The sequence below is a fragment of the Triticum aestivum genome, chromosome 5D, assembly GCF_018294505.1.
Source record: "Triticum aestivum cultivar Chinese Spring chromosome 5D, IWGSC CS RefSeq v2.1, whole genome shotgun sequence".
Classification (NCBI taxonomy): Eukaryota; Viridiplantae; Streptophyta; class Magnoliopsida; order Poales; family Poaceae; genus Triticum; species Triticum aestivum.
Genome location: NC_057808.1, coordinates 259508446 through 259580534, shown reverse-complemented (window position 1 = coordinate 259580534; position 72089 = coordinate 259508446). Strand labels below are relative to the sequence as shown.

Here is a 72089-nt window from a genome sequence, read left to right as displayed (position 1 = left end):
AAACACATTTTTATAAAATACCTAAATACTTTTAAATGAAATAAAACAGAAAAGAAAATAAACAAATAAAAAGAAAACAGAAAACAGAACACGGTCAGAGAAAAAGAAAAAAAGGAGAAGCCCCACCCCCCCCCACTGGACCCGTGGCCCATCTGCACCGAACCCCCCGGCCCAAACTGGGCCGCACCCCCGCACCCCCGACCCCGGCCCAGCCCACCTCTCCTCCCTCGCCCCCTTCCCTGTTCCCCCGACCGGGTCGGAACAGGGGCGCGCTCCCGCCCGACCACCTCGCCGGCACCGACGCCGGAGAGGATAAGGGCGCCAGCGGCCCCCGTCTCCTCGGGCCTCTCTCCCACTCACCCCGCTCACTCCCTCGGCCTCTGCGCCTCTCCCTCCGCCAGATCCCCCTCCCTCTCCCCTTCGATCCCCTCTGCCCGCGCGTGCTCGCCGCCGTTCACCGTCGAACTCGCGGCCACCGTGCCCAGATCGCCCCGACGACGTGCCCGAACGACTCCCCGCCGTCGACTACGTCGACTACGCCAACGGGAACGAGCCGAGCGCCTCCGCACCGACCTCCCCGAGCTCGTCTTCAACCTTCGGCCGCCGTCGATCGTCGCCGATTCCGGCTACCCCGCGCCCTCCCCGAGCACGCTGCCACTCCCTACGGCTACGCTGTGAGCTCCCGCATCTCCTCCCCCTCTCCGTTAGCTCGCTCGCGCTCTGTAGCTGCTCCCCCACGCGCGCCCGAACGCCACGCCGCGGAGCTCGCCGCCGGCGGGTCTCCGGTGACCAAATGGTCACGGGCGTAGGCCCGCTAGCCCGACCGCACCGTGCCGCACCCGCCTAGCTACTTAGTTCGGCCGTTCGCGCGCTCTAACGCAGCTTCCGTCGGGCACCCGTAGCACCTCGCCGCCGGCGAGCTCGTAGCGGTCGTCTCCGGTCGTTCCAGCCCCTCCGACCACCGCCGTTGGACGCGCGACGTCGAGCCGCGTCGAACGCGCCAAGCCCCGCCCCCGCAAACCCACTGTGGGTGAAACCCGTACCCCTCCCGAGCGCGCCGCCGTGCGTTTGGTCGCCGGCGTTGCTCCGGCGCCGGCCGCCGACGTGGCACACCTGGGGCCACCCCTGGTCACTGCCAGTGGCCCCCACGGGCCCCAGTTGACTGGGTTGACCCAGTCAACTGCTGACTGGGCAGGCCCAGTCACTGACATGCGGGCCCCGCCGCAGAAATTAAAAAAAAAGAAAAGAAAATGTTTTATAAATAAAAATAATTAGTTTAACTAAACACTCACTGACATGTGGGGCCCACCCCTCTAATTATACTGTTAGATTAGTTTAAATAGATATTAGACTAACAGAGGCTGACATGTGGGTCCCACTGGACCCACCTGTCTGGTTTGACTGGTCAGCCGACCTGTTGACTTGCTGACGTCAGCATTGCCTCATGCTGACGTCATAATTCATTTTTCTGAATATAAATAATTCCAGAAATTCAAATAAACTTTGAAAATTCATATCTTTTAAACCGTAACTCGGATGAAAATGTTTTCTATATGAAAGTTGCTCAGAACGACGAGACGAATCCAAATACGCAGTCCGTTCATCCACCACACCTCCCTAACTATCGAACTAGCAACTTTCCCCCTCCGGTCCGTCTGTCCGAAAACGCGAAACATCGGGAATACCTCCCGGATGTTCCCCCCTTCACCGGTACCACCTACTGTCGCGTTAGGACACCCCTAGCACCGCTCACTGTCATGTCACGCATCGTCATGCTTATGTTTGCATTGTATTTACTGTTTCTTCCCCTCTTCTCTCGGTAGACTACGAGACCGACACTGCTGCTGACCAGTTCGACTACGGAGTCGACGACCCCTCCTACTTGCCAGAGCAACCAGGCAAGCCCCCCCCCCTTGATCACCAGATATCGCCTACTCTTCTCTATACTGCTTGCATTAGAGTAGTGTAGCATGTTACTGCTTTCCGATAATCCTATCCTGATGCATAGCCTGTCATTGTTTCTACAATTGTTACCCTTACCTGCTATCCTACTGCTTAGTATAGGATGCTAGTGTTTCATCAGTGGCCCTACACTCTTGTCCGTCTGCCATGCTATACTACTGGGCCGTGATCACTTCGGGAGGTGATCACGGGTATATACTATATACATTATATACATGACACATGTGGTGACTAAAGTCGGGTCGGCTCGTTGAGTACCCGCAAGTGATTCTGATGAGGGGGCTGAAAGGACAGGTGGCTCCACCCCGGTAGAGGTGGGCCTGGGTTCCTGACAGCCCCCGACTGTTACTTTATGGCGGAGCGACAGGGCAGGTTGAGACCGCCTAGGTGAGAGGTGGGCCTGGCCCTGGTCGGCGTTCGCAGATAAACAATACGCTTAACGAGTTCTGGGTATTTGATCTGAGTCTGGCCATTTGGTCTATACGCACTAACCATCTACGTGGGAGTAGTTATGGGTATCCCGACGTCGTGGTATCAGGCGAAGCTCTTTTGACGTCAGCGACTGAGTGGCGCGCGCCGCATTGGACCGTAAGCTCGCGCTTGTATTAAGGGGGCTAGGTCTGCTTCCGGCCTCGTACGCAACGTGCAGGTGTGCATAGGGCGATGGGCCCAGACCCCTGCGCGCATAGGTTTAGACCGGCGTGCTGACCTCTCTGTTGAGCCTAGGTGGGGCTGCGACGTGTTGATCTTACGAGCCCGGGCATGACCCAGAAAAGTGTGTCCGGCCAAATGGGATCGAGCGTGTTGGGTTATGTGGTGCACCCCTGCAGGGAAGTTTATCTATTCGAATAGCCGTGTCCCTCGGTAAAAGGACGACCCGGAGTTGTGCCTTGAGCTTATGACAACTAGAACTGGATACTGAATAAAATACACCCTTCCAAGTGCCAGATACAACCCGGTGGTCGCTCTCTAACAGGGCGACGAGGAGGGGATTGCCGGGTAGGATTATGCTATGCGATGCTACTTGGAGGACTTCAATCTACTCTCTTCTACATGCTGCAAGATGGAGATGTCCAGAAGCGTAGTCTTCGACAGGACTAGCTATCCCCCTTTTAATTCTGGCATTCTGCAGTTCAGTCCACTGATATGCCCCTTTACACATATACCCATGCATATGTAGTGTAGCTCCTTGCTTGCGAGTACTTTGGATGAGTACTCACGGTTGCTTATCTCCCTCTTTCCCCCTTCCTATCTACCTGATTGTCGCAACCAGATGCTGGAGTCCAGGAGCCAGACGCCACCGTCGACGACGACACCCACGGCACTGGAGGTGCCTACTACTACGTGCAGGCCGCTGACGACGACCAGGAGTAGTTAGGAGGTCCCAGGCAGGAGGCCTTGCCTTTTCGATCGTCGCTACTTTTGTGCTAGCCTTCTTAAGGCAAACTTGTTTAACTTAGGTCTGTACTCAGATATTGTTGCTTCCGCTGACTCGTCTATGATCGAGCACTTGTATTCGAGCCCTCGAGGCCCCTGGCTTGTATTATGATGCTTGTATGACTTATTTATGTTTTAGAGTTGTGTTGTGATATCTTCCCGTGAGTCCCTGATCTTGATCGTACACATTTGCGTGCATGATTAGTGTACGGTCAAATCGGGGGCGTCACACTATGGGAATCACAAACTTTAACATAAGTATTTCTCAAATTCACAATTACTCAACTAGCATGACTCTAATATCACCATCTTCATATCTCAAAACAATTATCAAGCATGAAACTTCTCATAGTATTCAACACACTCATAAGATTTTTTATACTAATCTTGGATGCCTATCATAATTAAAGCAAATTACCATGCTGTTTTTTAGGACTATCAAAATAATATAACTGAAGCATGAGAGAACAATAGTTTCTATAAAACAAATCCACCACCTTGCTCTAAAAGATATAAGTGAAGCACTAGAGCAAAAACTATATAGCTCAAAAGATATAAGTGAAGCACATAGAGTATTCTAATAAATTCCGAATCATGCGTGTCTCTCTCAAAAGGTGTGTACAGCAAGGATGATTGTGGTAAACTAAAAAGCAAAGACTCAAATTATACAAGACGCTTCAAGCAAAACACATATCATGTGGTGAATAAAAATATAGCTCCAAGTAAAGTTACCGATGGACGAAGACAAAAGAGGGGATGCCTTCCGGGGCATCCCCAAGCTTTGGCTTTTTGGTGTTCTTAGATTACCTTGGGGTGCCATGGGCATCCCCAAGCTTAGGCTCTTGCCACTCCTTGTTCCATAATCCATCAAATCTTTTACCCAAAACTTGAAAACTTCACAACACAAAACTTAAGAGAAAATCTCGTGAGCTCCGTTAGGGAAAGAAAACAAAACACCACTTCAAGGTACTGTAATGAACTCATTATTTATTTATATTGGTGTTAAACCTACTGTATTCCAACTTCTCTATGGTTTATAAACTCTTTAATTAGCCATAGATTTATCAAAATAAGCAAACAACACACGAAAAACAGAATCTGTCAAAAACAGAACAGTCTGTAGTAATCTGTAACTAACGCAAACTTCTGGAACTCAGAAAAATCTACCAAAATAGGACGACATAGAAAATTAGTTTATTGATCTACTGCAATTGGAATCAGTATTTTATCACGTTCTGGTGATTTTTAACAATTGTTTTCGTGAACAGAAAGTTTCTGGAATTTTCAGCAAGATCAAATAACTATCATCCAAGAAGATCCTATAGGTTTAACTTGGCACAAACACTAATTAAAACATAAAAACAAATCTAACCAGAGGCTAGATCAAATATTTATTCCTAAACAGAACCAAAAGGCAAAAAACTAAAAAATAAAATTGGGTTGCCTCCCAACAAGCGCTATCGTTTAACGCCCCTAGCTAGGCATAAAAGCAAGGATAGATCTAGGTGTTGCCATAATAATAGGATAGATCACGAAAACTCATTTCATATTCTCTACGTTCAGCAGCAAGTTTTCTTTGAGGCAAGCAAAAGTAATCAAAAGGGCTAAATTTAATGGGACAGAAGTCCCCAAGATCAACCTTGGGAGGTATAGGTTCCTCCTTCGGCCCTTCGTATTGCACAACCAATTCATCATTATAAGCATTCTTCTGACAGAACTTCATGAGCCTAAACTCGAGAGAATATCCTAGCTCATTATTTCGAATCGCAAAATCATTATTAAGTTCAGAAATTCTATCAACTAGAACATTGGGAGGAACCCTTTTTCTAAGGTTTTCATTTAAAAGCAACATAGTCTAGAGATTGAAAACACATTATTTCCTCTTGATCAAAGAGGATAGCCTCTATGGGAGGACGGCCAGCGTCCACCCTATAGTGCGCAAAGATTTCTTTGGCCTCTTTTATTATAAATCTGAACTCATGCGCCAAAAAGATAGTAGCGGCACGCTTAACAAAAGAATGCTCAATATTAGAAAATTCTAGGAAAATCCTTTGTATGCAAGGATGCATGTGCATAAATTGCCTTTCAAGTTCAACTACAAGCATGGCCATAGCGTCCGCAAGACTACTAGTTCTATGAAGAATAGAACTACCCATAGAAGGCAAAGCACCGGCACAAGTGAAGAAATCTTGGATAACTCCTTTTCCAATAATATTACCACTACCGATTCGGAATTTTTTTGTATCTAAGATATTGGGTTCTTCAACAAGAGCATCGGAATTTTCCATGTTATTATTATTGTTCATATCGACAATAATTTCCCCAATTTCAGACATAACGGCAGAAAGTGCGAGGATCAAAAGAAAGAGGGAGGCGAACGGAAAAGAGAGGGCGGATAAAACGGCAAGGGTGAAGTGTGGGAGAGGAAAACGAGAGGCAAATGGCAAATAATGTAATGCGAGGGATAACAGTTTGTGATGGGTACTTGGTATGTCTTGACTTGACTTGACTTGGCGCGAATCTCCCCGGCAACGGCGCCAGAAATCCTTCTTGCTACCTCTTGAGCACTGCGTTGGTTTTCCCTTGAAGAGAAAAGGGTGATGCAGTAAAGTAGCGTAAGTATTTCCCTCAGTTTTTTAGAACCAAGGTATCAATCCAGTAGGAGATCACGCACGAGTCCCACGCACCTACACAAACAAATAAGAACCTCGCAACCAACGCGATAAAGGGGTTGTCAATCCCTTCACGGTCACTTACGAGAGTGAGATCTGATAGATATGATAAGATAATATTTTTGGTATTTTTATGATAAAGATGCAAAGTAAAATAAACGGCAATAAAAATAGCTAAGTGTTGGAAGATTAATATGATGGAAGATAGACCCGGGGGGCATAGGTTTCACTATTGGCTTCTCTTAAGAGCATAAGTATTACGGTGGGTAAACGAATTACTGTCGAGCAATTGAAAGAATTGAGCATAGTTATTAGAATATCTAGGTATGATCATGTATATAGGCATCACGTCCGCGACAAGTAGACCGACTCCTGCCTGCATCTACTACCATTACTCCACACATCGACCGCTATCCAGCATGCATCTAGAGTATTAAGTTCATACGAACGGAGTAATGCTTTAAGTAAGATGACATGATGTAGAGGGATAAACTCATGCAATATGATATAAACCCCATCTTTTTATCCTCGATGGAAACAATACAATACGTGCCTTTCTGCCCCTGCTGTCACTGGGAAAGGACACCGCAAGATTGAACCCAAAGCTAAGCACTTCTCCCATTGCAAGAAAGATCAAATCTAGTAGGCCAAACCAAACTGATAATTCGAAGAGACTTGCAAAGATAACCAATCATACATAAAAGAATTCAGAGGAGATTCAAATATTGTTCATAGATAAACTTGATCATAAACCCACAATTCATCGGATCTCGACAAACACACCGCAAAAGAAGATTACATCAAATAGATCTCCAAGAAGATCGAGGAGAAATTTGTATTGAGATCCAAAGAGAGAGAATAAGCCATCTTGCTAATAACTATGGACCCGAAGGTCTGAGGTAAACTACTCACACATCAACGGAGAGGCTACGGTGTTGATGTAGAAGCCCTCCGTGATCAATGCCCCCTCCAGCGGAGCGCCGGAAAAGGCCCCAAGATGGGATCTCACGGGTACAGAAGGTTGCGGTGGTGGAAATAGGGTTTGGGCTCTGTGTCTGATGGTTTGGGGGTACGTAGGTATATGTTGGAGGAAGAAGTAGGTCGGTGGAGCTATGAGGGGCCCACGAGGGTGGAGGGCGCGCCCAGGGGGGTAGGCGCGCCCCCTGCCTCGTGGCCTCCTCGTTTGTTTCTTGACGTCCACTCCAAGTCCTCTGGATCACATTTTTTCCAAAAATCATGTTCCCGAAGGTTTCATTCCGTTTGGACTCCATTTGATATTCCTTTTCTGTGAAACACTGAAATAGGCAAAAAAAACAGCAATTTGGGCTGAGCCTCTGGTTAATAGGTTAGTCCCAAAAATAATATAAAAGTGTATAATAAAGCCCATTAAACATCCAAAACAGAATATAATATAGCATGGAACAATCAAAAATTATAGATAGTTACTACCGAACCTCGTAGGTCAACGAGAGTAAGATCCGCACCAGAGTGGTACGGTAATCCTGTTCTGGTGGTCATGTTACTTGACCATGACGAACCTACAAACTATGAGGAAGCGATGATGAGCCCAGATTCCACGAAATGGTTTGAGGCCATCAAATCTGAGATGGGATCCATGTATGAGAACAAAGTATGGACTTTGGTTGACTTGCCCAATGAACGGCAAGCCATTGAGAATAAATGGATCTTCAAGAGGAAGACGGACGCTGATAGTAGTGTTACAATCTACAAAGCTAGAATTTTTGCAAAAGGTTTTCGACAAGTTCAAGGTGTTGAATACGATGAGAGTTTCTCACTCGTATCTATGCTTAAAGTCTGTCCGAATCATGTTAGCAATTGCCGCATTTTATGAAATTTGGCAAATGGATGTCAAAACTGCATTCCTTAATGGATTTCTTGAAGAAGAGTTGTATATGATGCAACCAGAAGGTTTTGTCAATCCAAAATATGTTAACAAAATGTGCAAAGCTCCAGCGATCCACCTATGGACTGGCGCAAGCATCTCGGAGTTGGTATATACGCTTTATGAGTTGATCAAAGCATATAGTTTTATACAGACTTGCGGTGAAGCCTGTATTTACAAGTAAGTGAGTGGGAGCACTACAGCATTTCTAATGAATATATGTGAATGACATATTGTTGATCGGAAATAATGTAGAATTTTCTGGAAAGCATAAAGGAGTTTTTGTAAGGAGTTTTTCAAAGAAAGACCTCGGTGAAGCTGCTTACATATTTGAGCATCAAGATATATAGAGATAGATCAAGACGCTTGATAAGTTTTTTTCAAGGAGTACATACCTTGACAAGATTTTGAAGTAGTTCAAAATGGACAATCAAAGAAAGAGTTCTTGCCTGTGTTACAAAGGTCTGAAATTGAGTAAGACTCAAATCCCGACCACGGCAGAAGATAGAAAGAGAATGAAAGTCATTTCCTATGCCTCGGCCATAGATTCTATAAAGTATGCCATGCTGAGTACCAGATCTATTGTATACCCTACACTGAGTTTGGCAAGGGAGTACAATAGTGATCTAGAAGTAGATCACTAGACAGTGGTCAAAATTATCCTTAGTGGAATAAGGATATGTTTCTCGATTATGGAGGTGACAAAAGGTTCGTCGTAAAGAGTTACGTCGATGCAAGCTTTGACACTGATCCAGATGACTCTAAGTCTCAATCTGGATACATATTCAAAGTGGGAGCAATTAGCTAGAGTAGCTCCGTGCAGAGCATTGTTGACATAGAAATTTGCAAAATACATACGGATCTGAATGTGACAGACCCGATGACTAAACTTCCCTCACAAGCAAATCATGATCACACCTTAGCAGTCTTTGGGTGTTAATCACATAGCGATGTGAACTAGATTATTGACTCTAGTAAACCCTTTGGGTGTTGGTCACATGACGATGTGAACTATGGGTGTTAATCACATGATGATGTGAACTATTCGTGTTAAATCACATGGCGATGTAAACTAGATTATTGACTCTAGTGCAAGTGGGAGACTGAAGGAAATATGCCCTAGAGGCAATAATAAAGTTATTATTTATTTCCTTATTTCATGATAAATGTTTATTATTCATGCTAGAATTGTATTAACCGGAAACATAATACATGTGTGAATACATAGACAAACATAGTGTCACTAGTATGCCTCTACTTGACTAGCTCGTTGATCAAAGATGGTTAAGTTTCATAGCCATAGACATGAGTAGTCATTTGATTAAAGGGATCACATCATTAGAGAATGATGTGATTGACTTGACCCATTCCGTTAGCTTAGCATTTGATCGTTTAGTATATTGTTATTGCTTTCTTCATGACTTATACATGTTCCTATGACTATGAGATTATGCAACTCCCGAATACCGGAGGAACACTTTGTGTGCTACCAAACGTCACAACGTAACTGGGTGATTATAAATGTGCTCTATGGGTGTCTCCGATGGTGTTTGTTGAGTTGGCATAGATCGAGATTAGGATTTGTCACTCTGATTGTCGAAGAGGTATCTCTAGGCCCTCTCGGTAATACACATCACAATAAGCCTTGCCAGCAATGTGACTAATGAGTTAGTTGCGGGATGATGCATTACGGAACGAGTAAAGAGACTTGCCGGTAACGAGATTGAGCTAGGTATTGAGATACCGACGATTGAATCTCGGGCAAGTAACATACCGATGACAAAGGGAACAACGTATGTTGTTATGCGGTTTGACCGATAAAGATCTACGTACAATATGTAGGAACCAATATGAGCATCTAGGTTCCTCTATTAGTTATTGACCAGAGACATGTCTCGGTCATGTCTACATAGTTCTCGAACCCGTAGGGTCCGCACGCTTAAAGTTTGGTGACGATCGGTATTATGAGTTTATGTGATTTAATGTACCGAAGGTAGTTCGGAGTCCCGGATGAGATCGGGGACATGACGAGAAGTCTCGAAATGGTCGAGACGTAAAGATCGATATATTGGACGACTATATTTGGACATCGGAAAGGTTCCGAGTGATTCAGATATTTTTCGGAGTACCGGGGAGTTACGGGAATACGGGGAAGAAGTATTGGGCCTTAATGGGCCTTTGTGGGAAGGAGAGGCAGCAGCCAGGAGGTGGCGCGCGCCCCTCCCAAGCCCAGTCCGAATTGGACAATGGGGTTTGGGGCGCGCCCCCCTCTCCCTTCCTTCTCCCCTCCCCTACTTTCCCCTCTTCTCCTAATTGGACTAGGAAAGGAGGAAACCTACTCCTACTAGGAGTAGGAATCCTACTCCCTTGGCGCGCCCCTCCTAGGGCCGGCCTCCTCCTCCCTTGCTCCTTTATATACGGGGGCAGGGGGCACCCCAAGACACACAAGTTGATCTGTTGATCTCTCCCAGCCATGTGCGGTGCCCCCCTCCACCATAATCCACCTCGATCATATCGTAGCGGTGCTTAGGCGAAGCCCTGCGTCGGTAGCAACATCATCACCGTCACCACGCCGTCGTGCTGGTGAAACTCTCCAGCGAAGCTCTGCTGGATCGGAGCTCGTGGGACGTCATTGAGTTGAACATGTGCTGAACTCGAAGGTGTCGTGCGTTCGGTACTTGGATCGGTCGGATCGTGAAGACGTACGACTACATCAACCGCGTTGTGCTAACGCTTCCGCTTTCGGTCTACGAGGGTACGTGGACACACTCTCCCCTCTCGTTGCTATGCATCACCATGATCCTGCGTGTGCGTAGGAAATTTTTTGAAATTACTACGTTCCCCAACACATTAGGCTCCCTTAGAGTGCCTGCTAGTCCAGCACACAGAGTCATGGCTAGTTTATGCTACGCACACACTCGTTAATTGGTGGTTTAAATATGCGCAAGGGATATGCAGTGTATTATCATGTAGAGATGTCTGAAATTAGCCGTGTCAACTTGCGGATAGGGTTACACAATGAAAAAGTATAAGATGTATGTGGCAATTTCATGGAACATCGCAAAAAAGGAGAGGCAGCGGTGAGCCTATACAATGTGCTATGGTAGGTCACTCCTCCATTGCAATCATCGTGACATGTTATTTGTATGTCAGTTCTATTGACCAAGTTTCTTAGGGACAGTTATTACGAGTTATCCTAAGAAAATAAGCACATGTGAATATAAGCTCCAGGTAATAAGCCAACCAGTTCTTTTCATTGCCTTCCTTTTCAGCATATCTTTGGTATGATCAGTGAAAAGTCTAGATTGCATTATATTTTGTCATTTTTCTGCCCATATGAAAATTAATTTGACTTGCAAACATCACAAATTGAACCCACTGCAGTAATTAATATGATAGGAAAACAGACCATCACTATTTGTTCAAAATGCAAATACAAAGATAGCATCTACTTGGCACAATCTACTTTGATCAATGTCTTCCATAGAGATCCCATTGCCTAATTTAAATGAAGAACGCATGACCCATATTTAAATGAAGAACAATTATTTATTGAAATTCGATGGTCCAAGTGGCTGGTTATTATCATATAGCAGCCACCTGAAAGCATCATATAGCAGCAGCAGCAGCAGCAGTGTGCAATTCATCATATACCAGCAGCAGCTCATAGCAATTCATCATATAGCAGCAGCAGGAGCAGGTCATAGCAATTCATCATATAGCAACAGCAGAAGCAGCTCATAGCAATTCATCATATAGCAGCAGCAGGAGCAGCTTATAGCAACTCATCGTATAGCAGCAGCAGGAGCAGCTTATAGCAACTCATCATATAGCAGCAAGCAGCAGCTCACAGCAATTCATCATATAGCAGCAGCAGCTCATAGCAATTCATCATTTAGCAGCAGCAGGAGCAGCTCATAGCAATGCATCATATAATAGCAGCAGAAGCAGCTCATAGCAATTCATCGTATAGTGGATCAGAATGAAAATTTGGCAAAAAATCAGAGGAGGTCCTCACCTTGTTGGATGAGCTCATCCTTCAACAGCACCTCAAGGCCACGGCCTGGGAGGAGGGGAGGGGGAATAAGGTGCCTTCTGCCGTAGTGTGGCATCAGCCGTAGTTGTGCGGCGCCCGCCGGAGTATTGCGTTGGATGGACCACAGTGGAGCAGCTGCTGGAGACCATGAGAATGAGGGGCGGCGCTAGACGGAGGAGCAGCCGGGGAGATTTGGCCCTATCCGCCAGCCATGTAGCCTAGCTGGACAGAGCATCGTCGAGGACCAGGCCAGATGAGACCAGTGGCGACGGCTCGCTGGAGGAACCCTAGCGCTGCAGGCATTTGATCGAGGTGGAGGGAAAGGGGAGAGGAGATGCAAGCGGGCAGGGCAATTGCATTTTGAGTGTAATATAGGCAGACAACAGAGTCATTTCACTATTCCCGTTCCCTTCAATTTTTAGTGAGCTTCTACCCGAAACACCCCCCTCCAAAGTGAAATAAGTCAAGCCCAAGCCCATAACTCAAAAATGACTTCTTTACATCTTTTATGGCTTATTTTGACAATAAGCTCTGAAAAGGCGGAATAGAACTGGCCCTTAACCTGCAATTCAATTCTGCGTGCAATAATGAATCACTCCTGCCTGCTATAGTGTACATTTAGGCATCATCATACATGACATAACCTAATAAATGTGCATTCCATTGTAGAATCTGGAATATGCAATGTTTATGTTAGTTCATACGTTGCACATGATGTTTAAATGCCCCTTAAATCTGGTCAGTCAAGTGATCGTCTTTAAGCCTCCTTCTTTGCTTCTTTTCTTGATACATCTCTTCAATTGCTTGTTTGCATCAGCCAGCCATACCAGAACTGTTTGCTTTGATTACTTGTTGTTCTTGACCTAACACTCTAACAGAGCTTGTCAACGATTTAAACACTAAGGGCTGTTGTAGTGGGGGCTTGTCTAACTCATAGGTGACATAAACGTTTGGCTGTACACTAAAGTAGGCTCTCCAAGAGTACCTGGAGATCTAGTTCGAAGGTATGCCTAGTTTTTACATAGTGCACACATAGTAAATGCTCATTTCATTGTGTGCAAGTGCAAGAGATGTGGCATGTTTCATTATGTGGTGTTGTTTTGTTATAATCTCATCCTTTTGCGTTGTTCACGGACTGGAAAGTATGCATATTTATCTTCCAAGGAGATGACTAACTAGTTTGTGTCACCTTGCAGAGGGGGTGCAATGAAGATAAGATTGAGGATTTCCAAGTACAAGATGTTAGGAAGGAGCTTTGCAAGAGAAGTAGGAGCAGCGCTGAGCCTATTCAACCAGTTAAGGTAAGTCACTGTATCCAACTCAACAGTTCAATTCCTTGTTTGTTTCAGGCATAGTTAATTTTCTCTTCTCAATTGCTTTATTTGTCCTCAGTTAATGACATGCCCAAACAATGATGCCTGATGTTGGGTACTTGTATAACTATTAGTTGACATAATTAAAGGCCTTACCATTTAATTACTCTAGTGAAGTGTGCCAGAAGCTTTGAAGTCTATTAACCAACTATTACTGCATGAGGCTCACAATCTAGTTTATACTAGGCTAATGATTGCATAGCTTTGCTTGCTGTAGTAGGTTTGTATGAATCCCTCTGCTGTTCATTATACTCCCTAAGACTTTAATTGAGCTACAGAATGGCCAACTGCTTGCTTACTTATACGCAACGTGTTGTCTAAATTTGTAACTTGTCTGTGTTTTGGATTTGGCCCCAACATCATGCTCCTCTGGTGAGCTAAGAGAGGTTTCTGTATGCACGCTGCACAGACTACCATTTTTATAATTTTTAAAATATCACCTGCTTATGCTTCATGACGTGTAACATTATTGTTATTCCTATTTTTCCATGTACAAAATAGTCTGTCTTGCTCGCTTCACTGTTGTAACTATATTTTTGCCCTAGTCATGTGTACTTATAGAAACATTTCAGGATGAAGTGACATCAACACAAAGATCTGCGAGCAGTGCGGCATGGCCGTTACCGAATGATTATGGATTGGAATTGGAATGTGCTGATGTTCTTGAGCATCAACTAGAGGTGGCATGACAACGTGTACATGATTCTCAACGTACAATCAACAAGTTGAGACTGGACATGCAGGTATTAGATGCAGGAGTCAAAAAAATGAAATTTGTTGTTTGTGTACGCTTTTGAATTGGAGATTTTGCAGACTGAAATTTGTGCTATCTGAATCCGGCCAATCCTATTTTCTGAAGAGACTATAGTTCAAATGGTAAGTTCTGTTGATGCGTGTCCATGATGTATGAGCTTTATTTGTCCAGTGTATGTAATTTGTTGTTTGTGTACGCTTTATTATCACTGGTGCCGAACTATAATGCCTAGTGGGTATATTCGGCTGTAATTTCTTTATTGTATAGTGTAGGATTATTCTACGTTTGTATGCCTTATTCTTTTTATTGTATAGTGTATGTTTTTTGGAGGCGATAGTATAGAGTAGGATAATTCTTGAACATGTTATATCGTTGAAACGGGGGCCCACACGCCCAAACATTTCCTGGATACCATACAAATGAACAAACATGTGTAGTCAAAGCGGGCCTTAATTGGGCTAGTCAAAATAATATTAAGTGGATCCCAAAAGATGTGGCCCACTGTAACAACGGCTCTTAGCAGGCCGTTAACAGGCTAAAAGCTCGATAGGGCCGTATAAATGGAAATGGCCCACGGGCCCCTAGCAGACCGAAAAAGATGTCAATTTTATCTCGGCCCTTTTACTTGACGGGCCAGTAAGAGGCCGAAAGTGTTATGGGGCATAGGAGGCCCAATTTGCAAACTAGGTTTTTAACAGGCCGAAAGTCGCGCTGGGCTGAAATGATGCCCTGCAGAATGTGGGCCCCTAATGGACCTAAAGTCAAAGGCCCAACTATTGTGCAGGCCGTTAATAGGCCGAGAGACAAAATGGGCAAGGAGTTGGCCCATTTACCGAATGGGCCGATTACAGGCCTAAAGTCACAGCGGGCTAGAATTGGCCCAACTGTATAATGGGCCGAGAAAAGGCCGAAAGACGTACCGGGCCGTTAACGGCCTGGAACTGACGATGGGCCACTAACAGGCCGAAAGAAGCTCGGGCCGCAATTGGGCCCAAAGACGTAGCGGGCCGTTAACGGGCTAAAACTGACGATGGGCTGGAAATTGTCAAATGTATAACGGGCCTTTGATGGGCCGATTCTGTGTAACTTGTATGGGCCGTGCTTGTAAATGGGCCTGACTCAAGTAGGCCAGTAATGGGCCGGCCCGCTTATTTTGATAGGCTGACACGTGCTTCCGTCGGCCAATGAGAATTTTACACGTGGAAAATCGTTATTGGTCATGACTGTTAGTGGGTTATCGGATCCAAAACCGGACCTGATAGCTTAACGGCGACCCGTTACGATGGATGCCATGTGTCAGTCACCCTTGATGAATGCACTTCCATGACGCGGCATTTATCGTCATGGAAGTGAACACTTCTATGATGATAATTTTGGTAATGTCATGGAACACTTCTACGACAGCACAGGTACGACTATCTTGATTCTGTCATAAAAGCATCATGGATGTACATGCATGACAGAAAACGTGACCTACCGTGACAAACATGTATCATCACGGAAGTGTCTTTTTTTGTAGTGTTTGTGGTCATCTGACCAAAGGACAGCATGGCTATGTGAGTTCTCTGGAAACTGCGAAGCTAGTCTGGGACTGGTTGTCCAAGGTCAACGAAGGCGTCTCAACACAGAGAGACTCAAGGATAGATGTGCTTCGAAATCTCTTCAACCGGTTCAAAATGAATGAACAGTGCAAATAAACGCCGCAGCAAAACAAGTCCAACACTGAAATCACTTCACAAGAGTGCAAGCCGCTTAGCAAGCTTATTAGCTTTCTCTTGTTTCGCACTTATGAAGGAAATATTCCCAAGAGGCAATAATAAAGTTGTTATTTTATATTTCCTTATATCATGGTAAATTTTTATTATTCATGCTAGAATTGTATTAACCTGAAACTTGATACATGTGTGGATACATAGACAAAACACCGTGTCCTAGTAAGCCTCTACTAGACTAGCTCGTTAATCAAAGATGGTTAAGTTTCCTAACCATAGACATGTGTTGTCGTTTGATGAACGGGATCACATCACTAGGAGAATGATATGATGGACAAGACCCATCCGTTAGCTTAGCATAATGATCGTTCAGTTTTATTGCTATAGCTTTCTTCATGTCATATACATATTCCTTTGACCATGAGATTATGCAACTCCCGGATACCGGAGGAATGCCTTGTGTGCTATCAAACATCACAACTCAACTGGGTGATTATAAAGATGCTCTACAGGTATCTCCGAAGGTGTTTGTTGGGTTGGCATAGATCGAGATTAGGATTTGTCACTCCGAGTATCGAAGAGGTATCTTTGGGCCCTCTCGGTAATGCACATCGTAATAAGCCTTGCAAGCAATGTGACTAATGAGTTAGTTGCGGGATGATGCATTACAGAACAAGTAAAGAGACTTGCCGGTAACGAGATTGAACTAGGTATGAAGATACCGACGATCGAATCTCAGGAAAGTAACATACCGATGACAAAGGGGATAACATATGTTGTCATTACGGTACGACCGATAAAGATCTTCGAAGAATATGTGGGAACCAATATGAGCATCCAGGTTCCGCTATTGGTTATTGACCGGAGAGGTGTCTCGGTCATGTCTACATAGTTCTCGAACCCGTAGGGTCCGCATGCTTAACGTTCAATGACGATTTTGTATTATATGAGTTATGTGATTTGGTGACCGAATGTTTTTTGGAGTCCCGGATGAGATCACGGACATGACTAGGAGTCTCAAAATGGTCGAGAGGTAAAGATTCATATATAGGATGATAGTATTCGGACACCGAAAGTGTTCCGGGGGGTACTGGGTACGTATCGGGTCACCGGAAGGGGTTCCAGGCACCCCCCCCCCCCCCCGCAAAGATATGGGCCTTCTTGGGCCTAGGGCGGGACAGACCAGCCTCTTGTGGGCTGGTGCGCCCCCATATGGGCTGATCTAAGTGGAGAAAGGAAAAGGGGAGGAGGAAAGGAAACAGAGGGAATAGGATTCCCCCTTCCTTTCCCCTCTCCCCTCTTTCCTTCCCCTCTCTGGAGATAAGGAAAGGGGGGGCAAAGTGGAGGAGGCCCCCAAGTAGGATTCCTCCTACTTGGGGCGCCCCAAGGTTGCTCCCCTCCCTCTCCCACCTATATATACATGGGGAGGGGGCGCCTAGAACACACACCAACAATTGTTAGCCGTGTGCGGCGCCCCCCTCCATAGTTTACGCCTCCGGTCATATTCACGTAGTGCTTTTTTTTTTGAATATTTACTGTGTGGCAAAGCCCCACAGCCCTTTATTAAAAAAAGATCCACTGTACAAGTATAACAAACTATACAAGAAAGGAAAACAAAAGGGGAAAGAGTCTACCTATTAGCTAACTAACTGTACTTACTTTACAACAAAGAATCAATCCAAGCCAAAAGTTTCGGCCTGTTACAATCCTTCACCCTGTGAGCAAGCAAGGAAATGTCATGGATGAAATTACACTTCCAAGCACTGAAAGTAGCTCTCTCAGCTCTGAAAATTCTGCCATTTCGCCGGATCCAAATATTCCAGGCTGCAGTTAGTATGACTTCAACAAAGAAAGGGTGTGTGAAGTTGGACCTGGCGTGCAGGAGACATTGCAGGATATCTGAACCTCCAGACCAATCAATACCCAAATAATTCCAGATTCTACAGCTGAAAGTGCAGCGAAAAAATAGATGTATCCTATTCTCATATGCCAACTCACTGCAGATGAGGCAAAGATTATCATCCTGATTCGAACGCCAGTGTCTCCTAACCAGCATATCCTTGGTGTTAAGTCTATCAAAGAACAAAAGCCAGCCAAACACCTTGATCTTCATGGTGCATTTACTTTGCCAAAGCCATTTGCAGGGTTGTATTGTAGGCAAGTGGGAGTGCATGATCCTGTAGAAACTTTTTGCCGTATACCCTCCTGATTGACCAGGCCATATCCAAACATCAGGGATGGTGGGGTCTCTGTCTAACTGCATGATCCAATTTTCCAATGTGTGCAACTCAGCAGCAGCTTCCTGAGAAAGAGGCAGATAAAACATGGAGAAGAGATCCTGGGATTGGAGAAATTCCCTCACAGAGATCCTGTCATTAATGACAAAAGAAAACAACCTTGGCAATCTCCAACAGAGGGGTCGAGCAGAGCCCCCAATGTGCCAGGAATTAGTCCAGAAAAGGGCAGAATCACCCATGTTGATGTGGACTGAAGCAATAGCAGTGTAAGCCTCATGCAGCTTCAGAATATCTCTCCACCAGAAAGATCCAACAGTAGCTGTTGCCTGTGGGACCCCGTGATCATAGTAACTATTCCATATGAGGGTCACCCAAGGAACATCAACCTTGTTATAGAATTTATGCAGATGCTTGAGAAGCAGCCCTTGGTTCTGAATGTTCAGATTAATAATGCCTAAACCACCCTTATATCTGGGCCTGCAAACAAGCTCCCAAGCAGCCAGGGACTGTTTTGGAACATCATTATTACCCCTCCAAAGACATTGCCTGAAGATCCTGTCCAGTTGCTTAATGATCCCCGCTGGGATATTGAGAGTACACAAAAAGTATATTGGCAGAGAGGTCAAGACAGAGGTGAGGAGCTGCAAACGAGAGCCTTGATTCAGCATAGAAGAGCTTGCAGTTAACCTCCTTTCAAGACTGTCAACTAAGGGCATGAGGTCAACGATCCTAGGCCTTGTAGTTCCCAATGGCAATCCAAGATAAGTAAATGGAAGTTGGCCAATTTTACAACCAAGAATAGCAGCAAGTCTGTCAGCCTCCTCATTAGACATATTTAGTGGGATCATTGAGGATTTAGCAAAGTTGACCTTTAAACCAGTGGATTGTTGAAATGTAAGCAGCATATTCTTGAGGGCCACAAGCTCATCATCCTTAGCTGCAAGAAATAGGATCGTATCATCCGCATATTGAATGATGGGAAAATCCCTGTCATGTGTCTGAAGAGGCAAAGAAAGTGTGCCAGACGCGAGCATTTGATTAACCACGGATTGCAACAGGTCGGCTGCGAGGACGAACAACAGAGGAGAGAGTGGATCACCCTGCCTGACGCCACACTTGCACAAGAATTGCTTTCCTGGAATGCCATTTAACAGCACAGACGACGACCCTGTAGACAACAGCTGTTTAACCCAAAGAACCCATTTGGCATCAAAACCTTTATGCTGCAACATCTGAAGAATAACCTCATGCTCAACTGTGTCAAAGGCCTTATCAAAGTCCAACTTAAGGATTACAATTGGGCGCTTGGATTGCTTGCATTGATGAATATACTCAAAGCTCCAGGCCAGACAATCCTGAATCGACCGACCCTTGAGGAACCCATATTGATTTTTGTGGATGCACTTGAGGATCACCCGCTGCAATCTGTTGGCCAGTAATTTTGTGAGGAATTTAAGACACGTGTTGGTGAGGGAAATCGGCCGGAAATCATCCGGCCCTTCTGGTGACATGATTTTGGGAATGAGCGTAATGAGGGAGGAGTTGATATTTTCCAACGAGAGATTCCCCTCATAAAAAGTCCGAATCATCCTCAAGAAATCCCCCTCAATGATAGGCCAACAGCGCTTGACAAACATCCCATTAAAGCCATCTGGGCCAGGTGCTCGATCCGCCGGTAAATCCTTCAAAACTTTGTGTATTTCTTCATCAGAAAAAGGCAAGGATAACTCCTCCAGCCCCAGGATGGGTTGAATTAAATAATTCAAATCAAAGCCCATAGAGATCCCTTGGGCCCGGCCCATCCTAGATTCACGTAGTGCTTAGGCGAAGCCCTGCACGGATTACTTCATCATCACCACACCGTCATGCTGACGGAACTCTCCCTCGACACTTAGCTGGATCAAGAGTTCGAGGGACGTCATCGAGCTGAACGTGTGCAGAACTCGGAAGTGCCGTACGTTCGGTGCTTGATCAGTTGGATCGAGAAGACGTTCGACTACATGAACCGCGTTAAGTTAGCGCTTCCGTTTCGGTCTACGAGGGTACATGGACACACTCTGCCCCTCTCGTTGCTATGCTTCTCCTAGATAGATCTTGCGTGAGCGTAGGCATTTTTTTGAAATTGCATGCTACGTTTCCCAACAGTGGCATCCGAGCCAGGTCTATGCGTAGATGATATGCACGAGTAGAACACAAAGAGTTGTGGGCGGTGATCGTCATACTGCTTACCACCAATGTCTTATTTTGATTCCGCGGTATTGTTGGATGAAGCTGTTGGGAATCGTAGCATAATTTTAAAAAATTTCCTACGCTCACCAAGATGCATCTATGGAGTCTACTAGCAACGAGGGGAAAGGAGTGCATCTACATACCCTTGTAGATCGCGAGCGGAAGCGTTCCAATGAACGTGGATGACGGAGTCGTACTCGCCGTGATCCAAATCACCGATGACCGAGTGCCGAACGGACGGCACCTCCGCGTTCAACACACGTACGGTGCAGCGACGTCTCCTCCTTCTTGATCCAGCAAGGGGAACGGAGAGGTTGATGGAGATCCAACAGCACGACGGCGTGGTGGTGGATGTAGCGGGTCTCCGGCAGGGCTACGCCGAGCTTCTGCGAGAGAGAGAGAGAGGTGTTGCAGGGGAGGAGGGAGGCGCCCAAGGCTGTTGTGTGCTGCCCTCCCTCCCCCCCTTTATATAGGCCCCTGGGGGGGCGCCGGCCCTGGAGATCAGATCCAAAGGGGGGGCGGCGGCCAAGTGGGGGGGAAGGGGTGCCTTGCCCCCCAAGGCAAGGGGGAAACTCCCCCCCCCTAGGGTTCCCAACCCTAGGCGCATGGGGGGAGGCCCAAGGGGGGCACCCCAGCCCACTAAGGGCTGGTTCCCTTCCACTTTCAGCCCACGGGGCCCTCCGGGATAGGTGGCCCCACCCGGTGGACCCCCGGGACCCTTCCGGTGGTCCCGGTACAATACCGGTAACCCCCGAAACTTTCCCGGTGGCCGAAACTTGACTTCCTATATATAATTCTTCACCTCCGGACCATTCCGGAACCTCTCATGACGTCCGGGATCTCATCCGGGACTCCGAACAACTTTCGGGTTTCCGCATACATATATCTCTACAACCCTAGCGTCACCGAACCTTAAGTGTGTAGACCCTACGGGTTCGGGAGACATGCAGACATGACCGAGACGCCTCTCCGATCAATAACCAACAGCGGGATCTGGATACCCATGTTGGCTCCCACATGTTCCACGATGATCTCATCGGATGAACCACGATGTCGAGGATTCAATCAATCCCGTATACAATTCCCTTTGTCAATCGGTATGTTACTTGCCCGAGATTCGATCGTCGGTATCCCAATACCTTGTTCAATCTCGTTACCGGCAAGTCTCTTTACTCGTCCGCAATGCATGATCCCGTGATTAACGCCTTAGTCACATTGAGCTCATTATGATGATGCATTACCGAGTGGGCCCAGAGATACCTCTCCGTCACACGGAGTGACAAATCCTAGTCTCGATCCGTGCCAACCCAACAGACACTTTCGGAGATACCCGTAGTGCACCTTTATAGTCACCCAGTTACGTTGTGACGTTTGGCACACCCAAAGCACTCCTACGATATCCGGGAGTTGCACGATCTCATGGTCTAAGGAAAAGATACTTGACATTGGAAAAGCTCTAGCAAACGAAACTACACGATCTTTTATGCTATGCTTAGGATTGGGTCTTGTCCATCACATCATTCTCCTAATGATGTGATCCCGTTATCAATGACATCCAATGTCCATAGCCAGGAAACCATGACTATCTGTTGATCAACGAGCTAGTCAACTAGAGGCTTACTAGGGACACGTTGTGGTCTATGTATTCACACATGTATTACGATTTCCGGACAATACAATTATAGCATGAATAATAGACAATTACCATGAACAAAGAAATATAATAATAACCATTTATTATTGCCTCTAGGGCATATTTCCAACAGTCTCCCACTTGCACTAGTGTCAATAATCTAGTTACATTGTGATGAATCGAACACCCATTGCGTCCTGGTGTTGATCATGTTTTGCCCTAGGGAGAGGTTTAGTCAACGGATCTGCTACATTCAGGTCCGTATGTACTTTACAAATATCTATGTCTCCATTTTGAACACTTTCACGAATGGAGTTGAAGCAACGCTTGATATGCCTGGTCTTCCTGTGAAACCTGGGCTCCTTCGCAAGGGCAATAGCTCCAGTGTTGTCACAGAAGAGAGTCATCGGGCCCGACGCATTGGGAATCACCCCTAGGTCGGTAATGAACTCCTTCATCCAGACTGCTTCCTGTGCTGCCTCCGAGGCTACCATGTACTGCTCCTCTATTCAAAATATACACGTATCCGGTTTGTGACTTCGAGTCATCCAGATCTGTGTCGAAGCTAGCGTCGACGTAACCCTTTACGACGAGCTCTTCGTCACCTCCATAAACGAGAAACATATCCTTAGTCCTCTTCAGGTACTTCAGGATATTCTTGACCGCTGTCCAGTGTTCCATGCCGGGATTACTTTGGTATCTTCCTACCAAACTTACGGCAAGGTTTACATCAGGTCTGGTACACAGCATGGCATACATAATAGACCCTACGGCCGAGGCATAGGGGATGACACTCATCTTTTCTATATCTTCTGCCGTGGTCGGACATTGAGCCGTGCTCAATTGCACACCTTGCAATACAGGAAAGAACCCCTTCTTGGACTGATCCATACTGAACTTCTTCAATATCTTGTCAAGGTATGTACTCTGTGAAAGACCAATGAGGCGTCTTGATCTATCTCTATAGATCTTGATGCCTAATATATAAGCAGCTTCTCCAAGGTCCTTCATTGAAAAACACTTATTCAAATAGGCCTTTATACTTTCCAAGAATTCTATATCATTTCCCATCAATAGTATGTCATCCACATATAATATGAGAAATGCTACAGAGCTCCCACTCACCTTCTTGTAAACACAGGCTTCTCCATAAGTCTGTGTGAACCCAAACGCTTTGATCATCTCATCAAAGCGAATGTTCCAACTCCGAGATGCTTGCACCAGCCCATAGATTGAGCGTTGGAGCTTGCATACTTTGTTAGCATTCTTAGGATCGACAAAACCTTCCGGCTGCATCATATACAACTCTTCCTTAAGGAAGCCGTTAAGGAATGCCGTTTTGACGTCCATCTGCCATATCTCATAATCATAGTATGCGGCAATTGCTAACATGATTCGGACGGACTTCAGCTTCGCTACGGGTGAGAAAGTCTCATCGTAGTCAACCCCTCGAACTTGTCAATAACCCTTAGCGACAAGTCGAGCTTTGTAGATGGTCACATTACCATCCGCGTCCGTCTTCTTCTTAAAGATCCATTTGTTTTCTATGGCTCGCCGCTCATCGGGCAAGTCAGTTAAAGTCCATACTTTGTTTTCATACATGGATTCTATCTCGGATTTCATGGCTTCTAGCCATTTGTCGGAATCCGGGCCCGCCATCGCTTCTTCATAGTTCGGAGGTTCACCGTTGTCTAACAACATGATTTCCAGGACAGGGTTGCCGTACCACTCTGGTGTGGAACGTGTCCTTGTGGACCTACGAAGTTCAGTAACTTGATCCGAAGCTTCATGATCATTATCATTAACTTCCTCCCTAGTCGGTGTAGGCACCACAGGAACATTTTCCCGCGCTGTGCTACTTTCCGGTTCGGAAGGGGTGACTATCACCTCATCAAGTTCCACTTTCCTCCCACTCAATTCTTTCGAGAGAAACTCCTTCTCCAGAAAGGACCCGTTCTTGGCAACGACGATCTTGCCTTCGGATCTGAGGTAGAAGGTATACCCAATAGTTTCCTTAGGGTATCCTATGAAGACGCATTTTTTCGATTTGGGTTCGAGCTTTTCAGGTTGAAGTTTCTTGACATAAGCATCGCATCCCCAAACTTTTAGAAACGACAGCTTAGGTTTCTTCCCAAACCATAATTCATACGGTGTCGTCTCAACGGATTTCGACGGAGCCCTATTTAAAGTGAATGCGGCAGTCTCTAAAGCATAACCCCAAAATGAGAGCGGTAAATCGGTAAGAGACATCATAGATCGCACCATATCCAATAGAGTGCGATTACGACGTTCGGACACACCATTTCTCTGAGGTGTTCCAGGCGGCGTGAGTTGTGAAACTATTCCACATTTCCTTAAGTGTGCACCAAACTCGTGACTTAAATATTCTCCACCACGATCTGATCGTAGGAATTTTATTCTCCTGTCACGTTGATTCTCAACTTCAATCTAAAATTCCTTGAACTTTTCAAAGGTTTCAGACTTGTGTTTCATCAGGTAGACATACCCATATCTACTTAAATCATCAGTGAGAGTGAGAACATAACGATATCCTCCGCGAGCCTCAACACTCATTGGACCGCACACATCAGTATGTATGATTTCCAATAAGTTGGTTGCTCGCTCCATTGTTCCGGAGAACGGAGTCTTGGTCATCTTACCCATGAGGCATGGTTCGCACGTGTCAAATGATTCGTAATCAAGAGATTCCAAAAGTCCATCTGCATGGAGCTTCTTCATGCGCTTGACACCAATGTGACCAAGGCGGCAGTGCCACAAGTATGTGGGACTATCGTTATCAACTTTACATCTTTTGGTATTCACACTATGAACATGTGTAACATCACGTTCGAGATTCATCAAAAATAAACCATTGACCAGCGGGGCATGACCATAAAACATATCTCTCAAATAAATAGAACAACCATTATTCTCAGATTTAAATGAGTAGCCATCTCGAATTAAACAAGATCCAGATACAATGTTCATGCTCAAAGCTGGCACTAAATAACAATTATTGAGGTTTAAAACTAATCCCGTGGGTAGATGCAGAGGTAGCGTGCCAACGGCGATCACATCGACCTTGGAACCATTCCTGACGCGCATCGTCACCTCGTCCTTTGCCAGTCTCCGTTTATTCTGTAGTTCCTGCTTTGAGTTACAAATATGAGCAACCGCACCGGTATCAAATACCCAGGAGCTACTACGAGTACTGGTAAGGTACACATCAATTACTTGTATATCACATATACCTTGGGTGTTGCCGGCCTTCTTCTTGTCCGCTAAATATTTGGGGCAGTTCCGCTTCCAGTGACCACTTCCCTTGCAATAAAAGCACTCAGTCTCGGGCTTGGGTCCATTCTTTGACTTCTTCCCGGTAACTGGCTTACCGGGCGCGGCAACTCCCTTGCCGTCCTTCTTGAAGTTCTTCTTACCCTTGCCCTTCTTGAACTTAGTGGTTTTATTCACCATCAACACTTGATGTTCTTTTCTGATCTCTACCTCGGCTGATTTTAGCATTGAATATACCTCAGGAATGGTCTTTTCCATCCCCTGCATATTGAAGTTCATCACAAAGCTCTTGTAGCTTGGTGGAAGCGACTGGAGGATTCTGTCAATGACTGCGTCATCCGGGAGATTAACTCCCAGCTGAGACAAGCGGTTGTGCAACCCAGACATTCTGAGTATGTGCTCACTAACAGAACTGTTCTCCTCCATTTTACAGCTGAAGAACTTGTCGGAGACATCATATCTCTCGACCCGGGCATGAGCTTGAAAAACCAGTTTCAGCTCCTCGAACATCTCATATGCTCCATGTTTCTCAAAACGCTTTTGGAGACCCGGTTCTAAGCTGTAAAGCATGCCGCACTGAACGAGGGAGTAATCATCAGCACGTGATTGCCAAGCGTTCATAACGTCTTGGTTCTCTGGGATTGGTGCTTCACCTAGCGGTGCTTCTAAGACATAATCTTTCTTGGCTACTATGAGGATGATCCTCAGGTTCCGGACCCAGTCCGTATAGTTGCTGCCATCATCTTTCAGCTTGGTTTTCTCTAGGAACGCGTTGAAATTGAGGACAACGTTGGCCATTTGATCTACAATACATAGCGTAAAGATTTTAGACTAAGTTCATGATAATTAAGTTCATCTAATCAAATTATTTAATGAACTCCCACTCAGATAGACATCCCTCTAGTCATCTAAGTGAAACATGATCCGAGTTTAACTAGGCCGTGTCCGATCATCACGTGAGACGGACTAGTCAAGATCGGTGAACATCTCCATGTTGATCGTATCTTCTATACGACTCATGCTCGACCTTTCGGTCCTCCGTGTTCCGAGGCCATGTCTGTACATGCTAGGCTCGTCAAGTCAACCTAAGTGTATTGCGTGTGTTCCGAGGCCATGTCTGTACATGCTAGGCTCGTCAACACCTGTTGTATTCGAACGTTAGAATCTATCACACCCGATCATCACGTGGTGCTTCGAAACAACGAACCTTCGCAACGGTGCACAGTTAGGGTGAACACTTTCTTGAAATTATTATAAGGGATCATCTTACTTACTACTGTCGTTCTAAGCAAATAAGATGCAAAAACATGATAAACATCACATGCAATCAAATAGTGACATGATATGGCCAATATCATTATGCTCCTTTGATCTCCATCTTCGGGGCACCATGATCATCTTCGTCACCGGCATGACACCATGATCTCCATCATCATGATCTCCATCATTGTGTCTTCATGAAGTCGTCACGCCAACGATTACTTCTACTTCTATGGCTAACGCGTTTAGCAACAAAGTAAAGTAATTTACATGGCGTTATTCAATGACACGCAGGTCATGCAAAATAATAAAGACAACTCCTATGGCTCCTGCCGGTTGTCATACTCATCGACATGCAAGTCGTGATTCCTATTACAAGAATATGATCAATCTCATACATCACATATATCATTCATCACATCTTCTGGCCATATCATATCACATAGCACTTGCTACAAAAACAAGTTAGACGTCCTCTAATTGTTGTTGCAAGTTTTTACGTGGTTTGTAGGTTTCTAGCAAGAACGTTTTCTTACCTACGTATGACCACAACGTGATTTGCCAATTTCTATTTACCCTTCATAAGGACCCTTTTCATCGATTCCGTTTCGACTAAAGTAGGAAAGACAGACACCCGCTAGCCACCTTATGCAACTAGTGCATGTCAATCGGTGGAACCTGTCTCACGTAAGTGTACGTGTAAGGTCGGTCCGGGCCGCTTCATCCTACAATGCCGCCGAAACAAGAAACGACTAGTAGCGGCAAGAAGAATTGGCAAACTCAACGCCCACAACTGCTTTGTGTTCTACTCGTGCATAGTAACTACGCATAGGCCTGGCTCTGATACCACTGTTGGGAATCGTAGCATAATTTAAAAAAAATTCCTACGCTCACCAAGATGCATCTATGGAGTCTACTAGCAACGAGGGGAAAGGAGTGCATCTACATACCCTTGTAGATCGCGAGCGGAAGCGTTCCAATGAACGTGGATGACGGAGTCGTACTCGCCGTGATCCAAATCACCGATGACCGAGTGCCGAACGGACGGCACCTCCGCATTCAACACACGTACAGTGCAGCGACGTCTCCTCCTTCTTGATCCAACAAGGGGAAAGGAGAGGTTGATGGAGATCCAACAGCACGACGGCGTGGTGGTGGATGTAGCGAGTCTCCGGCAGGGCTACGCCGAGCTTCTACGAGAGAGAGAGAGGTGTTGCAGGGGAGGAGGGAGGCGCCCAAGGCTGTTGTGTGCTGCCCTCCCTCCCCCCCCCCTTTATATAGGCCCCTGGGGGGGCGCCGGCCCTGGAGATCAGATCCAAAGGGGGGGCGGCGGCCAAGTGGGGGGGAAGGGGTGCCTTGCCCCCCAAGGCAAGGGGGAAACTCCCCCCCCCTAGGGTTCCCAACCCTAGGCGCATGGGGGGAGGCCCAAGGGGGGCGCCCCAGCCCACTAAGGGCTGGTTCCCTTCCACTTTCAGCCCACGGGGCCCTCCGGGATAGGTGGCCCCACCCGGTGGACCCCCGGGACCCTTCCGGTGGTCCCGGTACAATACCGGTAACCCCCGAAACTTTCCCGGTGGCCGAAACTTGAATTCCTATATATAATTCTTCACCTCCGGACCATTTCGGAACCTCTCGTGACGTCCGGGATCTCATCCGGGACTCCGAACAACTTTCGGGTTTCCGCATACATATATCTCTACAACCCTAGCGTCACCGAACCTTAAGTGTGTAGACCCTACGGGTTCGGGAGACATGCAGACATGACCGAGACGCCTCTCTGGTCAATAACCAACAGCGGGATCTGGATACCCATGTTGGCTCCCACATGTTCCACGATGATCTCATCGGATGAACCACGATGTCGAGGATTCAATCAATCCCGTATACAATTCCCTTTGTCAATCGGTATGTTACTTGCCCGAGATTCGATCGTCGGTATCCCAATACCTTGTTCAATCTCGTTACCAGCAAGTCTCTTTACTCGTACCGCAATGCATGATCCCGTGACTAACGCCTTAGTCACATTGAGCTCATTATGATGATGCATTACCGAGTGGGCCCAGAGATACCTCTCCGTCATACGGAGTGACAAATCCCAGTCTCGATCCGTGCCAACCCAACAGACACTTTCGGAGATACCCATAGTGCACCTTTATAGTCACCCAGTTACGTTGTGACGTTTGGCACACCCAAAGCACTCCTACGGTATCCGGGAGTTGCACGATCTCATGGTCTAAGGAAAAGATACTTGACATTGGAAAAGCTCTAGCAAACGAAACTACATGATCTTTTATGCTATGCTTAGGATTGGGTCTTGTCCATCACATCATTCTCCTAATGATGTGATCCCATTATCAATGACATCCAATGTCCATAGCCAGGAAACCATGACTATCTGTTGATCAACGAGCTAGTCAACTAGAGGCTTACTAGGGACACGTTGTGGTCTATGTATTCACACATGTATTACGATTTCCGGACAATACAATTATAGCATGAATAATAGACAATTACCATGAACAAAGAAATATAATAATAACCATTTATTATTGCCTCTAGGGGATATTTCCAACAGAAGCGGCCCGAACCAACCTTACATGACCACATTCATGAGACCGGTTCCACCGATAGACATGCAACTAGTTTTGCATAAAGGTGGCTGGCGGTTGTCTGTTTCTCCAACTTTAGTTGAATCTAATTTGACTGCGGCCAGTCCTTGTTGAAGGTTAAAACAACAAACTTGATAAATCTCTGTTGTGGTTTTGATGCGTAGGTAAAAATGGTTCTTGCTAGAAGCCCGTAGCAGCCACGTAGAACTTGCAACAACAAAGTAGAGGACGTCTAACTTGTTTTTGCAGGGCATGTTGTGATGTGATATACGTTAATGTATGAGATGATCATGTTTTGTAAAAGTTCTCGGCAACTAGCAGGAGCCTTATGGTTGTCGCTTTATTGTATGAAATGCAAACGCCATGTAATTGCTTTACTTTATCACTATGCGTTAGTGATAGTTGTAGAAGCAATAGTTGGCGAGACGACCACGACGCTTCGATGGAGATCAAGGTGTCGAGCTAGTGACTATGGAAACCATGAAGGTGCTTTGGAGATGGAGATCAAGGGCACAAGATGATGATGGACATATCATGTCACATATTTTGATTGCATGTGATGTTTATCTTTTATGCATCTTATTTTGCTTAGTACGGCGGTAGCATTATAAGATGATCCCTCACTAAATTTCAAGGTAGAAGTGTTCTCCCTGAGTATGCACCGTTGCTACAGTTCTTCGTTTCGAGACACCACATGATGATCGGGTGTGATAGACTCTACGTTCACATACAACGGGTGCAAGACAGTTTTGCACATGCGGAATACTCGGGTTAAACTTGACGAGCCTAGCATGTACAGACATGGCCTCGGAACACTGGAGACCGAAAGGTCGAACATGAATCATATAGTAGATATGATCAACATAGAGATGTTCACCATTGATGACTACTCCATCTCACGTGATGATCGGACATGGTTTAGTTGATTTGTATCACGTATCACTTAGATGACTTGAGGGATGTCTATCTAAGTGGGAGTTCTTAAGTAATTTGATTAATTGAACTTAATTTATCATGAACTTAGTCATGATAGTATTTGCATATCAATAGCTCGCGTATAGCTCTCCTATTTTATTTTTGATATGTCCCTAGAGAAAACTAAGTTGAAAGATGATAGTAGCAATGATGCGGACTGGGTCCGCGATATGAGGATTATCCTCATTGCTGCACAAAAGAATTATGTCCTTGATGCACCACTAGGTGACGAACCTGTTGCAGGAGTAGATGCAGATGTTACGAATGTTTTGCAAGCTCGGTATGATGACTACTTGATATTTTAGTGCACCATGCTTTACGGCTTAGAAACGGGACTTCAAAAATGTTTTAAAATACCACAGAGCATATGAGATTTTCCAAAAGTTGAAATTGGTATTTCAGACTCATGCTCGTGTCGAGAGGTATGAGACCTCTGACAAGTACTTTGCCTATAAGATGGAGGAGAATAGCTCAGCCAGTGAGCATGTACTCATAATGTCTGGGTACTACAGTCGCTTGAATCAAGTGGTAGTTAATCTTCCAGATAAGATAGTGATTGACAGAATTCTCTAGTCACTATCACGAGGCTACTAGAACTTTGTGATGAACTATAATTTGCAAGGGATGACGAAAATGATTCCCGAGCTCTTCGCGGTGCTGAAATCGGCGAAGGTAGAAATCAAGAAAAAACATCAAGTGTTGATGATTAACAAGACCACTAGTTTCAAGAAAAAGGGCAAGGGAAAGAAAGGGAACTTCAAGAAGAATGGCAAGCAAGTTGCCACTCCCATGAAGAAGCCCAAAGCTAGACCCAAGCCTGAAACTGAGTGCTTCTACTGCAAAGGAAATGGTCACTGGAAGTGGAACTGCCCTACATACTTGGCGGATAAGAAGGATGGCAAAGTGAACAAAGGTATATTTGATATACATGTTATTGATGTGTACTTTACTAGTGTTCATAGTAACCCCTGGGTATTTGATACCGGTTCAGTTGCTAGGATTAGTAACTCAAAACAGGAGTTGCAAAATGAACAGAGACTAGTTAAGGGCGAGGTGATGATGTGTGTTGGAAGTGATTCCAAGGTTGATAAGATCACCATCGCACACTCCCTCTACCTTTGGGATTAGTGTTGAACCTAAATAAATGTTATTTGGTGTCTGCGTTGAGCATAAATATGATTTGATCATGTTTATTGCAATACGGTTATTCATTTAAGTCAGAGAATAATTGTTGTTCTATTTACATGAATAAAACCTTCTATGGTCATACACCCAATGTGAATGGTTTATTGAATCTCCATCGTAATGATACACATATTCATAATATTGATGCCAAAAAAATGCAAAGTTGATAATGATAGTGCAACATATTTGTGGCACTATCATTTAGGTCATATTGGTGTAAAGCGCATGAAGAAACTCCATGCGGATGGACTTTTGGAATCACTTGATTATGAATTATTTGATGCTTGCAAACCATGCCTCATGGGCAAGATGACTAAGACTCCGTTCTCCGGGACAATGGAGCGAGCCACTGACTATTTGAAATAATACATACTGATCTATGCGGTTCGATGAGTGTTGAGGCTCGCGGCGGGTATCGTTATTTTCTAACCTTCACAGATGATTTAAGTAGATATGGGTATATCTACTTAATGAAACACAAGTCTGAAACATTTGAAAAGTTCAAAGAATTTCAGAGTGAAGTGGAGAATCATCGTAACAAGAAAATAAAGTTTCTATGATCTGATCGCGGATGCGAATATTTCAGTTACGAGTTTGGCCTTCATTTAAAACAATGTGGAGTAGTTTCACAACTCACGCCAGCTGGAACACCACAGCGTAATGGTGTGTTCGAACGTCGTAACCGCACTTTATTAGATATGGTGCGATCTATGATGTCTCTTACTGATTTACCACTATTGTTTTGGGGTTATGCATTAGAGATAGCTGCATTCACGTTAAATAGGGCACCATCTAAATCCGTTGAGACGACATCGTATGAACTATTGTTTGGCAAAGAAATCTAAGCTGTCGTTTCTTAAAGTTTGGGGTTGCGATGCTTATGTGAAAAAGCTTCAGCCTGATAAGTTCGAACCCAGATCGGAGAAGTGCGTCTTCATAGGATACCCAAAAACTGTTGGGTACACCTTCTATCATAGATCCGAAGGCAAGATCTTTGTTGCTAAGAATGGATCCTTTCTAGAGAAGGAGTTTCTCTCGAAAGAAGTGAGTGGGAGGAAAGTTGAACTTGATGAGGTAATTGTACTTTCTCTCGAATTGGAAAGTAGCTCATCGCAGAAAACCGTTCCCGTGATGCCTACACCAATTAGTGAGGAAGCTAATGATGATGATCATGAAACTTCAGATCAAGTTACTACCGAACCTCGTAGGTCAACCAGAGTACGTCCCGCACCAGAGTGGTACGGTAATCCTGTTCTGGAAGTCATGTTACTAGACCATGATGAACCTACGAACTATGAGGAAGCGATGACGAGCCCAGATTCCGCAAAATGGCTTGAGGCCATGAAATCTGAGATAGGATCCATGTATGAGAACAAAGTATGGACTTTGGTTGACTTGCCCGATGATCGGCAAGCCATAGAGAATAAATGGATCTTCAGGAGGAAGACGGACGCTGATAGTAGTGTTACTTTCTACAAAGCTAGACTTGTCGAAAAAGGTTTTTGACAAGTTCAAGGTGTTGACTACGATGAGATTTTCTCACTCGTAATGATGCCTAAGTCTGTCCTAATCATGTTAGCTATTGCCACATTTTATGAAATCTGGCAAATGGATGTCAAAACTGCATTCCTTAATGGATTTCTTAAAGAAGAGTTGTATATGATGCAACCAGAAGGTTTTGTCGATCCTAAAGGTGCTAACGAAGTGTGCAAACTCCAGCAATCCATCTATGGACTGGTGCAAGCATCTCGGAGTTGGAATATACGCTTTGATAAGGTGATCGAAGCATATGGTTTTATACAGACTTGTGGTGAAGCCTGTATTTACAAGAAAGTGAGTGGGAGCACTACAGCCTTTTTGATAAGTATATGTGAATGACATATTGTCGATCGGAAATGATGTAGAATTTTCTGGAAAGCATAAAGGAGTGTTTGAAAGGAGTTTTTCAAAGAAAGACCTCGGCGAAGCAGCTTACATATTAGGCATCAAGATCTATAGAGATAGAAAAAGACGCTTGATAAGACTTTCGATGAGTACATACCTTGATAAGATTTTGTAGGAGTTCAAAATGGATCTGTCGAAGAAGGAGTTCTTGCCTAAGTTGTAAGGTATGAAGATGAGTAAGACTAAAAACCCGACCATGGCAGAAGATAGAGAGAGAATGCAAGTCATTCCCTATGCCTCAACTATAGGTTCTATAAAGTATGCCACGTTGTATACCAGACCTATTGTGTACCTTGCCATGAGTTTGGCAAAGGGGTACAATAGTGATCCAGGAGTAGATCACTGGACAGCGGTCAAGATTATCCTTAGAAGACTAAGGAGATATTTCTCGGTTATGGAGATGATAAAGAGTTCGTCGTAAAGAGTTACGTTGATACAAGCTTTGACACCAATCTGGATGACTCTGAGTCTCAATCTGGATACATATTGAAAGTGGGAGCAATTAGCTAGAGTAGCTCTGTGCAGAGCCTTGTAGACATAGAAATTTGCAAAATACATACGGATCTAAATGTGGCAGACTCGTTGACTAAACTGCTCTCACAAGCAAAACATGATCACACCTTAGTACTCTTTGGGTGTTAATCACATAGCGATGTGAACTAGATTATTGACTCTAGTAAACCTTTTGGGTGTTGGTCACATGGCGATGTGAACTATGGGTGTTAATCACATGGTGATGTGAACTATTGGTGTTAAATCACATGGCGATGTGATCTAGATTTTTGACTCTAGTGCAAGTGGGAGACTGGAGGAAATATGCCCTAGAGGCAATAATAAAGTTGTTATTTTATATTTGCTTATATCATGATAAATGTCTATTATTCATGCTAGAATTGTATTAACCGGAAACTTGATACATGTGTGGATACATAGACAAAACACCGTGTCCCTAGTAAGCCTCTACTAGACTAGCTCGTTAATCAAAGATGGTTAAGTTTCCTAACCATAGACATGTGTGGTCATTTGATGAACGGGATCACATCATTAGGAGAATGATGTGATGGACAAGACCCATCTGTTAGCTTAGCATAATGATCGTTCAGTTTTATTGCTATAGCTTTCTTCATGTCATATACATATTCCTTTGACTATGAGATTATGCAACTCCTGGATACCGGAGGAATGCCTTGTGTGCTATCAAACGTCACAACGTAACTGGGTGATTATAAAGATGCTCTACAGGTATCTCCGAAGGTGTTTGTTGGGTTGGCATAGATCGAGATTAGGAGAGGTATCTCTGGGCTCTCTCGGTAATGCACATCATAATAAGCCTTGCAAGCAATGTGACGAATGACTTAGTTGCGAGATGATGCATTATTTAAAGAGTAAAGAGACTTGCGGTAACGATATTGAACTAGGTATCAAGATACCGACGATCGAATCTCAGGCAAGTAACATACCGATGACAAGGGGGATATTGTATGTTGTCATTACGGTACGACCGATAAAGATCTTCATAGAATATGTGGGAACCAATATGAGCATCCAGGTTCCGCTGTTGGTTATTGACTGGAGAGGTGTCTCGATCATGTCTACATAGTTCTCGAACCTGTAGGGTCCGCACGCTTAACGTCCAATGATGATTTTGTATTATATGAGTTATGTGATTTGGTGAGCGGATGTTGTTCGGAGTCCCGGATGAGATCACGGACATGACAAGGAGTCTCGAAATGGTCGAGAGGTAAAGATTCATATATATAGGACGATAGTATTCGGACACCAAAAGTGTTCCGGGGGTACCGGGTACGTATCGGGTCACCGGAAGGGGTTTCGTGCACCCCCCCCCCCCCCCCCGCGGCAAAGATATGGGCCTTCTTGGGCCTAGGGCGGGACAGAACAGCCCCTTGTGGGCTGGTGCGCCCCATAGGAGCCGATCTAAGTGGAGAAAGGAAAAGGGGAGGAGGAAAGGAAATAGAGGGAATAGGATTCCCCCTTCCTTTCCCCTCTCCCCTCTTTCCTTCCCCCCTCTAGAGATAAGGAAAGGGGGAGGCCGAATTGGAGGAGGCCCCCAAGTAGGATTCCTCCTACTTGGGGCGCCCCAAGGCTGCTCCCCTCCCTCTTCCACCTATATATACATGGGGCGGGGGCGCCTAGAACACACACCAACAATTGTTAGCCGTGTGCGGCGCCCCCCTCCACAGTTTACGCCTCCGATCATATTCACGTAGTGCTTAGGCGAAGCCCTGCGCAAATTACTTCACCATCACCGTCACCACACCGTCGTGCTGACGGAACTCTCCCTCGACACTTTGCTGGATCAAGAGTTCGAGGGACGTCATCGAGCTGAACCTGTGCAGAACTCGGAGGTGTCGTATGTTCGGTGCTTGATCGGTTGGATCAAGAAGACGTTCGACTACATCAACCGCGTTAAGCTAACGCTTCCGTTTCGGTCTACAAGGGTACGTGGACACACTCCCCCCCCCCCTCTCGTTGGTATGCTTCTCCTAGATAGATCTTGCGTGAGCATAGGAATTTTTTTGAAATTGAATGTTACGTTTCCCAACAGCTTAAATCCTCCAACGCTTGTTGTTGCACCAGAAAGTATGCATCTGAATTCTACAGAGACTTCCTCAGTCCTTCGGCTTCCTGTCACAGCACATCTGATCGATGTCTTTCAACTTGAAGTTGAGACTCAGGAAGCCGAACTGATTCAGGCAGCGAGTTCGAAGAGTTGGTGCCAGCAGTAGTGGCCAGTAACTCAAACACTACATCAAGACAGGACTTTGGGGTTGTCTCACTGTCTTCAAGATAGTTTTTATCAGCTTTCTTGGAGACCAACAGGGATGTCGCACTATCTTGAACCTTATCTGCATTACTTCCTTTACCATTACATAACGGGGTACTCTTCTCCAATATTTTGTCCGCATTCTAAAAGAGAAACAAGCAGACACATCGCAGGTTTACCATGCTGTATATGAAACTCATTTTGGTAAAGCGGTTCAGTAGTAAGGTGGACAGGATAACATCATGAAACAAACATATATCTATGTAGTATGGTCACTATATGGTCTATATCATTCTAGTTTATGTTGCCAAATCAAGATAGAGATAGTTCAAATCATATCTGTTTAAGACAAAGCAGCATAGACATAATATAAGTGTGGGAAACTACACAGCACTAACAACACTTGTAATGTGCATGACATGGAAACATAACTGTTTATTCAATTGACACTGAAATCAACATAGAGCAAGTTACAACAGCAACATGTTAAAGAAACAGGTTTAAAACATACCTGTTGCGCCATTGGAGTTTCAGTTGCATCCTTCAAATTTGAAATTAGTTGGTATGAGTAAATATAGTGATGCAAGAGCAAAGGAGTATGAACCATAGCTACAGAACCTGACCTGAGAACAATTCTTCTTCTGCTTTAAGCATTGACTTGGGGTTCGGAATGGTGGTCCTTGTGCTTTGGGCACTGCAGTTGCCTTACTGAATGCTCGTGTTTGGGTGCTCTATGGTGGAGACGTGATGTGTCAACTGGAACTGGGTTACTATCTGCTGGGGTTGGGGTTAGAAGGGTGTAGCTGGTTCTCTGTCCAACTGGGTAGGGGTACAATCTGCGTGAGTCTGGGTTATGTGTGGTGGGGCTGGTTCTTGGGCAAGTACAACCGTGGTTCTATCTGCATCGACGGGTAGCATGATCTTTTCTGAAGACCGTGTTTTTACTCCCATAGGTACTGTACGTCCGGCCACCTAGCGCGGCAGGGCATGCCGCACCAGGATACCTGCCCTTTTCTGCGCGCAACATGACGAGACTATGAAGCACATCATGCTCGGGTGCGTCTTCTCACAAGCGTTCTGGTCGGTGCTTTGCGGGGCACTTGGGAGGCCACTTTGGACTCCGGACACGGGATCAACGATGGCTGACAGGTGCCAAAGCAGATCGGCTCAAGGGTGGAATCCGAAAGATCTCAGAGCATTGCTTGCAGTGGCGGAGGGAGGGGGTGCTGGCAGGGGCCTTGCCCCCCCCCCCCCAATGCTCTCAGAAATACAACTATATGTGCTCTTAATCCTCCATTTATCAAACAAAATTAGCAAGATTTAGATGATTTGGCCCTGTCTATCATTATATAACATGTTTGGCCCCCTCTATATTGAGTTTCTGGCTCCATCACTGATTGCTTGTCCTTGGGTTCTGGCTACTATGAGAACACAGAAAATCCATTGTGTTGGATGACAAGTCACCGGCGATTGGCTATCTGGTGGAGCAATATGGCAAGGAGTGTAGAGCATGGAAGCAGGTTGGCCTACTAAGACTAGCCACAATGGGTAGTAACATAGAGTAGTAACATGTCCATGTTACTACTCTATTTTACTGCCTCTATAGTGGGGAGTAACATATGTGTGGTAACATGCAACACTTTATTTATTAGGCTATAGACTCATCTTGTCTTGATATGTGTGATGTTACTCATACTACTAGTACTCCCTCCTTTCATCTATATAGGGCCTAGTACGTTTTTTAAGACCGCCTTTGACTATTGACAAGATTAATAGTACATGACATGCACAATGTGAAAATTATATCATTGAAAGCTCCTTTCACACACGAATTTAACCGTGTCCTTTGCGTAAGTTGCATGTCATATATTATTGCTCTAATATTTGGTCAACGTTAACCTCGAAAAACGCATTAGGCCCTATATAGATGGAAGGAGGAAGTAACTAGCTATGTTACCACATGCCTCTCTTTCTTTATTTATTGTTTGCCACATCATCTATTTTATCTAGATATATGTGTTGCTATTACCTATGTTACTCTCACTGTGGATAGTCTAAAGGGCGATATCCAGCCCATGTTGATAGATTTACCCAGGTGGGCAAGCTAGGAGTAGTCGGTGTTTCTTAGGCTACGTGGTGCGTGGGTGACATAGTTTCTTGTAACCACCACGGTGGACTAGGCTCTGTACCCATTTTCTATCTCTAATACCATATGGTACTAGCGTGCGTATTCGAGAAAAACAACGTCGGAGATGCCCTGAAATGGCTCGACCATAAAGATATGGGAGGCAAATCACCAAGCTCGATCTGAAAATTGTAGGCATACACATGGGCGCCAGACGGCAGACGGTGAGCGGAGGAGCAGCGCATGTGACTACGCGAGGCAACGGTGGAGCATGGCTTGGCGTGGCTTCGTAGGTTGTTTGGAGCTGATAGAATAAGCAGGCGCATGCATGTTACAGCTCAGTTGCCCGTGGGTAAAAGAATCGTAGTGAACCATCCGGCAGGAGCCAACGAGAAATACCTACCTGCTACGCACCGCTCTGCTAGGTAAAATTGATAAATTTGACCTGTGAACGAAATCAAATCACTACCTGCTACGCAACGCACGTACTACTACTAGTACCACATAACATAGGGTAGGGCCACAGGAATCTTTGTCTCTTTGGCTCTACCCGGAGCACGTAGGACGGGCGCACATGCATGCATGCGTGGCCATGTACGTATATGCCCTAGTTCTTAGCTTTGTCCTCATTGTCCTTTGATAAAAGAACGAAATTTGTTGTTACCGTTTGGTGGTTCCACTTCCACGCGTTTCTAATCATCAAACTATAAGATACTACTACTCCTACATTATAGAGATCACATCTCGCAACAGTCGCAAGTGGTAAAACAAAACAAAAAGATCACATCTCGCAAGGGCAAAGATGCAACGAATAGCGGCCACCGCTAGGCAGTGTAAAGCTGCAGATGCTCTGCTCCGGCATCACATGCGAGAGCTGAGCGGTATCTAGCGGTGTCTTCGTCCTGCCTGCCTCTGCATGCATTCCTGTTGCGCATGTGAGTTGACACTGCTGCCTATGTTGCAGGCACTTGGATTTCCTTCCTTGGCCTGTCGCCTCGCCTGCATACATATACATCCATACATACATAGGAGTACGTACGTTGTTGATATATGGCAGAACAGAGAATACGACTACTATGATATGATAGGATGGTCGGTCCCTTGTCCCAACTAACATCTCTGCTTGCATTTTGGTCATATGGGCACTTGATAGCCACATCAGACACAGCAGATCCTAATTCTGCCTCCTGGCAGTACTATGTATTATGCTCCCCACACCACACACAGACGCACACAAGATTCATAACATTTGACCTGACTCAAACAGAACAATAGTAGAGAACCATATAAGCTACCTCTTCAACAATTATGAAAGGGATTTACAAATGCTCGTTTCTAGTGGGATAATATAGTACACCACGGACACATACAGCGTATGTACGACCAGGGATTCAACCGGGATCACCAATTCACAAAATTGAAGGCCATTGGGCAAGTGCTGGCAGTACCACGCAGCCTCACCGTGTGTTAAGATTTCAGGATCTCCAGACAATTCTTTTGTAGATTTTTTTATTTTTCAAACAAATACAAATCACTTCACTTCCTTCTTCCCAACAACATTGCCACAAAAGACGATCGGTACAACAAGCAGACGGCTCAAAACCGATCATACGGATTCAGAGTAGTACATGTTTTTGTCCCATGTGGACAGGGACATCTACCAGCATAATTTACATGACCATTCCGCTCTAGCCTACCACATTTGACCCGCATAAACACTACACCGAGCCTTTCAGTACCACTACACAAAATGTCGAGGCCAAGGAGCTCAATCAGGACGTGGTTTCACGGCTCACTTATTTCAACCCGCATGTATTATGAGCCAAGTGACCAGGTTGTAGAAATCGTTTCTTTGCTGCCAGTGTGCTCGCGTGTTCTTCTCGATCTACTATAAGGTCTCTTACAGTACATGACCAGCCTTTTACGAACCCGTGATAAACGGGATATCCGCCAGTGAAGTGGGAAGAGATAGAGGGATGTTTTGACCAGCTAGGTAGGTGATGATACCAGCTACGTAGCCTGCAAGGGCGAAACCGCTCACCTGCAAGCGCAACAAGTATCGTACATGTCAGCAACCAATTCTAGCTCACGGATGCATAGACGATTGCAATGCGGACACACATCAAGGGCAATGAAAAGGGGCACACATTGTTCACTGAAGTATGTTGTGAACATGCAGACTGAACTTTGGTTTATTACCTAGATCTCTAAGGAACTAAAACAAACACATTTTTACTCAATTTAACTAACAATAAACTGGAACGTTTTTTTTTCTTAAAATGCAGAGACCAAAGCAAAAACCTCTAAGCTAAGCTGCAGTCAGAAATAGGAGTTCTGCTCTCAACTCTACCAAAAACTAATCAAAGAAATATATCAGAAATATGGGGCTGTATTCACAAGTTTGGCAGCGAATATCAGAAAATGCACTTAATACACTTTGCTAACATGATATAATGAGATTTATTTTTGTAACAGATTGTGCTGTTAATTGTTGTTATGCTGTTTCACATCTCCTGTTAAAAGCTGAAAAGGAAAGAATTTACCTTGCGAAAATACCAAAAGAAATCCACCTTTTCCATTCCCATAAAAGCCACTCCTGCTGCAGAGCCAATGATAAGCATTGAACCACCCGTACCAGCACAGAACGCAACAAGCTGCCAGAAATCTGAATCTTGAGGAAACGAAGTCAGGTCGTACATCCCCATGGTTGCAGCAACAAGTGGAACATTATCTATAATTGCTGATGCTACACCAATGATACTTGCAATGAGGTCAGCATTTGGAATATTGGCATCAAGATAGTTCGCCAACTGCCTCAAAATCCCTGCAGCTTCCAAGCTAGTGAAAACAAAGAACAAATCCAACAATCAGAAAATTACGACCATCTAAGTGGGAATGGAATAGACTGTAATAAGTAGAGCACACGCCATAACAGGGTGACCAAATCTGAGTTAGAGCTGTTAGATGTTATAAATTAGTTATGTCTTCCCAGTTGCATAAGGGCCTTCCTATTGTGACAAGGATGGGTATGTGGACATGGAACAACTCCATTTCAAGGAAGGATGAGTGCTGGAGGCTCCTCTCAAAGGGCGGATGTTTTGTCAAGGTGGCTGCCATCTGAGGAGCACTTGAAGCTCGCGCGCCGGAGGCGCTTTCTCTCTGAGGGCATGTGGTGTTTTTGACCCTCAGGAGATATTCACACTGCTAAGTCATATGACGACTTTTGAACCAATATGTTTTGCTAGTTCAGCTAATCAGTCTTCTAGTGAAAATTTACATTCCACATAATCTTTAGGTATATCAAACCTTAAACTGGAAATAGATTTGAAATTAGGTTTGAATGCCTCTTAATATTTTTACGTTACCACTGGCATCACCTGATAGTAATTACATTGCTTAAGAAGCTCCAAAAGGCAAAGCCCCAAATAATTGTACAGAGTGGAAGGGGGTGGGTTTACCTGCCAACCGACAACAGAATACCTAAGAAGAATAGAATTCCTTGCGTATCAATCCGTGAAAGCGCTTGTGGAACTTTCAATCTCTGCCTTCCAGATTCTCCATAATGTATCGCATCTGTCAGAATCCAGAGAATCCCAAGGCCAAGGAGCATCCCCATGAAAGGTGGCAATCCAGTGAGAGATTTAAACACTGGAACAAACACTAGGGCTCCAAGTCCAACAGCAAATACAAGTTGTCCTCGAGGAGCCATTTGCTCCGATGACAGCAAGCTTGAAGACGTCTGAGATGATCCATTTGCTTCACTGCATGCAATGTACAACAAATTACTACGTAAGGCACACGAATATTGTTTAATGTCATTTATTAGAAGTAGTCCTTTGTTAATAACCTGGTAAGGGACATCAGGGCCAGTGGGACCATCAATGAAACGACCGAAGGGACAAACAAGCCCTGCCAGATCATAAGCCAAGCAGTTTATCCCACAATCAAAATATGTAGCACTTTGTTGAAGCATCCAGAAAAAAGATAAACACACAATATTTCACAAAATGATTGTCAAAGTGGTCGGACCCTTCCCCTGACCCTGCGCAAGCAGGAGCTACCTGCACCGGGCTGCCCTTTATTGATTGCTGGCAATCTAGATTATGGGGTTCATTTGTAAAAGGGCTTCCATTTTTGTGATGGGCAAATCCCAATACTTGGTAACATTTAGAATTTTTTTCACGAAAACGTAAAAGCCTCGTGTTTCGATTCGGGGCCATCTTCAATTCAATTTATATTGATTTAAGCAATTCACCTAATTTTGCACTATAAATTATCCCTAAAAGCAACTGCGCTATCAACTAAAATTTTATAACACTGTTGGGTCGCCCTTATTGAGGACATGATAAAATTAAAAATTGGTACAAATATAGCCTTTTCTAGAGAGAGAGAGAGAGAGAACATGTTTCTCCTTATCTTCTACTCCCTCCATTCCAAATTATAAGATGTTCTAACTTTTTTCTGAATCGGATGTATATAGACGCGTTTTAGTATGTTTGTTCACTCATTTCAGTCCGTATGTAGTCCATATTGAAATATCCAAAACATATTATAATTCGGAACAGAGGTAGTAGTAATATCTTTTAAGAGACATATTTAGACGTAGTAGTAATATCTTTTAAGAGACATATTTAGACGTTCTCCTTCAACGCAGTTTCAGTTAATCAACATTTAGAAGATTCCCAGTAAGACATACATAATGTACGATATCTGAAAAAGTCACATTAAGTTCTAAAATTTTGATCAAGACCGTTCAGTAATAATATAGGGTAGAAAATTATAGCATGAAATAAAAACTTAATGAACAGTTTAGAGAGCTCTAACATTAAGGGAATATCTGCATAATGAACATTTTAGAGAACTCTAACATGAAGGATCTTCATAAGCAAACCACAAAATACAAGAATAAATGTGCAGACCTGACCTGCATTATTTTTAAAGTCGTAATCTGACCGTGAATCCACAACATAGTGGTTGTCACATCACCAATTGGTGTCCATGCACCCCCAGCATTAGCTGCAATTACAACAACGGCACCTAGCAACCTGTCCCAATAAGACAATGTTTACTATATATAATATGCACCATTTATTGATAAATTGAAAAACAAAAGGTTCATATACCATCCTGTGGAGATAAGTGAGATCTAATTTACAATGTGCGTCCATCTCTAACTCGATACTAGTTTTCGAAAATACTCACAAAGTTGGCCTCAGCCTCAAATCAACACAGGAATTATTCCCCAAGCAAACTGAGAAGGTAGCAAATGGACTCACATGCCAAGCTTCGAGAGATAAAAATTGGAAGTTGTAGTTTGTACAACTAATAAATTTCCTTTTCCTTTGTAGTAATGTGTTTTGCAACTAATAAATTTCCTTTTCCTTTGTCTTTTAATTTATAATAAAATAAAATTTATTAGTTGGCCTCAAATCAACACAGGAATTATTCCCCAAGCAAACTGAGAAGGTAGCAAATGGACTCACATGCCAAGCTTCAAGAGATAAAAATTGGAAGCTGTAGTTTGTACAACTAATAAATTTCCTTTTCCTTTGTAGTAATGTGTTTTGTACAACTAATAAATTTCCTTTTCCTTTGTCTTTTAATTTATAATAAAAGAAAATATTATTCTAGTTCAACCTTAAAATTTCAAATTGTTGCACATTACTTTGAGCAACCTGTATAAATTTCTTGGAAGCTTCACATGTTGATTTGATGCCAAAACACTCTTTTGCGGCAGAAGGGTAGTTGGCACTACAAGCTTTTCCTATTAATTTAGCCCCTCGGTGATATCTACAGTAAGGCACAACGATCGGTATAAAACAAACTATAGAGACGCATCAGCAAAATATCTCCAAGTTGCAATTATCATATAATCCCACCACTTGGGTTGAAGGTCTCTCAGACACGAATTTAGGTTACAATTTATACCGTCGGAGCTTCCCCCTCAGTTTCTTAAAAAAAAGGATACAAGAAAGTTTTTGATAAATCAAATTTCATTGGACCAACCTCCCAACCACAATCAAAGTATCAAACCACACATCTCGCAACTTAAAATCATCTCGAGAATAAGAGAGCATTTCTACAAATTATCTTGAGCGGCACAGCTTAAGCGACTGTTGGCAGGAAAATTAGCCTATGAGATGTCAGTCATTGGTCAAACTATGGGCCTATGGAAGTAAAGCAAACTCACAGCATGAAAAGTTATAGTTGCTTAACTAGAGTGAAGCAAAGCATGGCACTGGACCTGAGGATCTTAATGAAAGGTGGTAGAAATACGACAAGGGGACAGCTTTAAATCAGTGTTTTGCTACTGTGTACAGAGAATACAAAAACAAAAAAATGAAAATAATGAGAATACAAAGATTTGATCATTTTCACTATATATGGTAACATACGAGCAAAGCAATTACCAGATTATGTACAAACGTAATTGCTGAAATAATAATAGAGGTCATACTTTCTGTACTCCGATGGAGGTACTAGTTTCCGGAGCAATGACACCATCACAATAGTCGAAGTCAAGTTGTCCAGGACAGAACTCAAAAAGAAGGTTACAAAGCCAATCTGAAATAAGAAACAATGTATACATAAAAAATATAAAGTGTGATATTTATGGCTCTGAAATAAAAGGTTAGTAATTTAAGGTTACATACGCAATGCTTTAGCTAATACATGGAAATGCATAGGTCGAGCAACAGCATTTCTTTATTCACCAAAGACAAACCAAAACCAGATTATTTCTTTTCTTCACAGAAGTAGTAACAAAGGAGTCTTAAGTCTACTATATTTATTTACATTTATGATACTCCCTCCATCACAAAATAAGTGTCTCAACTTTAATACAATTTTGTACTAAAGTTAGTACAAAGCTGAGACACTTATTTTGAGACGGAGGAAGTACAAGAAGGTACACAATATCTAGGGAGAAAAGAAGAATGAGCATGAAACTATCTAGGAATCAGAACGATTTCTTCTTTCATTAAATCATAATTTCTTCGCCTTAGGTGTGGTTGCTGAATTGTGGTATGCTGAACTTATTTTATGTGCTGTGCAAAGGTAGCTATGTAAAAGTTAGGATTCTCTTTGTCAAACCAGATTATAACCTAACTCCAAAAATATAGCATTTATTTGGTTTCACCAACTTGAAATCACGGTTTAAATTGTGAAGGCTTTCTACCTTGATAAACATACATGCAGTCCTTCTGTATGGTCTAAGAAAAGGCTAAGAGCAGGGGCAGTTCTTTACGGGAAACACTAAGCCTACTGTTAGGAAATATGCAACTTGTATTTTCCTGGGGGCCAAGGGCCAGTGTGTATATATAGCATTACTACCAAAGGTTTCCTCTGGATTGAATTACCAGGGCTTGGAGAATTATTCAGTTCAAGGTGAACGTCAGATACCTTTGAAGTGGCATAACATGCACTGCAAAGAATGTTTTTTCTCTATCAAGGTAAGTCATATAAGTTGATCATACAAGTTCAAAAAATCTATCTGGTATGGACAAAAAGGTGTATTATAAACTCAAAAAATGTGGCTCTAGAACACTTGGTACTATCCCTCAATGGTTTATCACTGGCAACTCATTCATGTTTGTTGGTTTGTGCCTTTGTGGTAGTAGCACACTGAGAATTACAAAGTAGACCTATCCAACATAATATGAAGTTCGATGAGCAAATATAAAGGTAAGAAAGACTCACCACCCAGAGAAGTGTTTTAGGATTTCTAGTAGATATATTGTCAGTCACCAGCTTAAATCCTTGATGTGAATCAACAATCTCCACAATGGTCATTGCACCAAGCAAGAAAAACACTATTTCACTAACTTCAGCAGTACTCTGACTCAACTCTTGAACAGCTACATCGGTTGAGGGAGCCTTAATCATATGAAGAACAGAAAAGGAATGATAAAGATCAACTAATGAATATCATCTCATTGATGCTTAAATATCCATAACATGAAGATTACATCATTGTAATAAAAATTTAAAGAATCCTTGTATTGAAATTATGGAGCTTCCAAACTAGAGTCGCTAACAAAGACAGGGCGTCTTATTCATCTGCGTGGCAAAGTTCAACTTTGCATCTGAGGATGGATTGATAGGAACCGGGTCCCTACCAGGACGACTCTCAGGTTATAGGGGTGGAAGGAGGGTTGGCGTGGAGGAAGACGAGGCCGGCGGCGCTGGGGCGCCGTCGTCACACGAGAGAGAGAGGGCGCAGGGGCGGCAGCTAGGGTTAGGTCTCCCGGCTCCCTTCAGGAAGCCGAGCAAATATGATTGCTTCTGCTTAACTTCAAACGAGTCCTTACATGATTTTATATAATCTCCAAATACGATAACTGGGCTAAGCCCCTAATAACGATAAGATAACTGGGCCAAGCCCCTAACTGCCTGGGCTGTAGTATATGCCGGTCATAACATCTCTCCCCGCCTGCACAAACAGCTCATCCTCGAGCTGGAAGGCGGGGAAGCGCTTGCGGAACTCCTCGAGGTGATCAACGGGCGCCAAACACCTCCGCGTCAGCTGGGGCGGGCAGGTCGCCGAGCCCTGCGGCGGCTGTGTCCTCCTCAATGTAGTCCACAGCCTCCAGGTAGAAGAGTCGCGGGCAGACATGGCCGGGCACGTAGGGCTCGCCGCAGTTGAAGCACAACCCTTGGCGGCGACGCTCGAGTTGCTCGGCCGGGGTGAGCCGGCGGAACGGGCGCGCCGCGGTCGTGGCGAGGGGCGCCGCGAAAGCCTGAGCAGGCCGACCCTGCGCGGGAACTTCCGGCCAGGGTGGCGGCCCAGCGGCCCGGGGTGGTGACACCTGCTGGATGGCCACCGCGCGGCGCTCGAAAGCGCGGGCGTAGTACATGGCCGTCTGGAGGTCCTATGGCCCGCGCATCTCCACGTCTACGCGGATGTGGTCCGGTAGGCTGCCGACGAAGAGCTCAGCCCGTTGACGAGCCGAAATGCCAGGGGCGTGGCACGCCAGTGCCTGGAAGCGGTCGGCGAAGTCTTGCACTGTGGTGAGGAACGGAAGGCGCCCAAGCTCCGCCAGAGGGCTCCCGCGTATAGGCGGACCGAAGCGCAAGAGGCACAGATCGCGGAAACGCTCCCATGGTGGCATGCCGCCCTCGTCGTGCTCGAGGGTGTAATACCACGTCTGGGCGGCGCCTCGTAGATGATAGGAGGCGATCCAGGTGTGGTCGGACGCGAGAGTGCGCTGCCCCCTGAAAAAATTGGTCGCATTGGTTGAGCCAATTCAGGGGGTCGACGGTGCCGTCGTAGGTCGCGAACTCCAGCTTGGAGAATCTCGGCGGTGGCTGGGCGTTGACGACGGGCGGGTATGTGTCATCCGCGCGGAACAGCGAGGGCGACGGCGCCGAGTGTGCAGGCTGCAGAGTACCGCCATGGAAAAGGGGCCCGTCCACACCATCGTAGGGACCCGCGGCACCAGAGGACCTGCCGAACTGTATGGTCGGGGGCGGCGCCGGCGGTGACAGCACGTGCGGCTGTCCTGAGGCCATCGTGTAGACCGGCTCGATGGACCCGGCGAGCCAGGCCGGTAGCGGAGATGGCGACGGGGGGAAACGGACCTGGTGGATGGGCACCCCAAGCGCCGTCGACAGAAGGCCCGGCCCCGATATCGCCGGTGGCGGCGGCGGCGGCTGCTGCTGCTGCTGCGGCAGCGGCATGATGGATGCGACGGAGGTTGCCGGTGGTGGCGGCTGCCACGGGAGCTGCTACGGCCCCGTGATGGTGGTGACGGGGGCAGGCGGCTGCAGCCCATAGTGCCCCGCGAGGAAGGTGCGGATGCCCTGGACCGCCTGAGTCAGGTCTCGGAGCGCCGCCGTCATCTCCTCCGGGGTGAGCACGGCGGGGGCGGGCGCGGTTGGCGTCCAGGCGGCGAAGGAGACCGGCCCGGTCAAGGACGGCGTGCTGGCCGCGGTGGTCATCGGCGACGAAGAGGCGATCGGCAGCGGGAGGGAGGGGGTGGGCGGTGGCGCAGACATGATCGAGCCTGAGACACCTGATACCAGATTTATAGGAACCGGGTCCCTACCAAGACGAGCTCTCAGGTTATAGGGGTGGAAGGAGGGTTGGCGTGGAGGAAGACGAGGCCGGCGGCGCTGGGGTGCCGGCAGCGCGCGAGAGAGAGAGAGGGCGCAGGGGCGGCGGCTAGGGTTAGGTCTCCCGGCTCCCTTCAGGAAGCCGAGCAAATATGATTGCTTCTGCTTAACTTCAAACGAGTCCTTACATGAGTTTATATAATCTCCAAATACGATAACTGGGCTAAGCCCCTAATAACGATAAGATAATTGGGCCAGGCCCCTAACTGCCTGGGCTGTAGTATATGCCGGTCATAACACAAACAAACAGGCTTATATTCCAGAATATACTCCCTCCGTAAAGAAATATAAGAGCGTTTAGATCACTACTTTAATGATCTAAATGCTCTTATATTTCTGTGAAGAGGGAGTATATCTTAAATAAGTTGATACATATCAACAGCAAGTAAACATTGCTTGTAAGTCATAAGTAACAACTAAACATGAAGAATATCGTAAATATCCTTGACACTGAATACAGTTTTAAAGAACATGAAGAATTATGAGGTTAGTTTTTGAAGAAAAATAACAAGATAAACCAAAACATGAAAACTTGGTTGCAATGAATAAGTTGCTCTCTGTTTAAATTCTGTAAGGACGTATGCATATGTCAACATCAACATGACCCAACTGAGTCGAATCTTAAATTGATGTTCAAGAGAGATGACTGATAACTTGAATTTCTCAAAAGAGCTGTTGAAGTTCCAAAGATGAATTCGCAGCTTTTAGCTTACCCCGATACTTCTGATAACCCATAGACAAACAGCCATCAGTAATCCAACTCCACTTTTGTTAAATGCCAGTGATTCTTCAAAAATGATACCTGCGTACCCAAGAGCAAATACTAGCACCATTGCAATGTCCTGCAAAAGGAATTTAACCAAGTTCCCAAGAACTGTCACCCAGACATCCACAACTACTGACATAAGGAGGTATGTAATATGCATGCTAGGATAAGATACGACATAGTTAAACTGGTAACTCTAATTTGGTCAAAAACTACAAGTGTAAGAACCTGGTTAGCAGCAACCCAGGAATGGTTTATTGCAGCTGCCCCAGCCAAAGCCGTTGCAAGGATAGTTAAAGCTTTAACAAGATCATTCTTCGGCTTGTAGTTAGCTTCAAAATACTGTGAGCTAACTTCATCAACGGAGCATAAAGGGTCACAATTTCCAGTCGTCTCCGATAGCTGAAATTTCGGTGAAACACAAAGGTCTTAGAAACTGCATAGAATATAGTAGGCAGTAGAAACAGTAAACCACCAGGTTCTTACACTATATCATTACTCAAGAACCCTTATGACATACAACAAACCAGCAATGTCACAGGAGTTCTTGAGCACTACTCCCTCCGCCCACGAATAAGTGTACGTTTGGCATTCAAAATTTGTCCACAGAAGAGTGTACTTCTTGTTAGAGTTATAATATAAGTCATGTACCCCTTTGTATTTATCCCGTTGTATAAGGGGTTTCCTGCATATGTTCCACACCTGTACATGTATATATATCGGCCTATGGCCTCATGGGAACACAAGTTGCATATTTCCTAACATGGTATTAGAGCCTTAGGTTTTTTTTTTTTGGCACGCGCAACTCGTGCTCTCCGATCCAATCTCATCTCGTACGGCCGCTGCCTTCTCCCACCGGCCGTCGCTGTCTTCCCCGTGGATGTGGTGCGCCTACAGGTCAACGCCCCTGCATACTCCGAGCAGGTGGCTCGCTGCGTACCTGCTGCAGTTCGCATGCTCCTGCATCCACAAGCACGTGGCCCGCTGCTGTTGCACCCAGTCCGCTGCACCCAAGTGCTTTGTGCGGCTCCACTCCATCTGCTGATTGGTCATCCGCCGCTGCTCGTGTGCTGCTCTTCCTACTGCACCTCCACGACTGCCTCTGATTTGAATCGGCGCTGCCTCGTCCTCTTTCGCCGTTTCCTCTGGCCGGCTCTCACGTCCGGATCTGCTGATTCGTTCTACTGGATTGGTCACATCTGCTGCTTCCGATCTGTGTAAAAAAAAAACATGGTGTCTCTCGCCTGCTCTCAGGTGATTCCTGACGGTGTTTTCAGTGTTTGCTATACTGACCCCGTCTCGCACATGTGCCTTTCTTCAGGGCTTGGTGCTCGTCCGTCTGTGCTATCGTCCCCTGTGGCGACTCTCGCACGTGGTGATTGTCGCTCTACATCGACTCCTCCTGCGACTTTCATCGGTGATTATCGTTCTACACTGGCTCCTCTCACGGCCCCCATCGGATGTGTTGATGCATATGACTCTATTGACCCGCATCTTCCTTTGGCGCTTGGGGCTTGTCTGCATGTGCCCTCGTCTCCTTCACCAGCCTCTACGGATGATGTTGGTTATGCTATGTCGCCTCCTCTGGCGGCTTCCACAGGTGGTGGTGGGCCTGGTGGCCGCTCCTCTCCCAGTGCTACTGCGTCGTCTACTTCAGCTATGTACTTCACCGAGCAGGAGATTGTGGGACTTCGTGGTCTGCTGACCGCCTCCGGCTCTTCATTGCCGGGTGCATCTACGTCGACCTCTTCAGTTGAGCTCCTGACTGAGCAGGAGATTACGCGCCTTCGGTGCTTGCTCGCTGCATGCTCTGGTTCTTCACCGACGGGTTCTGCTGGTTCTGCTACTGACTCCTCTGGCATTGTGAGACCACCTTCAACACAGTCAGGTACATCTCCATGGATTCTTGATACTGGAGCATCTTTTCATATGACTCATGATTCATCCACCTTGTCTTCTATTCGTGCTCTTGATTCTCCTATTCATGTTCTTACTGCTGATGGTACCTCCCTCCCGGTTAATGGTCGAGGGATTCTTAGCACCTCATCTTTTCATGTTCCTGATGTTGCTCATGTTCCTCGACTTACCATGCAGCTCCTTTCTGATGGTCAGATTGTTGACTCCGGTTGTCGGGTGATTCTAGACTTTGACTCTTGTTCTGTTCTGGACCGTCACACTGGTGCTCTCCTTGGTGCTGGCCCCCGACACCGTGACTCTCAGGGTCTCTGGGAGCTTGACTGGCTTCACCTTCCCTCCGCTGCCACCGCCGCCAGTCTTTCCCCCTCTGTTGCCTTGTCTACCAGCTCTTTTCAGCAGTGGCATCATCGCCTTGGTCACTTGTGTGGCTCTCGTCTCTCATCCTTAGTTCGACGTGGTCTTCTTGGATCTGTCTCCGGCGGTGTGTCTTTAGACTGTCAGGGTTGTCGGCTTGGTAAACAGGTCCAGTTACCTTATCCTCATAGTGACACTATGTCTCAGCGTCCTTTTGACCTTGTTCACTCCGATGTCTGGGGTCCAGCTCCATTTGCCTCGAAAGGAGGTCATCGCTACTATATTATTTTTATAGATGATTTCTCTCGATACACCTGGATATATTTTATGTCTTCTCGTAGTGAGGTGTTATCTATCTATAGGCGTTTTGCTGCCATGGTTCACACTCAGTTCTCTACTCCTATTCGTGTTTTCCGTGCTGACTCTGCTGGAAAGTATATCTCCAAGATGTTGCGTGGAGTCCTTGCTGAGCAGGGTACTCTTGCCCAGTTCTCTTGTCCTGGTGCTCATGCTCAGAATGGCGTGTCTGAGCGCAAGCATCGTCACCTTCTTGAGACGGCTCGTGCGATGATGATCGCTGCCTCTCTTCCGCCTCATTTTTGGGCCGAGGCTATCTCCACTTCCGCCTATCTCATCAACCTTCAGCCGTCCGCTGCTTTGCAGGGTGGCGTTCCTTTTGAGCCTCTTTTTGATCGTTCTCCCGATTATTCGATGCTTCGCTTGTTTGGTTGTGTTTGCTATGTTCTTCTTGCCCCTCGCGAACGCACCAAACTGACCGCTCAGTCTGTTGAGTGTGTCTTCTTAGGCTACAGTGATGAGCATAAGGGCTATCGTTGTTGGGATCCTATCGGTCGTCGGATGCGTATCTCTCGAGACGTGACTTTTGATGAGTCTCGTTCCTTCTACCCACGCCCATCTTCCTCGATTTTTTCAGTGGAGGATATCTCTTTCCTCACTTTTCTTGACTCACCTATCACCCCCGTCGCGCCTGTGCCTATTCGTTCCACTCCCTCTGCTTCTCCACCTCTAGTCGATTTGCAGCCACCATCTTCTCCGGTCTCCTCGCCTAGCATGTCACCGGATTCTACACCTTCATCTCCGGTGACTTCTTCGTCACCACCCCCCGATTCTACCTTGGCGATTCCTCCTTCTATTGTTCCATCTTTTCCTCAGCATTACACTTGTCGTTCACGACCTGTGGATGCCTCATTGGATGAGTCGTCCTCTTCCTCTCAGCCTACTTATGGCTTGCGTTCTCGTCCTCATCCGCCTGTTGATCGCTTTGGATTTCCCACCGCTGGTGCTGCTGTTCTTGAGCCGACTTCTTATCGTCAGGCTGTTGTTCATCCTGAATGGCAGTTTGCGATGGCAGAGGAGATTGCTGCTCTTGAACGCACTGGTACCTGGGATCTTGTTTCTCTTCCTCCCGGAGTCCGTCCCATCACTTGTAAATGGGTCTACAAGGTTAAGACTCGCTCCGATGGTTCTCTTGAGCGTCACAAAGCTCGTCTTGTGGCTCGTGGTTTTCAGCAGGAGCATGGTCGTGATTATGACGAGACTTTTGCTCCTGTGGCCCATGTGGCCCATATGACCACTGTTCGTACACTTCTTGCCGTTGCCTCTGCACACCACTGGTCTATATCTCAGCTTGATGTTAAGAATGCCTTTCTTAATGGTGAGCTGCGTGAGGAGGTGTACATGCAGCCACCACCTGGGTATTCTGTTCCTGATGGCATGGTATGTCGTCTTCGTCGCTCTCTCTATGGCCTTAAGCAAGCCCCTCGCGCCTGGTTTGAGCGTTTTGCCTCTGTGGTCACTACTGCTGGTTTTTCAGCAAGTGCTCATGATCCAGCATTGTTTATTCACCTTTCTCCTCATGGTCGGACTCTTCTTCTTCTCTATGTTGATGACATGATCATCACTGGGGATGACCCCGAGTATATTGCCTTTGTAAAGGCCCGTCTTAGTGAGCAGTTTCTTATGTCTGATCTTGGACCTCTTCGCTACTTTCTTGGGATTGAAGTCTCTTCTACCTCTGATGGCTTTTTTATATCCCAGGAAAAGTATATCCAGGATCTTCTTGCTCGTGCTGCTCTTACTGACGAGCGCATTGTTGAGACTCCTATGGAGCTCAATGTTCACCTCCGTGCTACTGATGGTGATCCTCTCCCTGACCCGACGCGTTATCGTCATCTCGTTGGCAGTCTTGTCTATCTAGCTGTCACTCGTCCAGACATCTCTTATCCGGTTAATATTCTGAGTCAGTTTGTCTCTGCTCCCACATCGGTTCACTATAGTCATCTCCTTCGTGTTCTCCGATATCTTCGGGGCACGATCTCTCACCGTCTATTCTTTCCTAGCTCCAGTTCTTTACAGCTTCAGGCCTATTCGGATGCTATGTGGGCTAGTGATCCTTCTGATCGCCGTTCACTTTCTGCTTACTGTGTTTTTCTTGGCGGTTCTCTCATTGCCTGGAAGATGAAGAAACAGATTGCAGTTTCCCGTTCGAGTGCTGAGGCTGAGTTGCGAGCCATGGCTCTTTTGACGGCAGAGGTGACTTGGTTACGGTGGTTACTTCAGGATTTTGGTGTTTCTGTCACTACACTGACTCTGCTCTTATCTGACAGTACAGGTGCTATTAGCATTGCACGCGATCCTGTGAAGCATGAGCTCACCAAGCATATTGGTGTTGATGCTTTCTATGTGCGCGCTGGTGTGCAGGATCAGGTTATTGCTCTTCAGTATGTGCCTTCCGAGTTACAGTTGGCGGATTTCCTGACGAAGGCCCAGACTAGAGCACAACATGGCTTTTATCTCTCCAACTCAGTGTTGTTCATCCACCATGAGTTTGAGGGGGGGTGTTAGAGTTATAATATAAGTCATGTACCCCTTTGTATTTATCCCGTTGTATAAGGGGTTTCCTGCATATGTTCCACACCTGTACATGTATATATATCGGCCTATGGCCTCATGGGAATACAAGTTGCATATTTCCTAACACTTCTATCTTTCCAATGCACTTTAAAGTAGAAAAAATGCTTCTCTCTCATCACACGGTAATCAAGACCAATAACATTCAACATATGGTCTCCTCGCTTTCTACATGCACTTAGCTCATTGGAGGTGGATTAATTAAAGAGGAGAGAGATGGTGGCTTGCACCTTTTCAATGCATTTTTTACTCCACTCTATAATCTGTCCTCAAATTTCTATATGTACACTTATTCGTGGACGGAGGGAGTATATGGATTTGCAAATCTTCCTTTTCTGAGGGAGGAGCATTAAATGAATTTGCGAATCTTCTGTTACTATATCAGTATTCTCTCACTAAAATTAAATTAAAAATAACTCTATGCACCATGCACGTGGTGTCCGATAGTTGCATTGTTTAATGAAAACATATGAAACTTTCATAGCACAGATAAATTGAGGTAAAAAAAATAGACATCCTTTTTATGTCCATGAACATGTTCTCTACAACTTGCGTTGACAATCGAGCATAATATGCAAATCAAATTGTAGCATACCAGTATTATAATCCGAGCTCTGGTGTGGATTTTCAGATCAGGATTACTTTCAGTAATAACACTAAAAGAAACCATCGCCAAACTATTTCTATAGTCTCAGAAAGGTGGCATACAAATGCGAGTGTTCCATGAGAGGAACATTATGGATGATCTTGTAGACTTCCATCACTTAAACTTAAAGGTACCTAATCGAAGAAACTTAAGCATTTTAGGCCAAAGTGTTAATATTTTAGTTAAGTTTGATCTAATGGCTATAATTCTAGTGGACTAGTGGTGATATGGATCTATTAGTATTCTTCAATAGGAGTCGATTTTGGAATAAAGGAAGATCTGCAAAACCATATGACTCCTCCCTCAGAAAAGTATAATACTCCGAACTTCCTAGTAGTTGCCGCAGAACCAGAGTAATATGACTAGTGTCAAGCTACCATTTCATAAACTTGGAGATGATAGGAAATAGCAACCAAAGTGAAAAAAATTATGCTTCTACATTCGTTTTCATTTTTCCGAACTACATATTGCAGTGAACTTAGCAGCAATATGTAGAATTTATGTAACATTCTATTTACTGCAGCCATATTTTGACCGAACCTGTTTATCGGCCCATTATCGTGTTCATTCACGTAAGTAATTTTGCGCGAGATGCATTTAGAGGCTGAGCAATCGGAGCTCAGATCAACAGTTGACCTAAAGGCAGGTTCTTCGGTTTTTTGTTGTTCTATTTATTTTGGCAGTAATCCTACATTTTTTTCACAGGGAGGCAATAATGAGTAATCCTACATCGCGTACCAATTTATTCAAATAAAACATATGTGAATCGAATGCTTGACTCTTGAGGCTTGAGGCGGGCAGCTTGCACATTCTGTGAGAGAACTTGGAACCGCACTAGCATGGAAAATATAATCTGTTAAAATGTAAGTCGATGCCATATCACACTACCTCGTAGTCCATGGGCTCCTCGTCCTCGGGCGGCACGGGCGGCGGGGGCGACGAGGAGGGGGAGGAGGCGCAGAAGCGGAGCGAGCGGCGCCATCGCTGGGTGGAAGGGAGCGGAAGCGGGGTTGTGGCAAGTGGCGGAGAACGGTGGTAGCTGCGGCGGCGGAGTGAGGGGAAGGAGGGGAGGGAGGGGGAGGCTGTTCGGCTGCCGGCGAGCAAGTAGGAGGAGAGCGCCATTGCCAGTGGGGGTTTTGCGGAGTGGCTGTCGAATCGAATGGATGGATGAGAAACCAGCGCGTGTGGGTCCGCCAGTTCAGACGGAGAGCGGATTGAAGGACTCTGTATACGGACAAGACAAACTGATACTGTACGCCCTTTGGCTGGTCCCGGCTCGATTTGTTGGAGTTCGTCAAGATAATGAGCAGCTTCGCTCGTGAATTTTTAGATGTTTTTTTGAATTTTGTTGCCCAAAATGGTAGCACGATGATACTAGGATATGATACGACTTTTGTAATGCATAATATCAAATACTAGTATCATAGATGGCATTATTTATTGTCATGCAAGACCCATATTATTATAATATTTATTGTGATATGGTATCATGATATTAAACTCGCTCTTTCTCCATTCAATTCGATAACACCACATTAAAATTGTCTAGTTGACATGCATGATACTAACTATGATACTCTTATTATACAGCTAGCCTTAGCGTTTGTGTCATGCACAGGAATGTGAGACGGCAACCGCTCGCTAAAAATGGAATAAGATTCTCCTCGCCTAGCCTCGCCCCGGCGGTGTGTCTAGCATCATCGCAGAGCATGTGGAGATGTATGTCCGACAAATTTGTCTTGGGTGGATCTCCTCGGATCTGGCCTTCGTTAGATCGGATCCTTTCAATCTACGCTTCTCTTTATCGGCAACGGTTGTTTTGGTACGCTGGTCCGATGAGGCCTTTGTGTGATGACTTCTCAACTGTCTGCTAAAACAAGTTATGTCCGTCTCCGGCGAGGGAATGGTTGTCTACTAAAACAAGTTATGTCCGTCTCCGGCAAGGGAATGACGATGACGACGGACCTTCGGTTTGCGTTAGTGCTTGTAATCATCGTTAGATAGTCTATGGATTTAAACGTATTTTTTGTAATTTTTATAATTTCTGATGTTTGTTGTGTTAGACCGCTTTGAACCAGAAATGTGTGTGATATGTATCAAACCTCCAATGGGGAGAAATGTCACTCAAAATAACCCCTGCTATCAAAGATTTGTCTCAATACTCTCTTGAAGCCAAACTTCAAAGCTATCAAGGATTTGTCTCAATACTCTCTTGACGCCACACTTATTTCTTGCTGTCGTAAATAAACTGGATCCACGCGAAAGGACACATTGCAGTTAGGCAGCATGCACCACATGATGAGCCTAGCACCATAGTTGAAGTAATACTCCCTTTGTAAACAAATGTAAAACGTTTTGGGAGTTTAAAAGAGTAATGATTATTGCATTTTTAGGCCTACTTTGGTTCAGGAAAATGGTAGGAATAGGAAATGAGATGACATGTATCTCACATCCTATGAGTAGGAATAGGAAAGGAGATGCCCTTTGATTCACATCATAAAAATTTTCCATTGTGTCTAGACTAATGTTTATTTTCCTATGAAATATGAAGGATAGAAAGAATTCCTTCAGGAATAGGATTCCATTCCTACAAATCAAAAGGCTCTAAAAAAAATTCTATAGAAATCCTATCCTATGAAATTCCTACAAGATTCCTATAAACCAAAGGAGGCCTTAGCTTCGGATGGATGCGGACACGTCCGTCTGCATCCCTAGGTTTGACATAAGAGACAAATAACAAAAATGACGGCAGTAGGTTTGACATAAGAGACAAATAACGAAAATGACGGCAGTATCAGCGCGCAAAAACACGGCTAGCAGACCCACTTGGAAAAGCAGACTAATTTTCATTTTGTTCGAGATTGGTTATCAACATAAGTAGCTTTGTGAGTATTAACAGAAGCTCCAACACACTGACGGTGCTACACATTGGCCATGCCATAAACTCAAACGTAATGAACAGCGCTGCACCCATCATCGTAGGTTGTTCCAGTACTTGACTAGCAGATTGGTGAAGATGATGACAACCATGGGTGCAAGCTGTCGACCCAGGAAAGAAACTTATGGCGCGAGCCTCTGTGGGTCACGAGGGAAAAGAGATGTCTTCCTGATGTTGTTGAGGGCACAGAACAGCATAACCACTCTCTCCAAGCCGACCCCGAAACCGCCATGAGGAGGTGCACCATAGCTGTGATTGTCAGCATGGGAGGAATTGAGTACCGAAGTGAAGAAAATATATGTATTACTGAAGCATTGAGATGGATTGTTGGAAACAAGTATGAGTAGTAAATACTGCAATATTACAACATCGCCGCCATACAATGAGACAAGAACAGACCTGAATGATTCAATGTACGATGCGATAGTACTCGCGTCAATTCCACACTCGATTGCACGTTTCCTCAGAAGTTCAGGCGTATGTATTCTTTGCGCTCCAGAAATAATTTCCTCACCTGTCATACAAATAAAATTGGTCAGAATCAGAATTAAAACTAACAAGCATTCATGCTAATATGCCGAACATAGCAGACAGTTTCATATGCAAAATCCCCGAAGAGAATGTGTTTGTTTAAGGTCTTTATTCGTACAGATGGGAGATTTTTGCTTCAATATTGGCGTATGTCTTTTTTTATTGAATTATTGATGGACCTAGGAAACAAGCCAGCACAAAACCTAGGCTGGGACGATGTTAGCTATCAGTGGAAGTAGCAGAGAACTTTGCTTCAATATACCAGTTTGTTTAAGTTTGTATATGTCCTAGACTACAAACTTGTCAGGAATCAGTGGAGAGTCCAACTCATGTTAACTAGGAACCTTTGTTACCTTGGACACATACATAAATAGAGGAGGTGAGCACGTATTGCTCAAGCAAGAATGATGGTTAGTCTTTTCTCACCCAAAGGTTCTCTCATCCAGGCTATGTCTATATAGATATTCTTTCAAAACCCTAATCTCTTACAAAGCATACCATCTGGACATCATCATGCTGTAAGCAAGGTTCATGAAAAGGTTGACATCATATTGTATAAACTATTTACCTGAGGCAGAAGAACTGACTTAATATAGATACTTTCTGTGCCATTATACTGTCATGCAACATCTCCCTATAACCACAACCTGTTGGAATAATCACTACATTCTACTGTTTTTATTTTGTCGACCCAGAGAAACTTCTTTTCTGCATCCGACTGGAAAACTCATCCACAATAGAACATCACTCCTATTATTCTATGGGTCTAGATATCAAAGAATATGTACAAGAAACAGTGTCAGGCAGAATAGTGGCCCTGCTCTACCCATCTAGTCCAATAGTTCTGCCATATGTCTGCATGATACCCCCTCCCGTTTCCAAAATATGCCATTATAGCTTTCAACTTCCATTCCAAATGCATCTGATCCCACGATTTTGATAAACTTTGAAACATTTTTCTCTTAAATTTGTATCCTGTTTGGTTAATTCTCATTTATCAAAATGTAGTTACAGACTAGAGTGGCACACATCATCCCAACAAGAACAAGTAACCAATGAACGTGGGTAATATGGTCATTCCTAGATGTGTACTGGGTTTTTTTGCAAAATTCCAGAAAGCACAGGTTCAGGAACTGGGGTAGCAGTATACTAGTAATTTTTATGAACCAATTAGGAAAAATGATGCCGCAAGAAACTCAACAGTTGAAAAGGGTAAACTTAATTAATGCTCCTTTTTTGTATATTTATATGTACTTTTTGTTTGAAATGAGTATTTATGGATTTGTTTTTGTTATGCTGACAATAATATTTAACATACCCAGATGATTTAATTTTACTAAAAGGAGAGGTGGTATAAGCAACTTCCTGTAATTGTTTCCTCAAGTATAAGTGGCTAGTTGCAAACAAAGGAAACGGTAACATATAGAAAGGGAAGCAACTTTAATTCCTTACAGATTAGGAACATAAAAACACTTCATAGGTAGTATCTAGAAAAAATGAAGATACGTAAATAGAAATAACAAACATTTTGCAATTTTGCATCAACTAGAAATCAAAGAAAAATAGGTCTTCAAATGTATAAAAATAACACGAAAGCTATACCCATGCAACTGGAATCATAAGCCAAACAACTTCTTTGGTAGTGTTGTAATGATTAATTTAATACTCACCTCGAATGAAAACATCAAAAGAGTTGCTGTAAGCTGGATCATCGTAGCAAGGCATGGTGTAGAAAGGGCGCACAGCCAAAGGATATCGATAGAGGATGAAAAATTCTGTGCCATACCTACAAATAACAGATAAGTTAGCTTATTTAAATTAAGTGATACAGTTACATACGTGCAGTATATCTACGTACTTCTCCTTAACAAGCCGACCAAGTTTCTTCTCAGCTTCAGTGTTAAGGTCACCCATAGGCTCGATTTCAGTTCCGGCTTCCTGCCAAACAGACAAGTCATCCATAAATCTTGTCCAACTGAACTCATAAGTGAGTTCACGGTAACCGCCAGCCTTTCACCCGGCCTGATTTCCGAAGAAAACTAATCCCTCGTTTCAAAATGTCAAGCACATCCACTGATCATGTACTCTAATTATTATTTTCAGCTACGGAGAAACAATTCTGCTAGCGATGTCAGAAAAGACTGCCAGTTTCTACCAGTTTTTCAGCTAACAAGAAAACATGATAATGGTCAAGCTGGAAGTACCGGTTGGTAGATAGCATTTGTTGAAAACAAAATGTCGATACACACTTCAAATTGGTAGAAAAAAAATGCAAAATATAACAACACCAATTCATATGCGCTGCGCCACTGCAGTATTTACTATTATTCATAGTTTGAAGAACATATAACCACTTCAAACAACTATTAACAGTATGTTTCTTGTTTCACAGGAATCTCAATTAGGACAGCTCAATCAAAACACCAGTAATATATAGGGCTATTAAATTCCTAACATCAATCACACTGTGAGAACACAAAAGAGCATACTGTATGCAAGTGAATGTCACCATAATGATGAAATAGACAAGAGTACAAGCTAGTACCTTCAGCATTTTAATCCCTTCCTCATACGTCAGCTTCAAGGTTTTCTCTAGGTACTGTATAAAGTAGAAGAAGTTGAGACAGTAACTTAAGCAAAAGCATACATATAACAAACACAAGACAATAAGGAGTAATGTTTTACCTTCAGAGGTTCAAATGGATACTGCCTATTTATTGTCTCAAGTTCCTTCTGACAATTTTCATTCAAGTGTTTGAATATTGCAACAAATAAGCCATCTATGATATCACAAACCTGTGTACAAAAACCAGTACCTGGTCACCATCACTTCAATAAATGAACTAAATGAAAGACTTATTTCCTCCAAATCTTCCTTACCTCAAAGTAGTGCTCCTTGATCTCCATCTCAGCATCCAACCCGATAAACTCACACAGATGCCTGTGAGTGTTTGACTTTTCTGCTCTAAAGACGGGACCAACCTCAAACACGCGGCCAAAGCCACCACAGATGCTCATCTGCTTGTACAATTGGGGAGATTGTGCTAAACAAGCAGGCTGGCCATTGTACTCCAGCTTGAATACAGATGCACCACCTTCACTTGATCCACCAATCAACTTTGGACTGTGGATCCCGATAAAATTCTCCGAGAACAAAAATTCTCTAAATTTCTGCATGTGTATCCATCAATAGTTACATGTATGAACCAAAAGAAGAAAATAAACATTACATGCTACAGAAATACATAATAAAATATATCTGCATGAGATGCCACATGAATGTCACGAACATAAGCATAGTTTTGATGAACAATATCTCATGCTGCATGTTAAATATATAGGTTTGTGCAAGGTGCCTTTTGCTGGTAGATGGAGATACTAAGATGAAAGAATGAACCGTGACCATTTAATAATAACAACGCACGTGGTGCTAGACATAACAGAACATGCTATATTTGTTACAGCAGCATGCCTTGCTGCATGAAATGTAACAGTCGGTCAGTGCAAACAAGGACAAATAGTACTCACGTTCTCAACATGGCATTGGATGCGGAAGATTGCTTGATTCGCAGGTGTCCGCAGATCGATAGCTCGATAGTTCAAGCGTGTGTCCTGGAGAACACGTACCAGCTTCTCCCCATTCTGTAACCATGGCAACGATAAGAGTCATAGAGCAAAAGCTGGGCGCCTCCTGCAAAGAGGAAGAAGGCAAATGAAAGAATTTGCAATGGACGTACTTGTTCAGCCTTCTCGAATTCTGCCTCACTCCGGGCTGCGTCCTCAAGGTTGATCGGAAGTGTGGGGATCGCCCTATTGATGCAGTAGACCTTCCTAACCTGGATCTCGACCTGCCAGTCAAAGAGAACACACAAACAATTGATCATCTAGGCACACTATAACAGAAATTGTAACGAGTGTGCGCTTGATATTCTGAATTAGGCGACAACAATTCGAATCATCAAATAAGGAAGGTTACAAAGCCACCATCTAACCATGCGCATGATGGTTGCGACCGATGACGAGAAACGACCAAACTGGCCCAGATGACTGACCTGCTGCGTGGTGGCCTTGAGGGGCTCCTTGGGGAGGGTGACGACGCCCTCGACGTCGACGATGCTCTCCTTGCTGAGGGAGGTGGCGAAGCGCACCATCTGCGTGCTGACCCCGGAGTCGGCGCTGGCGACGAGCACGCACTGCACGGTGCTCATGCTCTGGCGCAGCACGACGAAGGCCATCTTCTTGCTGACGGGGCGCAGCGTCTGCGCGGAGCCGCGGATGAGCACGGAGCGGCCCGCGGCGGCCTCGTCGAGGTCGCCGATGTCGGTCCAGGACCTGCCGGAGATGGCCTTGGACTGGATCTCCTCGACGGGGACATCGCCGTAGTTGGCCGCGAAGAGGTCGGCCTCCTCCGCCTGCGGCTGCTGCTGCTGCTGGCGCTGCGACGCCTTCCCGGCCTTCTCGGCCTTGCGGGCGTCCTTCTTCAGCTGCTTCTTGCTGATGGTCGCGGCGGAGAGGTCGGCCTCGAGCTCCTCCGTGGAGGCGGAGGCGGGCGCGGGCTCCGACGACATCGCGGCGGTGGCGGGCTGGCGGCGAGGTGGAGCGGGAATAGGGTTTAGCGTGTTCTGGTGGGATGGGATGGTGGTGGAGCGGGTGAACTTGACGACGGGACGCCCTCGATGGACTGGGCTTAAACTTAAGGTCGGTGTGTAAGCCTACCGGCCCAGCCCGTCTGTGTATTGGCTTTGGCGGCCCCGGAAAGGAACGCAAAGAACTCAGGTCAAAGCCACTTCTGCCTGGAAATGGTAGAAGGTGTCTTTTTGCCCGGTATTTGTAGATTCAGTTTGGCTTTGCGGTGGACGGTAATATGCTGTGGGCGGGATGTGCCGAAGTTTGACGGGGAAGCAACGCACTTGTCTTGCTCACGGGATCGTGCTGGGTTCATGCTAACCGTGCCGTTCATTGGTCTTCCAGGGTAGCACCACGGTTTTGACCGCGACGACGGCGTCTCGCGCCGTGGAATGAAGCCCCCCATGGATTTGTAGCGGCAGCTGGACTTTTTTCTTAGTTGGTGCGGCAGCTGGATTGGGATTCTATATTGAGCAAGTACAATAAGATCACGTAAGCAAAATATAATGAATACTACTTCTATATCTTTGCTTTGTTGAAGAAGAGAGAATAAAAGCGAGTTGTGGAATAAGAACTAGCTATAGCACGAGGCCCAAGACACTTTATGTGATTGTAAGATGGGTCCGTCATTAATAAAATAGTACATATTTAAAACTAACTATTATGTTGGCTCTAATGATATGGCAACTATTATAGCTGATTGCTGGCTATATTATAAACCATGCTCTAAAACGGTCGAGGCTTCGCGGTCTTCGATTGTTTAACAAGGTTTTTTGCTAGAGCGGGTGCGTTTGATAGGATGTACTCCCTCTTGCATGTGTGATTTAATTGGGCCTAGACAACTGAATGTAGCTTAGTGGTAGGGACATAGTCTTGTGTACCAGACAAGTCGGGTTCGATCCCATGGGGTTTGAACATTTCAATGATGTTTCTGGCTCCTTTGGTCTTCTTTTTTTCTCAACTCGGCTGGCTAAGCAAATGCAAGCTAAAAACCATGTTCTGCATGTAGTTTGCTTATGTCCTCTCCGACCTGGTTGAGAACAAACACACGCATGGTGTTTGGTTGCAGGTCTTCTCTAGACATCGATAAAGTGTGTGGTGTTTAGTTAGATGTAACACATGTGGTCTGGTAACCTCTTTTTGAAGTGATGAGGTTACCAGCGCACTCATAGGCACAACGTAGATAAAACCTGCAGGTAGAGCTCCATTTCCTAAATCAAGCACCCACTGGCTGAAATTTTCCAGTTCAGCACGGGAAGTTTCATCTAACCCACCACAAGATAGTTGCATATTACTAGTAGATAAAGTGAGTATCTTAATGTGTGCCACAAGGGAGATTTTGTGACAGTGGCATTCACTATATGTGGTCTTGTACCTCCCTCAATAACCGGTAATATCTGCCTAAGGTCACCGCCAAGAACAAACATCAAGCCACCAAACGGTTTGTCTGCTGATGATGGGTCGGAGGCAGCAAGGATGTCTCACGGCGACCTATCAACTCTCTCAAAACATTTGCTATGTGTCATCAGCGCCTCGTCCCATATAACTAAAGAGGTATGTTCAATCAATTCGACAAGCATGGTACCTCTTTTAATATCGCACATGGTGTTTTCTTGGATATCAATAGGAATTCTGAAACGGGAGTGTGCCATCCCTCCCTGGATTTTGAGTGCTTTGAGCCTCACATCCGCTCCCCTGCCCTGATACAGGGGCGCCTCATTCCGTCGACTAGCTCGGGCCCTCCGCTAACACTGCTTCCGGCCCTCTACCGCTGTCGCGTGTGTTGCATGGAGCAGGGCGGCGCCATCTTCCCGCGGCCAAGCCATCCGGTGGTGCACCCGACACCGGCTCCGATGGAGTGGAGGCGGTGCAGGGACAAGGCCCACACCTGGCTCTGGATGCGGCGGCGGCTGCAAATATATATATATATATATATATATATATATATATATATATATATATATATATATATATATATATATATATATATATATATATATATATATATATATATATATACCCGCCTGCTCCGGATGCATCCAGAGCAGGGGGAGGACGCAGACAAAAACGTGCCGCCGCCGGGGGTGCTGATGGTGGACCTGTTGGGCGCACCAGGGACGCGTTGTTCTCTCGTGACCCGCCTTACGCAGGCCCTCCTCGCGACCGCCGCGGTCGCGTTCATGATCTCCGCCAGCGACTTCCAGACCGCCACTGCCTTTCTGCAAGTGTTCCACATTTTTCTTCCGTAGGTTTTCAGAGTTTTTACAAACCAGAGTACAGCGAGAGCACCCGGAGAAGTTGATGCACACAGATAGTTAGCAGTAAAAGATTATAGAGGTTGAGATAGCTAGACCATCGTGGATACAAGTAGTAGGCAAGAGGCAGGGTCGGCCCTAACATTATGGAGGCCCTAGTGCTATTTAGAACAATGAACAATAATATTAGTAACATATATAGTTTCAACAATATATATCATATATCATGAAAAAAAAGCATTAACATAAAAAACATCTTTTTACTTAACAAATAAAGTCTTAATACACCATCTATGTATGATTATATGTAGCAAATATTGATTGTAATGTACTCAACTATAAATAACTATTGAATAAATACAATATGGTGAAATGTGTCAAGGAGGGGGGTATATGCCCTTGTCCATGTTGATTTTTTTGTTCTGCAATATATATTTTTATAATTTATGTATACAGATATACTGGGCCTTATTTAAGATGGGCTCTAGGCCACCGTACCTTTTGCCATGTAATCAATTTCCTTGTATAGATGGACTCACTGTTCTTTCCATCAGCCACCTTGTAGTAGTAGCGGCTTTGCAATGCGTGTAGTGCCTCCTTTTGGCCACCGTGGACGTCTATAGGCTTCCCATCAAGCGCTCCTTTCGGAATCTCCGAATTACCACCATATTCTTCATTGTGGATTGGGTTAGTCACATTTTCCCTGTCATTCCGTCTGGACTCCTACACTAGAAATGCAATCCTGAGACCAACTCCAACACACAACCCCATCCGGTCCGCGTCTGTCCATTTGGGCCCAAACGGACAAACCGCGCGGCCCAACGCGCAACCACATCCGCATTTTTTGTTCATTTCGCGTCCGACCTGCCTAATTTCCAATGTAAAATTACGCCCGTTTTGCATCCACCCGGACGTCGAACGGACGCCCACGCGCCCACTCCTCGTCCGCCTCAGGCCCGTGTGGCAGCTGCCCACCTACAACTTGGTTGGTGCTAGTATGCCACGTGTACGACATGATCTGTGTATCTTGTAATGAGAACGTCATATATAGCGGCCACAATGCAGTGCACCTTGTCCTTTGTGTGTGCAGCAGAAATATAGGAGGTATATCTATATATATTCAAGTAGAATCACTTTTCTGATCCATGCTTGGCCGCAGTAAACAGGCATAGCAGAAACAACCTAAGTCTTAACACACACTCGGGTTGTTAAATGACAAGCAGTAGCGGCCAACTCTTAAACATCCCACACAAAAAGTCTTAAAGATGCAGAGATAACTTCCTAGGCATCCAAGGCAAAGGCCTCCTCGTGCTTCTTGCACTTGGTCACCACCTCGACGTCCTCATCATTGAAGGCGGTCACCTTTAGGATGGTGGGAGTCGCCAACTCGAAGGTGACAAGGTACCCTATCTTAATTGGACGAACAATGACGTCCAGGGTGAGACCGTCGTTGTCTTGTTGATCATTCGGATTGTCACCCTACAAGCACAGTCGGTGTTTGTCCACGGCACGGGTTCCTCTGGGACGATGGCAAGTGCTTGGTAAACTCGAGTGGCATCGACAGACACTTCAACTTGAGTACAAGGATGATCCTGCATAAAGTTGTTTGGGTCGGCGTTGACAACGTCATGGATAGTACTCACCACGTCGATCTATCATTCATGGGCCGATCAAGAACCACCGACAACCGAAGAATGGACACACAAGTTGTGGTCCTTGACGTACTCAAGATGGTATTCTCCAAAAACTTGATGTATACTTCAAGGCAAAATGCCTAAAAACAGATATGTCAACCAAACGCGTCCTAAACCAATTGAGCCGAGGGGTCCGTGATCCAGATCGAACCGAATAGCTTTATCCGTATTTCTTGGATTACAATGGATCTCCTTACTCATTTCAGTGAGTCAAACATACATTTTGGGAGTTAGACCACCGACCACCGTAAATACATTTCATCACTCAATATGACCAAACGTACGACATATATAGTATGTGCCTGCTACTGATCGTGCGACAAGCACGGATCAACAGAGTGGTGTTCCCGAATCGGCTGATCGGGGCACGACACCCGTTCGCGATTACCTTCGGTTACGTACAACCGAAGTGGCCCTTGGGACCGGGAATTCGCTTCATCGAACCATGCGCTCTGGTCCGTAGTCGAGTCGACCGTTACCAAGTCACCCCGGTCGTCCTTGAAATTAACAGACAATTCCTTGAGGTCGGGGAACTTGCTCCGAGCTATGTCCATCAACTGAGCCAGACCGCCATCCTGTGGAAGCAGCGCAATCCTCCTGACATCCCCTTCTTCTCCGAGAAAAAGCTCCACGCATCTCGTCGCTCCAGAGCCATGCTCTGCGTTGTCTCCGTCTTCCTGCTTGTTCTGCCCACTCTGATCGCCTACATGCGCCTCCTCCTCCGTCTGGCCACTCGGTGCTTCTTCCCCGTCATTGTCGTCGTAGCTCGCCTGCTCGTCGTCCTGCTCACCGTCACCGTGGATCAATATCGCCTCCGCGTCCTGATCATCCGTCTCCGTCGAAACGGCCTTCTTAGCAGGGTCTGCGGCGGTAGCGATGGTACAGCTGAACTGCTTGGCCACCTTCTCGCTGGCGGAGATGACCTTGATGAGGTCGTCCAGCGACCGGGCCTCCTGCTCCAGCAGGAACTTCTTCTCCTCCATCTCCTCCCGGAGGTTCTCGAGGAGCTCCAGCGCGACCGCGTTGTTGGGCTCTAGGGTCAGCACCTCCTGCACGTCGACGCAGGCCAGGTCCAGCCGGTCCAGCGCCTCGAAGCAGCGCGCCCGCTTCAGGAGCGCCTTGGTGTACCTCGGCGACGCGTCCAGGGCCATGTTGCACCGGTCGATGGCCTGGTGGTAGTGGTAGTCGTCCTCGGGGCGGTGCGCGTTCATGTGCATGTAGCACGCCGCCACGTTGCTGTGGAGGGAGGCGATGTCGTTCTCGTTGTACGCGCGCGGGGCCCGAGGGGACAGCCGGATCGCCTCGTCGAACTTGAACGCCGCGCCGTCGTAGTCCCGCAGCCGGAACAGCGTCGTGCCTTCCTGCTTCAGCTCCGTCACCAGCTCCACGATGGCGGCGTCCTCGTCCTTCTCCGCCTCCTCCTCCAGCTCCGACGTCTCCGGGTGTTCCTGTTCGCTGCTCATCGTGTGAGTTGCACCGGCCGGTTGATTAGCTTAGTCTCGGTCGATCTCTCTTCTCCTCCTCAAACAATCAGTGTCTTTGCTCTGCCTCAAATTATGCGAGACTCCGGCCCTTGTGCCCCAGATTGCTGCATGCATGCCAAATCAAAGGAGTGGAGCAGAGGAAGAAGCGGAAGGCGTGGCAAGTCATGCCAACCTTTCTCTTTCTTCTCTTGGAGAGCGAGAGCAATGGGTTGCCAACCGTCCATGGTCGTCCACGCTTTCCCTTTCTTGGTTGCGACTACATTTATTCTGGGGACCTCCAGAGCATTTTATTTTACTTTTTTCAAAAAAATTACTCCGCTAGCATCTTTATTACTTCCTCTATAAACAAATATAAGAGCGTTTAGATCACTAAACTAGTGATCTACCGCACTTATATTTCTTTACAAAGGGAGTACATTATTCAACAAAGTCATGCAAAATAAATACATAGATCACTCCAAAGCCATCTTCTTGACGAAAATTGTCGTCCTATCTACAAGATTGATGATGTGCTCTGACAGCGCGCCACGCACACCAAAAAATCTGATGGCCTCACCAGGCCGCCCGCATGCTAACCGGGAGCACCAACTGGTCTAGCAGATCCCCAACATGCAGCGCATGCGCACGTTGTAGAGTCAGTCATCGTCTTCTTTCGTAGTCTCATCTTCAGGAGCAATCAATGCACTTATCTTGTCATACCCTTCTGCCGTCAACGCCATCACGACGCCAAACAACGTCTACCTCCTGCGCGCGTCCATCGTACGGCATCCAGCGCCGAGACCCCGCTGGACCTTGCTGACAAGACTCATCGTCGTCAATACTGTAGTCTGTAGATGTCACGCCGCTCCACCTTGGTCACCGCACGAGAAGCATACAAAGATCTGTGCCCAGCCACCAAGCCAAACACTTATTTCTCCAGCCGGTGTACAACCCAAAGATGATGCCCCCATGGGGTGACAGCGCAAGAACCTCGCCATCATTGGATCTGAAAAGCCTAAATCTGGGTTTCCCCCGGGGCACACAAGGAACACGAATTGCCCCACAACGCCTCCAACGAGGTAACAACGCTCGTGGGCCAAGCTTTCGCTGGCAAATTCGCGCCCATCCCCGGCTGGACCATCAGATCGGACCTCCTTCGTCATCCTGCACGTCCATGGGTGGCGTCTGCTGTCAGGAAACCGCACGACCGAAGCTTAACCACTACCCTGCCCGGGTGAGCCATCGACGGCGGAGGTGTCCCCATCGTTGCGCCGCCGACGCCGGACGACGCACATGTCTAGGACACCCATGTGGATCTCCACCTCAACCGCATCCCAGAGCCGCGGCGGAGGAAGGCCCCGCCGCCACCATCATCCCCTGCTTGGGTTGTGCCCGTCGGAGCACCATCAGCAGCGACGAGAGGGGTGGTGGCGGATCGGAGCCCTAGATCGGAACGGGAGGGAGGGGATTGCGGGGGGGGGGGGGGGGAGGAAGGAGGACAAGGAGAGGGGTAGCGGCGGCTTCAGGATGGAGGAGATCGAGAGCCCCCACTGTCCAAGTTGATGGCCTAGCAAGTTTGAAAAATCTTCGGATCGAGACCTTGAACCTGGAACCCGTGTTCACCTCTAGAGCATCTACAACCAGATTGGGCAAATCCGCCCGAATCAAGGAACAACACTGGTCCAGCGCTTAAATGTTCCCATTTACAACTATAACCTCTACTTTTGAAATCTTAAATTCATGCATACACATGCGTGTCGATCATTACAAACATACGATAAGTAGTGCACACAAATATAAATTATTTGTACATAAAAATACGTAGTTCAAACATAAAATTTGTTTGCAATGCATAATTGAAACAAAAAAACATAGTACAGTGATTCTCATCATGGATCCACATATGCTCCACATAATCATTGAGAAGTTGCATGTACACATGTTGATCTTGTAGTTGTCCATACATTTCATGAAAGTTGGCAATATGCTCCACCTCTTGTTCCAGGAGGCGGACCTAAACTCTAGGCTTCTCAAAGTCATATGTGCGGGTTGTCTCTTCGTCCTCATTCTCGACAATCATATTGTGCAAGATTACACAACGTCTCTCATATGCGGTCGAAGTGTCTCCAGTTCCTGGCCTCGGTGGCCATCAAACATTGTACATGCTTAGAATGTATTGAGACACCCTACACAACATACTTTTTTTAATACCACTCTCCTCGCGACATCAACAATAGTGGCATCGACCATCACTAATTTCCTCAAAAGGAGTCCAATTGACACTAGATGGGGCATCATGGACCCACTCAGGATAGTTCGTCACCTTTTCAAAGCTAGGTGGCCTAACCTTGAGCTTCACCATGGAGTCACCAATCTTAAATGTTGCATTCATGCTACCAATGTTTTTCCGTACAATTGCATCTGTTGGTGTTTATGTTGCGATTGATTGTATCAATAATTTACTATGACCAATAGACATTTGTTGCTACATGGGCGTGTCCGAAATGTTAGGTCATCTTCAACGCAGACCCTCAAAATATTTACATACGTCTGAATATAGTCCGGACGTAGTTTGCCACACTTTATCATCCAACGCGGTACCCCATGGGTCCGCAGACCAGTCTGGACGTTCGAAATCCCGCAAATCGGAAGCAAATTAGGGGGTTTTACGGGAGTCCAGACATCTGTCTAGCCAATCCAAGATCACCACGTATCGTCTGTACTCTGCGTCCGCATCATTTGACGGAAGGCATTCTAGCATTTGGCGGAAGTTATTACGCTAATTTGGCATAAGGCTGCATAGTATGTTTGTGCATTTAACGAAAGATGCTAAGTATGCTATATTTTCTACATAATGGTGGTGCTTAGTAGCCTTAATTTAGCCTAGTGTTTGGTGCTTTTAGTAGCTTCATTTAGTCAAATGTTGGTGACTAGTTTCTCTTTTAAGTTTTTTTTAGGGAATTTCTCTTTTAAGTTAATAGACGCAGCATTTGCGGTTAGATTTATATAGTCGGCTCCCGTATGGACTGGTGTCCGGACAAATGCGGTGTCCGTTTTAGAAGATAGCGATGCCCTTACAACATTTTACACTCTTTTATAGAGCGTGGGGAAAATATTGTAATGATGCTTATATCAAACGTTAGAATCCAAACTCACATCTAAAAATGTACTAGTAGAATGACTGTGCGTTGCTACAGGCTTTTGAAAGATTTTCCTTGAGTTATGTGAACATCATTGAACTTACTCATCGGAATACCAGTTGGAAATAAATGTTGCCATAAACATTTATTGTAATTCCATCCGGTTTGCTTTATTTTGAGTGCGTCGTTGTTGTGGGATATCATCGCTTGCACATCTTTTTGTTGTATAAAACATGGTGAATTTTTGTCCCCTTCCAATGACGTCGCCCCAAAAACCCTCTGAATGGGTTTCTTTTTGAACCCCGACATAATCCATCTCCATCTCTCTCATATTCTACAAAATTAAATATATATAGAAATATACCTTTTGAGTATTATATCATGTGCAACATACATACAAAGAAAAGCAATTATTTGCATGCACCTCTTTTGGTTGTGTAAAACTCATTGAATTCTTAGCCCCCTCCATCATCGTTACATCAGGGTCTTTGTCAGTCGACATCTCCAAAGCACAATCAAATCCATCAGTTTTTATGACCTACAAAGGTATTTTAATATAAACAAAGATTAGAATAATTTTTTTATGATGGTGG

At 45.3% G+C, this 72089-nt stretch overlaps 4 protein-coding genes across 4 annotated transcripts; 1 reads left to right on the top strand and 3 right to left on the bottom strand.

Moving 5' to 3' along the window:
• Positions 1-39605: 39605 nt before the first annotated feature.
• On the bottom strand, positions 39606-56047 carry LOC123120633 (sodium/proton antiporter 2). The gene is made up of 10 exons (XM_044540634.1): positions 55738-56047; positions 49230-49403; positions 48949-49077; positions 45821-45997; positions 44580-44686; positions 43047-43167; positions 41970-42031; positions 41581-41883; positions 40666-40960; positions 39606-40163 (listed from the first exon to the last, which is right to left on the bottom strand). The coding sequence occupies exons 1-10, from the start codon at positions 55969-55971 to the stop codon at positions 40044-40046; spliced, it is 1722 nt and encodes a 573-aa protein (XP_044396569.1). The 5' UTR covers positions 55972-56047; the 3' UTR covers positions 39606-40043.
• Positions 49899-51291, top strand: LOC123120634 (mucin-5AC-like). Its single transcript, XM_044540635.1, has 2 exons — positions 49899-50889; positions 51096-51291. The coding sequence occupies exons 1-2, from the start codon at positions 50232-50234 to the stop codon at positions 51104-51106; spliced, it is 669 nt and encodes a 222-aa protein (XP_044396570.1). The 5' UTR covers positions 49899-50231; the 3' UTR covers positions 51107-51291.
• Positions 56048-57675: 1628 nt separating the features above from the next.
• LOC123120631 (aspartate--tRNA ligase 2, cytoplasmic) lies at positions 57676-63100 on the bottom strand. Its single transcript, XM_044540633.1, has 10 exons — positions 62371-63100; positions 62056-62166; positions 61847-61960; positions 61199-61489; positions 61004-61114; positions 60864-60917; positions 60177-60256; positions 59989-60104; positions 58187-58301; positions 57676-58036 (listed from the first exon to the last, which is right to left on the bottom strand). The coding sequence occupies exons 1-10, from the start codon at positions 62884-62886 to the stop codon at positions 57910-57912; spliced, it is 1635 nt and encodes a 544-aa protein (XP_044396568.1). The 5' UTR covers positions 62887-63100; the 3' UTR covers positions 57676-57909.
• An 829-nt stretch (positions 63101-63929) lies between these two features.
• LOC123124635 (protein PHOX1-like) lies at positions 63930-68519 on the bottom strand. The gene is made up of 5 exons (XM_044545222.1): positions 67282-68519; positions 66532-66653; positions 65739-65922; positions 64103-64209; positions 63930-63974 (listed from the first exon to the last, which is right to left on the bottom strand). Exons 1-5 carry the CDS (start codon positions 68354-68356, stop codon positions 63930-63932), a joined length of 1533 nt encoding a protein of 510 aa, XP_044401157.1. The 5' UTR covers positions 68357-68519.
• Between the last annotated feature and the right edge of the window lie 3570 nt (positions 68520-72089).

Bases quoted from the DNA above. Each gene is read 5' to 3' on its own strand.
- LOC123120631 (XM_044540633.1), bottom strand. From the start codon at position 62,886: ATGTCGTCGGAGCCCGCGCCCGCCTCCGCCTCCACGGAGGAGCTCGAG. The intron at 61,961-62,055 runs GTACGTCCATTG...CCATGGTTACAG, and splicing joins AATTCGAGAAGGCTGAACAA to AATGGGGAGAAGCTGGTACG. The intron at 58,302-59,988 runs GTGAGTATTAAA...TTTGTATGACAG, and splicing joins TTTTGATGTTTTCATTCGAG to GTGAGGAAATTATTTCTGGA.
- LOC123124635 (XM_044545222.1), bottom strand. From the start codon at position 68,356: ATGAGCAGCGAACAGGAACACCCGGAGACGTCGGAGCTGGAGGAGGAG. The intron at 65,923-66,531 runs GTGGTGACCAAG...TTTCTAGTGTAG, and splicing joins TCAATGATGAGGACGTCGAG to GAGTCCAGACGGAATGACAG. The intron at 64,210-65,738 runs GTGAGTCCATCT...GTGGTGGGTTAG, and splicing joins GGTGGCTGATGGAAAGAACA to ATGAAACTTCCCGTGCTGAA.
- LOC123120633 (XM_044540634.1), bottom strand. From the start codon at position 55,971: ATGGCGCTCTCCTCCTACTTGCTCGCCGGCAGCCGAACAGCCTCCCCC. The intron at 45,998-48,948 runs GTAAGCTAAAAG...CATATGATTAAG, and splicing joins GGGTTATCAGAAGTATCGGG to GCTCCCTCAACCGATGTAGC. The intron at 40,961-41,580 runs GTAAACCCACCC...TGTTTTCACTAG, and splicing joins ATTCTGTTGTCGGTTGGCAG to CTTGGAAGCTGCAGGGATTT.
- LOC123120634 (XM_044540635.1), top strand. From the start codon at position 50,232: ATGGTGTCTCTCGCCTGCTCTCAGGTGATTCCTGACGGTGTTTTCAGT.